The 72,089-nt window shown below is 42.8% G+C and overlaps 1 protein-coding gene across 1 annotated transcript; it reads right to left on the reverse strand.

Annotated features, from left to right (window-relative positions):
• Positions 1-14,289: 14,289 nt before the first annotated feature.
• On the reverse strand, positions 14,290-45,779 carry LOC117593885 (the record flags this gene model as incomplete). The annotated part of the gene is made up of 2 exons (XM_034290433.1): positions 14,290-14,369; positions 45,227-45,779. Coding segments are annotated over 2 exons (633 nt in total), but the record flags the coding sequence as incomplete, so codon positions are not given.
• Positions 45,780-72,089: the final 26,310 nt, after the last annotated feature.

Raw genomic sequence — 72,089 nt, forward strand, 5'->3', positions numbered from 1 at the left:
GTGCAAATTGTAGCCTCTTTTTACTATTTGTAGTGGAGATGAGTGGTACCCGGTGGGGTCTTCTGCTGTTGTAGCCCATCCGTCTCAAGGTTGTGCGTGTTGTGGCTTCACAAATGCTTTGCTGCATACCTCGGTTGTAACGAGTGGTTATTTCAGTCAAAGTTGCTCTTCTATCAGCTTGAATCAATCGGCCCATTCTCCTCTGACCTCTAGCATCAACAAAGCATTTTCGCCCACAGAACTGCCGCATACTGGATGTTTTTCCCTTTTCACACCATTCTTTGTAAACCCTAGAAATGGTTGTGCGTGAAAATCCCACATACTGTGCAGATTGTGAAATATTCAGACCGGCCCGTCTGGCACCAACAACCATGCCACGCTCAAAATTGCGTAAATCACCTTTCTTTCCCATTCTGACATTCAGTTTGGAGTTCAGGAGATTTTCTTTACCAGGACCACACACCTAAATGCATTGAAGCAACTGCCATGTGATTGGTTGATTAGATAATTGCATTAATGAGAAATTTAACAGGTGTTCCTAATAATCCTTTAGGTGAGTGTATTTTAGGAGATAAGTGGTGGTGGATGTAGGGCAGCCGACAGATAAGTGCTTTCTGTGACTTGATTCATAACACGCGTTGATTCTCAATTCATACATTTATGATTGATAGCAATTGGTTTGTCAAGAACCGTTTGCCCATCGTGTGTGTTGGCACGTTGAAAAGTTGCTCAATGCAGAGAAATGCGCATCATCTCCTTTCTGTTCTCTCTTAAATCCTTAATTCTATGAGCTACCTTGCAATAAAATAATAATTCATGTCACCTTTAGATGGTAAATTCATAAGCACGAATAAGAATGAAAATGATATACTTTCAACATTGCTTTTTTATCGCCGGTCTATTTACTAACTATGGAGTAGTAACGCTCTTCGTTCATATAAGTACACGTAAAACCTAAATTGTTCCTACATAGCTACTAATTCTTATAATGTACTTACATTCGTGTTACTTCTTAGTTACGTTTTAACTACACTATAAATTGAGAAGTGGTTAATTCCTTTTAACAACACATAAAAAAAAATGCATTCTTCAATTATTGTTACTGCCTAGTTACGTGGGAAATACCCTGTAAGTAACGAGCTGATAGTCCATGAGCCGAGCCAGAATTTGGTATCACCTAAGGTGGCAAAATCTCTTCTGTACCAGTTTGTTTGTAGAGTCCATATAAGTACTTTGAAGCATGATAACCTTTTCAAATGAGTAGCTTTACTAATATTTTGGGACAATCATTATTTTTGCCATTATCGTCCTACAGTATCTGCCCCCCAGGTTTGTATGAAGTCTATTATAAGAGGTAGCCATACATGTTATATGTTATTTTTTTCAGGACAGTCAGGGCTATTTAGATCTGCCCAAATTTGACATGATATATGTGGTATACATTTTTTTATTAGCTTTCATATTAAAGAAAACTATTTTTTGCATCTACTAAATTGTTATATTTGAAAATCTATCTTAAAAAACTCCTCCATACCACGTTGTACAGATAAGCCACTATGTTCATCTGATAAGGTGAGTCCTGCTGTTTATTTTGATATGTGATACCCTTGGAGGCTACAGGCACTTCTCATCTTATTTAGCTATGATTCAGCTGTGTGAAATTTAGTGAAGAAATGACCAATGATTGCCACTTTGTTTTATTTTAATTAGATTTTTCAAATCACGATTACTCAGACCATCTTTGTTTTACAAGCAATCTACTAGCTTCACAGCAGAAGGTCCACTCTTTCATTTGATACCTGTTTTATACAATAACAACTTTGTGAGTAATTATAAAAAGATTGATGAGTGTGTGGAGATGCAGTTGATGGGAAGTAGTTTAAGACAGCTGAAATGTCTTGTGATTTCAAAACCAGATTACTTCACAATACTTTGTTGCACAGACTAGCGCATAGCATGATTGGAAACGGCTAGTCCTGATGCCATTTTTAGCACCACATATTTAAATGTTCATTGTTCTTGATATACCGGTATTTCTGTTATTTTCAGAGCAAGGTACATCTCAGAATAGAGAAGTATGGCAGAACAAACTGCAAGGGGTACACAGCCAGAGTGTTTAATACACTGTTCCGATGATGACTCTAACCTTGTGGCACCTACGAATATAGATTCATGGAACACACTACTCAGAGCAGCTAAAATAAGAGGCTACAGCCCCATCCTTGATCTTGCTACAGACCTACCTGAAGGTAGCATACCATCAGTATTATATCACAGGAAATGTCGTAGCATCTTCACTATGAAGAAACTTCTTGACAGCATCCTTGCAAAAGAAAGTTCTTCAGAAATATCTGCAGAAGACATAAGAAAATCCACTAGACAAGGTTCACAGGCATCAAGGGTGTATGAGGCCAAATGTATATTTTGTGACAAATGTAGCAAGTATTTGAAAGGTCAAAGGACAAAAGAGAGCCTAACAAAATGCAGAGAGTTGAGAGCTGATGATACAATCAGGAGAGCGGCTGTCAGGAAAGGTGACAAAAGAATGCTAGCCATAGTCAGTCGTGAACTAGTAGCAGCTGAAGGTCATTATCACAGATCATGCTACAGGGTGTACACAAAGGATCCAAATACAGACATAGACAAAGGTGAAATTAACTTGGACCAAGCAGAATGTCATTATGAAGCAGCAGAGAGAATGGCGCTCTATAAAGTTTTTGCATACATAAGGGAAGGACTGATTGAACATCCTACAGTGGTACATCCTGAAGTGGAGTCCAGCCTACTTCCCCTTTGGACTGCTTAAAGCTGCATATACAGCGTGCCAATTACCAGACAGCTGTCTGGAGGCACTGTCTGGAAGGACAGCCAGACATACCCGAACCAAAAGGACATGGATGGACAACTGATGACAAAGGTATGCTCATAATAAATACAATAATAACATTTTCTAATAACTAATAATACAGTAGTATAAATATCTATAGGTAATTTCTTGACATTTGGACCTCACTGAAATGGATGAGAAATATCTCCCACTTATTTGTACAGGTATGCTGATGTTAGACTGGATGCGGGGACCCCCAGCACCAATGGCTGTTCTGGAGCTTATGGCCTGCAAGTGTTCACGGACCTGCAAGCTTCCTGACTGTTCCTGTCTTGTCAATAAATTAAAGTGCACAGAAATGTGCAAGCTACAAACCTGCAGCAATCAGAGGGAGGAGGAGGAGAATACTGATGTCATGAAACTGGTTGAATATGATGACGAAGATGATGATGAATGAACAGAAACAGTTTGCAATGACCAAATAAGTTAATGAACAAGGTGTATATATTAAGTTTTTCTTTGTATGACATTTTCTGTTCAAATATTTTCTGGCTCAACGGTTAGTGTCATTGAAGGCTAATTTTTGTGTCAAAGCTACCACTTACAAAAGGTTATCATGTTGAAATATCATCTAGAGATATGGACAAACAAAAAAAATCTAACTATAATTTGTCACCTTGGGTGGTACCAATTAGTGAAAATTGTGACCTGGGCCCATGGACTATGACGTTTGAAGGGATACCCACAGTACTTAACCAAAGCTTAACACGCTGTACCTGGAACTAGAAATGTGTGGGTATGTGTGTATTTAGTTATGTTACACCCAACTGCATTTGATTGTGAAAGTAGAGGCAGGTTTTTTCCATCCTTCGGCCCTCCCTTCAAGAGTCCTGTTTTAAATAAAGAGCAAGCTTAGTTGGGAGAAGAGCATTTCCTTCTTAAACTTACCTGTTACTTCCATTAGCCATACGGTGACAACCAATTGTTCAAGAAAAACAGCAACGTCTTTTCTTCAAAAATACAGAATTACAGGTACATTTACCAGCTATGTAATCTAATGATGCAGATATTTAAAAATACAAACTTCTTTTTGTCACATTTCAATACTGGAAAGCAATTTCAATAATGGTATAATGCTGGATTATATTTAAGTTTTATTTGCTGGCAAGCTATTGTATCCTAACTTATTATTTCATCCATGTTGACATTGTTGACATTATGAAGTTTAAATAGAGCACCTAGTTATTATTGATTTTATAACAATTTCAATAGAGTATCACATTTGTAAGTTCACCCATACAGTGCTAGTTGTATTCATTATGTAGTGGTTGTTGTATTCTAATAGGTCACCATAATCCTTAATTATCAATTGCCACAATAATGGTAGGCCTATGTTTATTCACGTTGCTTTCTTATGTATTGATATTATTGTCTCTATTCAAACTTCAGAAAATATGAATCATTATTTGTAAGCCTTGAAGTATAAGGCATGACTGCTCACCGTATCTTAACGTTGGTAATTACATTTGTAAATGTTATTATCATAATTACATCTTCACAGTATGTGTCTCCATTATTTTTACAGGAATGGACAGTCAAAGCAGAGTTGTGTTCGCGGTCATCATGGGGATGGGAGCTGAGGCACAGAACACCAAAACAGCAGGCTCAGTGAGTGGCCAAGGTTATACGTCTCAACCAGCCTCAAAGACATTTAAGACTTCAACAAACCTTATAAAGTGAAATGGAAAAGGAAATGGGTTAAGCCATAAAGTAGCTGTTGGGGGAGTTTTAATAATGTACTTTACTGCCGCATGAGACACAGCAACTTTTATAATAGCTTACAAAAAGCTTGGTTAAATGGTTACATTTTGTATTTTATAATACTGTACGCCTGCTGTATTGTAAAGCAGGTACTTTCTTGAACCATTTCTCCTCGTTTGGTATCAAGAGAGGTACTGTGTAGTGACAGACAACACTTTAAAATTACTATTACAGTAAGTGTACAAAATGATACTTGACACATGTAGGCTACTGTCAGATGTCATGGTAAAGTCTTTACATGAAAAGGACACCACAGTTAAACTACATTTGGGAGTGATTGGAAAGTTATGCTATTCTATAATTAAAATTATATTGTTAAATGTAAAGTGTTAAATGTACCAATTGCTGGTTATTTTCTTGGGTAAAATAAATACCAAACACCACAACCTCTAATAAGGAACTCTTTACACACAGGGAATAATCTCAAGGGCAAATTGTGGAACCACACAGTTCTGTGCTGCTCAGCCAGCAAGCTGTGACCCATCTTTGTCTGGTTCCTGGTTCCAGTTTAAACTCGGGACAGAACTTTTCATTCCAGCGTCAAGGACAATCCAACTTCTACGTCGCTCTAGTGTTGTCCAACGTTACAATGTTGTCTTCAAACTTAACAATGGTATGAAAACTGCTGTGAAAATAGTGTTTAATTTTCTAGGAACTTCAGGATTTTATTTGACATTTCATTCATGTACATATTCTAATATCATTATTATATATTTGTTTGTGTTCAAGCTCTCTCTGAAGGGACAAATTGACATCTATGTGTGTTTTAACATCAACTACATCAGCATCATAAATTCCACACTTGGAATGATTCCTAACCTGGTAAGTTTGGCCAATTAGCCGGAATTGTTTCTCTTCTGATTTCATGCTTTTCTTGTATGGGGCTGATAAACTTAATAAGACATGCAACATTGTGAGCAAAAGTATAGTGCCAAGCAATAATAAAAAATAAAACCACCTCGACATTAAAGTCATTATAATGCGAGATTAAACTCGTTAAATTTCGAGAAGAAATCTCTAAATACAATCTTGAGAATAAACTAATTAAATATGGAGAATAAATGTGTTGTGTTTCGAGAAGAAAGTAGAAATACAATCTTGAGAATAAACTAATTAAATATCGAGAATAAAGTTGTTATGTTTCGAGAAAAAACTCGTTATATTTGAGAACCAATTTGAAATACAATCTAGAGAATAAACTCATTAAATATCGAGAATAAAAGTCGAAATTAAATGTAGAGAATAACGCATTCGATCAGTGTGCATTACATAGCCTACTGATAGAGGATGGCAGAGTTGGATGAATTAGTCAAGCTATATTATAGACTTTCTTTCAGTAACAAAGAAATACTATCAACTTTAGCTAATTTGAATTTGCAAGCGGCTAGGTCTTTTTAGAAGAAAACATCTGTCCAATTTGCGCGATGTACTCGCTTTTGTCCAACATGAATTGACAACCAGTGGACAAATGCAAGGTTATCCCTGGCTACCCAGGATACCACAAGACGGATTATTAAACTTTATTCTCAGTATTTAATGAGTTTATTCTCAAGATTGTATTTCAAAATTTTTCTCACAATTTTACCTGTTTAATCTCGCATTATAATGACTTTAATCTCGAGATGTTTTTTTTATTTTTTATTATTGCTTGGCACTAATCCTCTTCGGTAAAAGTAAGATTAATAAGGAACTTGAATTCTAATTTCTTGTCAATGTTAACCGATGCTAAATGTCATGCATGGTTAATCTCTGATTACAGACCTGTGGTCCATTTGGGATATGAATAACAGTGTACCTGACTACAGTTTATCCCTACTGATGTTTCTCTAATAATGGTGTTATCCTTGTTTCCTGTAGCTGCCCTCTAACGTGGTGCCTGGCTCAGTCAGTGGTCAGACCATCCAGTGCATCTTCTCTGCTTTAGTCCCCAATGCTACTTCCACCAAGAGCAGCAGTACCTCCTTTTTCATTTCCATCTACAATGGGACCGTGACTAATGGTGAAGTACTTATCTTGACACAATCCAAAGAACAGATCTAAGATCAGTTTCCCCTCGCCCAATATTTACATTTCCATAATTAATCAATTAATTATGGAAATGCTCAGTTTACCCAAGATCAGCCTCCATCAGCTGTTTCAAGCCTACAAAACCTCTGTGGACGATGCATCCATTCTGTGTTGTCTTTCTTGAACCCTCTCCTCTTCTTCTCCTCCTTAAGGAATCCCAGGTTTTCCTGAGCCTGTCTTTATAAGCAATGCATCCGTGGACCTGTCCAACCCCAAAGCCACTGCGACCAACAGCCTCCCGTCAGCCTCAACAAATGTTTTTGGTCTACAGCGCACTTTGTCTCAAGGTAACAAAACCAAATAGGAAGTAGTGCTAAGATTATTACTTAGTAGCATGAATAGGGTTGAGGGTTTTATTGGACCCTGTATATATATTATTATTATTATTAGCAATACAAGTATTACATTGTGAGCACTTACACAATTACACAAAGATAAATTGTTTAAGTGTTATTACCATAGGGCCTAGTTCCTTATCATTCCATAGGCCATATTATATATATACATATATATATATATATAATTTAATATTTTATTCCATAATATGCAATAGGGTCCAATCATCTCTAATGTCTCTGTCTTCACAGCTCTGCTGATCCTGCTTGGTGGACTAGTTTTCATCATGCTGTAATGTGGATCTAAGTAGTAAACCACTTCACATTCAGGAATCCTGGACCTCTATGGTTACTGAAGCCAACCAGTCTGGGTTCCCAAGAATGAAACTATTTCTGAGCAGGGGTAGTAAGACATTAGCCTACAGAATTAATCCAGTAATATAAGTTTAATGTTGTGTTTACAGTCAAGGCCTTTTCAGGTACATTTAGCATTGTTCAACCTCATTACCTCCAGGATTACCCCAACATCAACACGTGTTAAATTTTGTGACCACAAAACATAAAAGCCTAGATTATATTGATGTTGTATTGAGAAAATGAAAATGAGGTATACACCTAAAACATCCACCATGTGTAATTATTTATTTGAGCCCAGTCATCTTTTACTTCATCTTACCTGATGTCAAGTTATGAAGGAGGACAATTTTGTCAGAGTGTGTGTGTGTGTGTGTGTTCCTTTGTTTAGTTATTGATCCAATGATGCCCAATCAAAAACAGCGCTTCGACTATGTTTATCACGACTGGAGACATGACGACGCAGGAATAATGGGATGTCATAGGGGTCAGTCCCATAGTGACAGTACACAACATGGGGCATGCCACAGGTCACCGGTCAATAATGGCGATTACCAACGTAGTTTTCATACAGTTTATGCAAAATAGCTCTTTGATTTCAACCCAAAACATTTTAGAACATATTTGAACATAGCCAAGAAGCCGAGGAAGGTTATTCTGTCCAGGAACACTTTTTACCAGGCGACACGAATGACCATTCAACTCAGACGGGCGACTGTGTCAACACCCGTCTGGATTACATGTAAGTACATCGCTGTGTATGTTGTATAGCGCTGTATTATGTTGTTTGTATTATAAATGTGATATAAAAATGTCCTTCTGTCAACATACTATGGGGATGGTCTTTCATTTTTGGAAAACATTTGGATAGCTAAATGGTTTTTGTAAGGAAAAATGAATGCAAACTGCGCTGCAGATCCTCTGCTGCGATCTAGTGACCGTTTGGTGTACTTATAGGCCTTGCAAATTGTCGTTATTGAAATTCATAAAAAGGGCTTCATATCAAAGGGGAACCATATTTTTTACATTGTATTATTACTTTTATTCATTAGATACAGCATAAAACAATGTAATATGCCAGTAAAGGCAGGAGAGTATCACAAATAGACATTTAAACAAATGTGTCATACCATATGGCAGACATTATTTTTGCCATTCCAACACATGACTTTTCTAAATAGTGGCCAGCGGTCTGTTTTTATGTATTATTATTGTAGCTGAGGGGGTTGTGATTACCAGGATAACCAATACTTCATGATACCTGTTACAGAAATGAATATAGGACCCAAAATGTCCAAGTAGTAAAATACAGAGTAACGAGAATCAAGTAACTAACCAGCAGAAAAGCATAGTATGTTTCCAGAGTTTGATTAATTGAAACTTACATTGAATTAAAAAATAATAATAATATGATCTTCCAAGAAATGTTCATGCATATAAAACAACTTTCCATGTCAGAATAGTTTGGGGTCATTCAAACAGCCAAATTCTGAATTTACTTTGGTGAAACAGTTATTGAAAGTGCAAATAAAGCACAAAAGATCTCTAAAAAAATTAAATAATTGTCCTTCAACGTCTATCTTTGTTGTAGAACAGGTTTTAAACACACTTTGGCATTACAGTGGGAAGAACAAGTATTTGATACACTGCCGATATTGCAGGTTTTCCTTCTTACAAAGCATGTAGAGGTATTTAATTGTTATCATAGGAGCACTTCCACGGTGAAAGACGGAATCTAAAACAAAAATCCAGAAAATCCCATTGTATGATTTTTGTATAATTAATTTGCATTTTATTGCATGACATAAGTATTTGAACACCTACCAACCAGTACGAATTCCGGCTCTCACAGACCTGTTAGTTTTTCTTTAAGAAGCCCTCCTGTTCTCCACTCATTACCTGTATTAACTGCACCTGTTTAAACTTGTTATCTGTATAAAAGACACCTTTCCACACACTCAATCAAACACACTCCAACCAGAGAGCTGTGTAAGGACATAAGGGATAAAATTGTAGACCTGCACAAGGCTGGGATGGGCTACAGGACAATAGGCAAGCAGCTTGGTGAGAAGGCAACAACTGTTTGCGCAATTATTAGAAAATGGAAGATGTTCAAGATGATGGACAATCTCCCTTGGTCTGGAGCTCCATGCAAGATCTCACCTTGTGTGGCATCAATGATCATGAAGAAGGTGAGGGATCAGTCCAGAACTACACGGCAGGACCTGGTCAATGACCTGAAGAGAGCTGGGACCACAGTCTCAAAGAAAACCATTAGTAACACACTACGCCATCATGGATTAAAATCCTGCAGCGCACGCAAGGTTCCCTTGCTCAAGCCAGTGCATGTCCAGGCCCGTCTGAAGTTTGCCAATGACCATCTGGATGATCCAGAGGTGGAATAGGAGAAGGTCATGTGGTCTGATGAGACAAAAATAGAGCTTTTTGGTCTAAACTCCACTTGTCGTGTTTGGAGGAAGAAGAAGGATGAGTACAACCTCAAGAACACCATCCCAAGCTTGAAGCATGGAGTTGGAAACATTCTTTGGGAATGCTTTTCTGCAAAGGGGACAGAACGACTGCACCGTATTGAGGCGAGGATGGATGGGGTCATGTATCACGAGATCTTGGCCAACAACCTCCTTCCCTCATTAAGAGCATTGAAGATGGGTGGTGGCTGGGTCTTCCAGCATGACAACAACCCGAAACACACAGCCAGGGGAACTAAGGAGGGGCTCCGTAAGATGCATCTCAAGGTCCTGGAGTGGCCTAGCCAAATACTTATGTCATGCAATAAAATGCTAATTAATTACAGCATGAAAACGCACCTCCCCAATATTGATAGCTTCCAGTGACACTTGGACACTAGTGTTTATTGATGATGTGACAGAAGACAGAAGCAGACAGATAAAATCTGAAATGAATAGAAATATAAAATATAAAGTTAGATAAATGTTCCCAATAACTTAAAACGTTTATGTTTTACTCACTTTTTCTGCATTTTTATAAGTTTAAAATGAAAATGTTCCCAGCATGCTCTTCTTCAAGTTGATATTTTGGAAACATTTTATTATCCTTTTTTTGCATGGACACTGAATGATTGATTCATCTTAGCTACACAAACATCAAACACATACATTTGTCTAAAGTAATCCAATCATTAGGTCAAACATATATTTTGCACCCACTACTGAAATGATTGTAACAACTATATACTAAATATTCCTGTCAAAACATGCACTGGATTTCAATAGGGGTTTTGCATTCCATTGCAAGCTAATGCCTTGTGGGGAGCTTTTCAAATTCCGTTTGAGTTCCCAGGTTTTCCAGAAATATCAGCGGAAACAGTTATTTCAAATTCCAGGGATTTCCCAAAAGTATCTTTAACCAGGGATTTACGGCAACTTGTCAAATAGTCTATGAGCTAGGTGGGTTGCAAGACCTCAAAATAAGGATTTATGGAATATGTTAGGTATTCACATTTGACTATTTTATAACAGTCAATAAATTGAACTTAGAGACAATGTGTTCAATAACCATGTGTCAGGCAATAACAAATACAGTCAATGGTGGTAACTCCAGAGTTCATTTAAAGAGCAATGCATATTGGGAAATTATTTTCTTCTATATTGTTATGTACAGTAAACTTGAAATTAAAAATGTAAAAATCTTAACTATTAAGTTCCAATAAATTTAAATTTTTAAGTAATTACTTACTCAACAAAATGTAGTTGGTTGACCTAAATATTTTGATGTAATCAGTCTCCACAAAAGTTTTGAGTATTCTGAACTTATTAGGTTTTACAGGGAGCAAGTTTCTTGTTGCGTATTTCTTTTAATTTTAGTGGTGCAACTGTGTCTAATGTATTTTGCAGTGGTGAGTTTAGCTCCTCGATTTGATCGTTTACAGATTTATTTACTCTGTCGTTAACCTATTCTTTTTTAATTGAAGTAATCGAAAAGTAATCATTATTTATTTCATAGGTATCTGCAATCCAATTACAATATTTTAGTTGGTAACGTAAGAGATTATGGTATTTTTTAATACTTTATATGTAACAGATTACTTGCAACACAACTCAAAAACAAATATTGCATTTAATTTTACATACAATATTTCACTTGATAATTATGTAACTTAAAAACATGTTATACACTTACTTACTACATTTACTTAAGTAACCTTTAAACAGATAGCTTTAAATAATCAACTAACTGACACGTTCTTGCACCGCAGGCTTGATTTCTAGATATATTTGAGAATTAATAAAAGATAAACTGAAATGTCAATATTCAGACCCTTTCATTCAGTAGTTTGTTGAAGCACATTTGGCAGTGATTACAGCCTTGAGTCTGCTTTGGTATGATGCTACAATGAACTATCTATCTAAAAGGTCATTGAGTAAGAAATCAAATTTTCAGGAGAGCAAAAACATTCTTGAAGTTATTACATCTATGCTTGTGCCAATCAATGTTGTTTTCTAAATGACAGTTTTTCAACAGTAAGAAATCAGATGAAAAAAGGGAGAAATCGCCTGTGACACACGTACACAAACAAATACCTCAAATTGGTTTCACTCTCACTTCTGACCTCATTAGAGGGGAACAACAAACAAGAGAGAGGTAAATTTGAACATGAAAGGACAACATAACCACCTACTGGTTGAGTTATATAATTACAAACAACTTCAAAAGTATTATTTCATCTAAGAACACATAGCAAAGACCACAGTGTACAAGGACCAGAGTGTATGAGGACCACAGTGTATGAGGACCACAGTGTATGAGGACCACAGTGTACGAGGACCAGAGTGCACATCAGTACATGAATAAATGTTTCCTCTGGAGTGTATACAAAAGCTTGAGAAATTCAAGTTTGATGGAAGGAGAGACAAATGTACTTGGTGGAAAATAACAAGGCAAAATTCTATAGAACCTGTTATCTAAACCTAGGAAGTTGCAGATCTCACTGTCCTGTGTGAGTGTGTCCATCTATGACTGTCAGCACTAGAGAGAGCAAGAAGCTCACCAACACATGTAGCTGGATAGCAAGAGGTCTGGAGACGTTTCTATAGGGAAAGACCACATGTCAGATTCTGCAAATGTCTTGCATGGAGGCCAGACAAGGACACCAAGACCAGAGAGAAATCCGATGCTTGGGCACAAAGAACATGACCTGCTAATAATCTACCCTCAAGAAACCTTGTGACAATTGTTTGCCTGCCCGAAATATGGACATCCACCATGTCACCAGAAGCTGAAACACTCTTTGAAAGTACAGGCCAGAGACATTGAACAGGAAGGACCAGACAGGCACCGGGTCCAGCTGCACAGAATCCTACTAAAACCAAAGTCTCCATCTGAGGGAAACAAACCTACAGTCCTTGCATATGTATGAGTCTCCTCAATGATCTTGGCCAGCTCATGAGGGATGGGTCCTATACTGGCCACAACAATAGCTGGAGGGAAGCAGGATAGGCCATCCAATAAGAACAGGAGAACAGACTCACCAGGAAGGGGCCAAAGAGTTCCCCAGATGAGCTGAAGAAGCTCTGAGAACCATGGTCCGCCCGACCACCTCATTGCCTCCATTAGGAACCAGTTACTTCCTGGGAAGAGGGCCTGACCTGGGAAGATCAGCTGCATGGTCTGCTGTGCCAGGCACTTAGATTACCCTTATGGAAGCCATGCTGGAAAGAGCCCAGGACCGGAGACCCTGAGCTACCTGGAGATCCATCCAGAATGTGGCAAGATGTGGATAAAGACCTCAAAGTGAACAGCCTTGAGATCCAACGAGTTGAAGTGCTCTGAGTTACACCGGGTACTCCCCAACCCATTCAGGGACGACTCAATCCCCAGCAGTTCCATCTTGAAGGGAGATTTCCGGTGGGATATCTTTAGAAGCCTGGACAATTAATATCATGTAGTATGTATTTTGATTACTGTTGTCCCAAAAACATTGTCAAGCATGGGCAAAAAACTGAGACCACAGTTACTGAGACCACTAACTATATACAGTCGGAGGTTGTGAACGTTAGATTCCCAGATTTGACTTTACACGTGGCAGCCCTTTCTCAATAAAGTTATGATTTATTAGTAGAAGTCCTACCTGGGAGATTTTGCCAGTGCATCTAGCTATTATCCCATAGCTTACACAGCACAAACCACATACACTTTTTGATAAGTAGAATAATTATGCAGCAAAGTAATCTCATTCCCAGACACTTGTCAAATTCAGTGTTTAAAGACATACTGACATACTGACAAAGTTAATGGCAGACAAGACTGGTGGGACACAAATTTTTTGTCTTCCTGTGAAGCCGGTCCTGTTGGTAACACCATTGTATTTCCATTTACAGGTCTTTCGATATTCCTCAGGAAACAAACTACTTTTACCATCCCCGGACATAAATTAACCAATAAAAGTCCTTTTTCATAATCCTTTTGACCTCCCCTCTCATCCCACAGAATCACCTGTTCCACTCCTCCCTCTCTAACAAGACATGAAACACTTGGAAAAACAACTGTTACCATCCGGTCATAAATTAACAACCATTAAAAAATTATTTTCATAATCCTTTCACACAGACACAGCTGCCATAGGTCAAAGGTTTAAGCAGTAAATCACTCTGACTTTGGGTGCTGTTTACTATATCTCTCTTACACCCTCGTCCAGACGACCCAGCCAGGGTTGATCAAGCCCTAGTTTGTGTCCAAGTAGCCTGTGTAACCCACGGATCACCTCCCTTGATTCATAGCCATCTGGCTGCCTTCTCTATCACATCTGTGGTATTTTTGATAGCCTTTTTACTGTGCAAAACTCTAATACCAAGGAGCTTGAGGATCCTAAAGAACGATTGGCCAGCAAAACCTCTACAGCCCACCTCAACTTAGTTGCTTCCGGCACTTGTCAACCAGGTCCTCGTACTTGGCCCTCTTCCTCTCATAGGCCTCCTCCATCAGGTCTTCCCAGGGAACAGTCAGCTCCAGCAGGACCAGTTATCTTGATTTATCAGACATCAAGAACATGTCTGGCCTTAGTGTGGTCACTGCGATGGTCTCTGGGAACATGAGCTGCTTGCCCAGGTCGACTTTCAGCTGCCAATCCCTTGTTCTGATGAGGAAAACTCATGCAAAACGTATATGTACATAAAGGGTTAAAATTAAGTGACCACTGCAAATTGAACGCTTCTGTTCCTCACTCAAAACTTTTCTTTTCAACTTTTTGGGAAAGGAAAGAAAAAGGTGCAGTGGTCTCTTAATTTTTTCCGGAGCAGTATATGTAGTCGATTTCTTAACATATATTCACATATGTGCCCTGAATATATTAGTGAAATATATAACTTGCGCTTCTCACAATATCATAACACAATGCATGTCATATTTTAACGTTGAATATTGTGTGTTAAAATAATGAAATACATTAATATGCCCTACATTAAGCATTTCTCATCAACTCATCATGGAATTAACCTTAAAGACATTATTATCCAGAGGAAAAGAGACTCATTTTGAAAACAATATGCATACATTTTAATACAGTATCATTAATGTTATTCCTCTCTGTAAATGTACTTCGAAGAAACAACTAGATAACATAATAAACACATGACAGGAAACAGTATACAAATTAAAAAATATCTGTTAGATTAATCATTTAGATGAAAACGGTAAATGCATATTACCAACTATCATTTTGTAATTTATGTAAATATATGTACATGTATTTAAGGCATATTAAAACATATTTGCAAACGTCCAAAATTGAATATGTAAATATATGCATGACATAGATTAGTAAAAAACCAACAATGGATCCAGGCAAACCTAGTTCAGCCGGCCCGCAATTAAAAATGATGAATGTTGCTGCCCGCATTGGATTCAAACAGGGATCACCACCATGAGAGACTATGTCATTAGTCACTACACCAGGGAACTGTATATTTATATAGTATCGGTATAGCATCTCGACATTAGATCACTTTGTCACCCATTAACATCACGCAAAGTTTGAATATTTTGCTAGACACCATTTTAAGCATTGTGTTAAACTAACTAATGTTTCTTATTAAGTTTACCATCAACACAAATAGCATCTATGAACTGTATGGTGTTTACCATTGGGCGTTTTAACAGCTTATTAGCCATTCATGAATTACACTGATACAATAACTATCAATACAGGTGACGATAACTGACTGAAAATACAAGAGAATCGTGCAGTGAGCGATTCTGAACAAATCCTAATGCAATATCCACCAGAAATAGTCGCAATGTAACATCAAACAGTTTATTTTAGGTTTCCTATAACGTACCTACTGAAGGTTGTAGCCAATGAGGTTTTTGTCCGTCCTGAACAAATCCTAAGGCATAATGTGTTTAGACTGTGATGGGAGTGGAATGCAGGAGCTGTTGTTCACTAGTCTGCATCTCTAACCACTACGCTGTTTAACAAGTGGTAATCAGTCAATCACTCACTCTGTCAGTCAGTAAGAGACATACGCTCTTCTATGCCGGCTCCGCTTACGCGGTCTGACAGAAATATAGGCACATATTAAAGATACATGTCAATATATAATACTTCCATGTGGGTTGCACGAGTGACCATAAACTCAGTTAGACTGCTGAATAGGAGCCCTAGTTTGTTTCTCTGGCCATGTAAGGCGATGCTGCTCAGGCTTCGTGGCAGGCGCAGTGGTCAGTGGAACCTCGTAAACCAGAAGAGGCCACAGGAGACGAGGATACATACATTGTATAACAAGTATTAGAGAACTTGACATAATAAAATAGGCAGATTATTTCCAATTTCATTTTCACCAACAGACACGTGATGAACAAGTTTTTTCTATTCTAGATTTGTCTGGGGTTATTTGGCTAGTATGGTCTCATTATCATTAATATTGTTTGTTTACATTAGGGTAGCTGTCACGTTTTAAGGGTAATTGAGAAGTAAGCCCAAGCTGACACAGATGTCCAACAACAGGTATGTTTAATCCATAGAACACTCTGTGATATACATGGGCACATGTAACAGTGTCTAACAACAAACAATAAGTAACAAAGGACTGGGAGAATAGGACAGAAATAAATACCCAGGCAAACGAGGGAACAGGACACTGAGTGGAAACACAGGTGAGTATGATGACACTGATTGACTGAGGGAAGATGGGAAAACACGCCCAAATAAGGACATGTGAAGCAACTAAAGACCAGGAGAGGGCATGACAGGACAAGATAAACCATAAACAGAATTGCAAGTGGTCCCATTCGACTGCGACCGTTACAGTAGCAATCAAACCGTTTGGCTTATATGCACATTTTAGTATTCTGAGGTTTCTTAGAACCAATTTTAACTTTATACTTATACTTTTATTATATTTTTTATATTCAGGAATTTTTATTCAATTGAAATCTCAACAGTGACCAACATGATGATAATAGTAGTTTAAAAAGGCATTCTGGATGGAGTCAGGTTTTCAAATGTCCATTAAACACTTCATACCAAATTGTCATGAACATGCACTGAAGACGTCAGTCCTAAAATTGCAGGGGAAGGATGTAATACATTTGAGCATTAATTTCAACCTTCCTCCATGCCCCTCCCTAGAATAAGGCATACATTAAGGTCCAGAAATAATTGGTTGTAGGACATAGCAGAACTGGGGGACTCCAGTGCTCAGGGTCCGTGCAGAAGAGGTGAGGTTGCCCATTCTCATCATCTGGGGTCTGCCCGTCATGAAGTCCAAGCTTAGGAACAAGCTTAGTGAGCATAATAGTGTTGAATGCAAAGCTGTAGTCCATGAATAGCGTCCTCGCATGTGTTGCCTTTTTCCAGGTGGGAGAGAGGGGTGTGTGTTGTCAGGGCGATGGCATCGTCCGTAGATGTATTGGGACGGTATGCAAATTGAAAGGGGTCCAAGGTGTCATGATGGTGGAGGTCCGTGATACAGGGTGGTAATCATTCATGATGGTGGATGTCAGTGCTACAGAATGGAAGTTGTTCAGGCAAGTGATGGAACGTTTCTTTGGTACAGGGACAATGGTGGTCTGTTTGAATTATGTGGACCTGCAGACAAAGTCAAGGACAGGTGAAATTTGGAAGTGAAAACCTCCGCTAGGCTGGTCGGCCTGGAATGGTTAACATTTTTAAACGCTCTCCTCAAGTCAGCCATGGTTAGGGACAGAGTGCAGTTGTCCTGGTCCTCAACAAGCCTCACTGAAGGAATGGTGTTGGTTGCCTCAAACCGTGCATTAATGTTGAGCTCAACTGAGAGGCGGCGGGGTGGGCATTATTGCTATTTCTCGATGTATAGTGTGTGATGTGTCTCAGTCCACCCCAGATGCATCTTGGGTCAGAGCTGTGGTAGTTAGACTCCAACTTATCCCTGTATTCTCTTTTTCCATCGCTGATAGCCTTCTGTAGGTCATATCTGGATCTCCACAAAGTCTCAAGTTCCCCAGAGCTTAGCACGGACATTACCATTAACCAAGGGCATTTGGTTCGGGAAAGTCCTGACTCTTGGGATGACAACATTGATGCACTTAGACATAAATGCTGAGACACATCAGCCTAGGCTTGTTCCTTTGATTAGTTTAGCTCTGTATTAGAACATTTTGCATTTTTTTACAGTCTAAATACATGGACTCAGTACTTTACTCAGCTTTAATCAACCCAGTACTCAGCTAGTTATTTTTCAGTCCCATACAATGGTATAATTAGTCAATACATCAGCTCAGTCAATTTCTACAACAATAACCCCCTTTTGACAAACCACCCTCAATGTCCTTTTTGAAACAATGAGCTTTAGGCCGTTGCAATCAGTACCCTAAAAGTTTTTTGACATTATTTGATATTATCACCCCAATAAATAGGTCTGAAATGGCTGGTTCTGCGTCATCCCTCAATCATTCAATCAATCAATCACTTTTATTTATAAAGCCCTTTTTATATCAGCAGTTGTCACCAAATGCTTTTACAAAACAGTGTTGAATAGGAAAAACTCCATAAGAAGGCTGAAATTTAGGAAGAAACCTAGAGAGGACCCAGGCTCAGAGGGGTGACCAGTCCTCTTCTGGCTGTGCTGGGCGAACATATTAAGAGTACAAATTGTAATAATTAATAAATGCATGTGGGCTGAGTCCAGAGTCTATTTAAACTTAGTCCAGGTTGAGAGCATGACCAGATGGACAGGGAAAGGGACAACACAGGGGAGGGAGGAGGTGTCAGCACAGTGGCAGCTGAATTCATCAGGTATAGTCTTGATCTGCAACATAACCAGGAGGGCAGCAATGGGTCTTTTAAGCCCGGTACGCCTCAGGTGTGGGCCAAGACCTCATGTCCTGCTAAGTTTAAAACGTCAAGAGACACGAACATTTTTGAAAATGATCTACAGGGATTTATAGTGGAGAAGGAGAACTGACCCTACTCCCCCAGCACAATAATATAGCAGCGTAAGACATTGGGGTGACACAGGTGGGTCCAGTGACACTGTGGCCCCTATCCGGGGGACCTGTAAAACCATTTATCAGCCTGGTTAACTTTAATGAATAGACATTATTTTTACTGTCATAGACATTAGCAACACCCCCTCTTTTTCGGGATGCACGAGGGATGTGATCACTAGTATAACCAGGAGGAGAGGCCTCATTTAGGGCAGTAAATAGATCAGGCTTTAGAGATGTTTCACACAAGCCAGTAACATCTAGTATATGGGTCAATCCTGGGATTCTGGAATATTTCAATCCCCTAGATTTTTGAAAGTGGTGGTTCACCAAAATGAAATGTTAAAAGCTTTTCACAATACTTTAGTATGTCCTTTATAATGGATCCCCATTTGACTTATGACGCCCATATTAAACATCTGTGCAAAACCTCCTTCTTTCACCTCAGGAACATTGCAAAACTCCGCCCTACCCTTACCCTTCCAGATGCTGAGAAACTTGTCCATGCCTTTATCTCCTCCAGGTTGGACTACTGCAATTCACTCCTCATCGGGATCCCAAGCAAGAATATCCAGCCGTTGCAGTACGTCCAGAACTGTGCTGCTAGGATCCTGATGGGGGTGCGGAAGCACCACCACATCACTCCCATCCTTAAATCGCTTCACTGGCTTCCTGTCCAATACAGGATTGAATTCAAAGTTTCCCTTCTGTCCCATCAGTGTCTCTATGGCACTGCACCATTATACCTCAAACAAATCATCACTCCCCTTTCTGCCTCACGCCATCTCCGCTCTGGACAGGCTAACCTTCTACAGCCTATGAGGACAAAGCTGCGAACAATGGGTGACCGTGCTTTCTGCTCAGCTGCACCAGCTCTGTGGAATGCTCTCCCTGTTCATCTAAGGGCCCCACAGACTGTGGACTCTTTTAAAAAGGGACTGAAAACCCATCTTTTTAGAAAAGCCTTTTTTGTTTAATTGTGTTATTTTAATGTCGCTGTTCTATGCTTTTAGGCTAGTGGATTGTAGCACTTTGAGGTCATTTAATTGATATAAAGTGCATTATAAATAAAATGTATTATTATTATTATTAATAAGTAATTATTACATTTAAATAATTGTTATCATTAAATAAATTCTTATTTCTGCAAGCATTTTGTCTTGTCCCTGAGGTTCTTCGCTGAATTTGTACTTGGAAAATAATTAAAATGTGCACAGTGTCTATAATTTCTGGCCATAATGCAAGTATTTATTTGTGTTCTATGCTTTTGAAATTATTATTTTTTTAAACTGCAAGATATTTGATAAAAACTACTTATAAAGTTATGTCCCTCAGTCTGAACTCAACCCCGTCCCGCCAACCATTCTCTGCCCATAATAATTTAGACTCCACCCATATGTGACATCATTTACAAGAAGTTGCATCATTCAGCTCTCTTCAACAGCATGGTGCAGAAGAAGGTGAGTGATATTACACTTTTTATAAATTTTTTGAGGTCTATTATATGGATGTCTCTGGATGTTGTGGGGCTGTCTTGGCTGACACGCCTGTGCAACATCGCGTGGCGGTCGGGGACAGTGCCTCTGGGATGGCAGAACGGGGTGGTGGTCCCTCTTTTTAAGAAGGGGGACCGGGGGGTGTGTTCAAACTACAGGGGGATGACACTTCTCAGCCTCCCCGGGAAAGTCTATGCCAGGGTTCTGGAGAGGAGAATACGGCCGATAGTAGAACCTCGGATTCAGGAGGAATGGTGTGTTTTTCGTTCGGGCCGTGGAACACTGGACCAGCTCTATACCCTCTACGGGGTGCTGGAGGGTTCATGGGAGTTTGCCCAACCAGTCCACGTGTTTTGCGGATTTGGAGAAGGCATTCGACTGTGTCCCTCGCGGCATCCTGTGAAGGGTGCTTCGGGAATATGGGGTCCTGGGGCTGTCAGGTCCTTGTACGACCAAAGCAGGAGCTTGGTCCGCATTGCCGGCAGTAAGTCAGACTTGTTCCTAGTGCATGTTGAACTCCGGCAGGGCTGCCCTTTGTCGCCGGTTCTGTTCTAAATTTTTATGGACAGAATTTCTAGGAGCAGCCAGGGGCCGGAGGGTGTCAGATTTGGGGACCACACAATTTCGTCTCTGCTCTTTGCGGATGATGTTGTCGTGTTGGCCCCTTCAAACCAGGACCTTCAGCATGCACTGGGACGGTTTGCAGCCGAGTGTGAAGCGGTGGGGATGAGAATCAGTAACTCCAAATCCGAGGCCATGGTCCTCAGTCGGAAAAGGGTGGCTTGCCCACTTCAGGTTGGTAGAGAGTGCTGCCTCAAGTGGAGGAGTTTAAGTATCTAGGGGTCTTGTTCACGAGTGAGGGAAGGATGGAACAGGAGATCAACAGACGGATTGGTGCAGCTTTTGCAGTAATGCAGTCGATGTATCGGTCTGTCGTGGTGAAGAAAGAGCTGAGCCGCAAGGCGAAAATGGCCGACAGTATAAAAAAATTAGCTTTCTCCGCAGGGTGGCTGGGCGATCCCTTAGAGATAGGGTGAGAAGCTCGGTCACTCGGGAGGAGCTCAGAGTAGAGCCGCTGCTCCTCCACATCGAGAGGGGTCAGCTGAGGTGGCTTGGGCATCTGTTTCGGATGCCTCCGGAACGCCTTCCTGGGAAGCAGACCCCAGGGAAGACCTAGGTCACGCCGGAGGGACTATGTCTCCCGGCTGGCCTGGGAACGCCTCGGTGTCCCCCCGGAAGAGCTGGAGGAAGTGTCTGGGGAGAGGGAAGTCTGGGCATCTCTGCTTAGACTGCTGGCCCGTGACCCGGCCCCGGATGAAGCCGAAGAAGATGATGATGATGATGTCTATTATAGTCAGGGAGGGTACTGTCTTGCTTATCAACTCAACCCCATCACATAAAATTGAGATGAAAAATACATACATACATACATACATACATCTTCTTCCGCTCTCGGGTGCAGTACACCAAGCAGCCGTTTCTTAATGTCAAGGATCCTTCCTTGGTAGGACTAGTCCTTCCAAGTCAGGTCTTTCAGAGGCTAGGCCAAGCTCCTCCTGAGCATTCGGAGAACACGTACAATGGAACAGGCTAGCAAGTGCCCGTCATTGCGTGCTTGCGTCATTGAAAATGATGAGAATTGCATTAATTACTCTTAATTACATTAAGCTTTCAGTACCTAACCGTTTACATTAGCATTTTGTTTACTGCATGAATGTGACATTAGCTAATTGTCCAGTAGCTTCTAGCTTTCAGACAAATGAGGTGCAAAACATGAACAACTACAACAAGGTACACGCTACCTGCTAATAAAGGTTGCCACAGGCAGTATGATAAGCAGAAAACTGCAAGTGAGAAAGGTTAAATAGTACTGTAAACGCACAAGCTACAACCAACATATGAAAAGTCATAACTCTCATAACTCATTAATAAACACCCACTAAACAAGTAAAGGTAGGTGTCTCCTCTCATCTTCATCCGCTTATCCGTATCGGGTCGCGGGGGAAGAAACTAATGCAATACCGCCCCCGCTGCTCAGATTCTCCGGCCAATCTCCTGCTCCATTGTCCCCTCCATTCCCTACCCGGAGAAGGCACTCCATCGGTTTCCTGCCGAGAACCATGGCCTCAGATTTAGAGGTGCTATCCGGTCCAGTGAGTGCTGAAGGTCTCAGACCGTTGATGCCATCAGGACCACATCATCCACAAAAAGCAGCGATGAGATCCCCAACCCACCGAACTGCAACCCCTCTCCACCCCAACTACGCCTCGATATCCTGTCCATAAAAGTTACAAACAGGATTGGTGACAAAGCGCAGCCCTGGCAGAGGCCAACCCCCACCTGGAACGAGAACCCGAACACAGCTCTCACTTTGGATGTACAGGGATTGGATAGCCCTCAAAAGGGACCTCCTCACCCGATACTCCCGCAGCACCTCCCACTGTATCTCCCGGGGGACCCGGTCATACGCCTTCTCCAGATCCACACAACACATGTAGACTGGATGGGCATATTCCCAGGCCCCCTCCAGGATCCTTGCAAGAGTAAAGAGCTGGTCGGTTGTTCCACGACCAGGACGGAATCTGCATTGTTCCTCTTCAATCTGAGGTTCAACTATCTGCCGAACCCTCCTTTCCAGTACCTTTGAGTAGACTTTCCCAGGGAGGCTAAGAAGTGTGATACCCCTGTAATTGGCACGCACCCTCTGGTCCCCCTTTTTGAACAGGGGAACCACCACCCCGGTCCGCCACTCCTTAGGCACTTTCCCCGAATCCCACACAATGTTGAAGAGGCGTGTCATCCAAGACATCCCCTCCACACCCAAAGCTTTCAACATTTCAGGACGGATCTCGTCAAACCCCTGAGCTTTGCCACTGTGGAGTTGTTTTCCTCAGTGACTTCTGCCATGGAGATTGACAATGCTTCCCCATCAGCCTCCAGCTCTGCCTCCACTATAGAGGGTTAGGGTTAGTGGGATTTAGGAGTTCCTCAAAGTGTTCCTTCCATCGCCCAATTACCTCCTCAGTTGAGGTCAACAGTGTCCCATCCTTACTATACTCCGCTTAGATACTTCCCCCACCCCCCTGACCCAACTCACCACCAGATGGTGATCGGTTGACAGCTCCGTCCCTCTCTTTACCTGAGTGTCCAAAACACTCTGTCTCAGATCCGATGACACAATCACAAAATCAATCATCAACCTTCGGCCTAGGGTGCTCTGGTACCACGTACACCTTATGTTCGAACATGGTAGGTGAAAGTGTGTCAAATGGTCAGCAGTTGTCAGTTAAGACCATGATGAAGAAATTACATGAAGTACCATTATGCTACAGCATGTGTAAATATACTTTATACAATTGTAATCTAACCAGAACAGGTTGGATAATTAGACCAACCTAAAGCTTTCTCCTTCTGTCTGCAGTCTGGAAGCATCCCCCTCTGATCGCTGCTTCATGTTGAATATATTTGTGTACAGCATATAGTGATGTTTGAATAAATGTTATAATAAAGATGTCTTTTTAGAGCTTGTATACCTAATGAGTTATTAAAACAGGTACTCTTAATATAATTATTCAGCTACAAGTTTCCTATGTGCAAGTCACAATTTGATTGAATAATTCACATTGAACAACAGTTTATATAATATACACACCCAAAAAATGTAAGACATAGACAAACCAGTTAATTTAATGATTTTATAATTTTTTTCTCAAATATAGCAAATCATCTATTCAACATCTTGGCTTCTGTCTCCCTGCTTGTCTTTTGCATTCCCATCCTCAGTGACAGCCTATGTGTGTTCCTTTGTCCCTGTTAACAGACAGCAAACACAAGAAAAATATGTTTACCGTTATGAATGCCATAACGAAACGTTACAGAACATTATACTTGTAACATGGGAAACTACACATACATTTTAGCTTTCATTTAACGTTGCTAGTGAAGTTAACGTTGCTAGTGAACGTTGCTAGGGAAGCTACCATCCTGAAGCTACAACTGATAAACACATTATTTTCTAAATCTCTGCTAACGTGACGCATATGCAGTAATGCTCCAACTCCCCGCTTAGGTCTGCCATTTAATACATTTTTACAAGCCGGGCAAAAGCTGTGCGCATTGGATTGTGGGTGATTTGGGGCCGTGAAGGATACACTTATGCATCTTTCGCCGTCTATGGGACATTTTCCCAATGAAGGAGTCAGTCCTTGGAGGAATTTGGGGGCTCCTCCACATTGGAACAGTCTTTCGATGGACTTCGGTGACGTAACATCCTCCAAATTCTGGCTTCGGAGGATCCTTCCTTGACATTGAGAAAATATTTTTCAGTGAGTGAAGTTACAGCATCTTTGCCATGGAGTGTTTTCTTCCGTGCCTGGCTGGCTGCCTCGTTTCTATTGGGCACACGCGGACATTTGTCTCAGCGCGCTGCGTTCACAACATAAAAAAAAGAAATTTTTAAGTTGCTGCCCAGCGGGACATTATACGTATATATATGTGTATATAAATGTATTTAAATATATATGTATTTATACACACTCTGAGAAAATACATCAGTAATACATACAAGTGATGCGTACGAGGCGGGATAAAAGAAAAGTAGCCTAATGTCGTCTGCAGTCACATAGCAACACCTGTCCATCGGCAATAACAGTCCCCGGTAATCCGTACCAATTAAAGGGTTGCACAGTTATTAGCGGGCCTTTATCCGCCGACCGCCGTGCTGAAGGTTAAAAAAAAAGAAGTGTAAATGTCGTTCTCCATGCGTCGGCTAAACGCTTGATTGAAACTTCAATGCGACAGTGACACCAAGTGGAATTATATATACGACACAGCCACAAACATGTCTTTTTCAAAGCCTGCAGTGCAGAGAAAGGTTGGTGATGAGCACAGACAATTTCAGGAAAAGTGGGAAATGCAATATTTCTTGGTTGAGCACAGGGTCTTATTTGCACAGAGAAAGTTGCGGTGCACACGGAATACAATTTTAAACGTCATTACACAACTAGACATGCTGGAGAATATGCAAAATACCAGGGAGATGAGAGACCCAACCGGGTTGCCAATCTTAAAACATGTCTACTGGGGCAACAAGACTTCTTCAAGAAAGCAACCAAAGAGAATAATGCAGCAGCCGAAGCTAGCTACGTGGTTAGTCAGATTGCCAAAGCAGGAAAGCCATTCATAGAAGGTGAATTTGTAAAAAAAGTGCATATTACAGACTGCAAAAAGTGCATATTAAAAGTGCAAGTATAGTCTGTCTGGAAAAGAAAGGTCAGTTTAGCAACATCAGCCTTTCTGCCAACACGGTGGCAGAGCGCATTTCTGACCTGTCAAGTGACATTTATGACGAACTGTGTGAGAAAGCCAAATGTTTCAGTGTATATTCAGTTGCTCTTGATGAGACCACAGACATCACCGACACTGCCCAGCTGGCAATGTATGTCCGTGGTGTTGATGACAATTTTGCAGTGATGGAGGGTTTGCTCACAGTAATTCCAATGCATGACCACCGCTCAGGAGATATTTCACCAGCTGTGTGATGCCATTGAGAATGCCTGTTTGTCATGGAAGAGGTTAGTTGGAATAACAACCGATGGTGCGCCATCAATGACAGGGAGGAAAAATGGACTGGTGGCACTTGTTAAAAAAAACTGGAAGAGGAGGGTGTGGAGGAGGCCATTGCTCTGCACTGCATTATCCATCAGCAGGCCCTTTGCAGCAAATGCCTGAAGTTTGACAATGTGATGTCTGTCGTTGTGAAATGCATCAACCAAATCAGATCCAAGGGCTTAAAGCACCGAAGGTTCCGTGCTTTTTCAGAGGAAATGGAGTCAGAATATGGGGATGTGCTCTACTTCACCGAGGTACGTTGGCTCAGCAGGGGAAATGTACTGAAGAGATTTTTTGTGTTGAGAGCAGAAGTGAAAGCCTTCATGGAGAAGGATGGAGTGACTGTTCACGAGCTAAGTGATCCCAAATGGCTCATGGACATAGCTTTTCTTGTTGATATCACACATGAGCTTAATGTACTGAACAAGAAGTTACAAGGCCAGGGGCAACTTGTTAGTGCTGCCTATGACAATGTGAGAGCATTCTCCACAAAACTTGTGTTATGGAAAGCCCAGCTCTCTCAGACAAACCTTTGCCATTTCCCAGCATGCAAGGCACTCTTGGATGCAGGCACACCATTCAGTGGTGAGAAGTATGTTGATGTCATTTTGAAGCTACAGGAGGAATTTCATCACAGATTTGCAGACTTCAAGACACACAGAGCCACATTTCAAATTTTTGTGGACCCCTTCTCCTTTGATGTGCAAGATGCCCCTCCTGTGCTTCAAATAGAGCTCATTGACCTGCAGTGCAACTCTGAACTCAAAGCGAAGTTCAGGGAGGTGAGTAGAAAAGCAGACAAGCTTGGGCAAATTTTGAGAGAATTGATCCCCAGCTTCCCTGAGCTTTCCCGAATGTTCAAGCAGCCTCTTGGGGAGCACATACTTGTGCGAAAAGCTCTTCTCCACCTTGAACTCCAATAAGTCCAAGTACAGGTCCAGACTTATTGATGATCATCTTCAAGCCATACTGAGGGTCTCAACTGCTTCCTCCCTCAAGCCAAATGTGGCTCGGCTATGTGAGAGGAAGCGCTGCCAGGTCTCTAGCAGCAAGGAGTAGGCAAGAGAAGCCATGTTCAGAAGAACAGTTCAGGTTCTTCAATGTTCCATTCATGTTCAGGACAATTCATGTTCAGAAGATGGTTAAAGAACTGTTAATACAGATATTTGAATCTGAATACAACAGATATAGAAGACTGAAGAAACCACATATAGTCGCTGACTAGAGAAATCTTATTATTATTTTCATTATTATTATTATGATTTTCATTATTGTTATTATTTTATTTATTTATTACTGATTTATTTATTTTCTTAATAATTCTTAATTTGTTTATTTACTTTTTCATCTTATTTTGTGTTAAAAAAATAAAGAGGTTTGAGAAGATTGGAATTTTTTTAACAAAGATTTTCTTGTGGAAAACCTGATGCCCCCCAGCCTCACCCAGACTCTGCCTCCAACGGCCCCCAGGTAAATTGAGTTTGAGACCCCTGCTTTAAAGGGACACATTAGCCACTAATAACATGTTTTTGAGTGCATAGAAGTAGCTAATATGTCCTTTATTTTGTGCTATTAGCCATATATTAGGACTTAACTATTTTGCAATTCAAATCTTAAGTAATATGTTACTTAAGAATACTTAATGATCTTATTGTTAGCTATAATGAAGGCATATTCATAATTAATAAAGAGAAAGTTAATAAAGAGAAAGTTAGTTGAACCCCCAATGTGGAAGTAGGCAGACAGTGTCACGTTTCTGAGAAAGCAGGATGCCAAGCACAGACTTCAAGAGCAAATAAAGTGTTTAAAGATGAAACAAGAAAACAGCAGGAAAACAGCAGGCAGGCAAAAACACAGACTGGCAGGTACATACACAAAAAGACTCAATGACTCAACAAAGGGCTAAAAGAATTAAAACTAGAATTAAACTAAATAGGGTGCAAACGAGGACTAAACAACAAACAGGTGAAAACAATCAGAACCAAAAGGACAGGATACGTTACAGAACTGCAAAAACAAAACAGAACCTTACTGTTTTGTTCTGACAATTGACAGATTGTTTACTTCTTTACTTTTTCACTGTTTCTTCATGCATTATGCAAATCTTTCATTTGGGCATGTTTGAATGAATGTTTTTACATTTGTCTCCATTTGTGGGTCTCCCTTATCTCTATTCTGAAGAAAGAGAGGCATATCATGACAGAGACAAACAATATAGGTAACCACTAACAGACAAAGGTTAAGAACAGTTGCGCTCATAAGTCATGTCATGTCATCTTCTTCTGCTTATCCGGGGCCGGGTCGGGGGGGCAGCAGTCTAAGCAGGGATGCCCAGACTTCCCTCTCCCCAGACACTTCCTCCAGCTCTTCCGGGGGGACACCGAGGCGTTCCCAGGCCAGCCGGGAGACATAGTCCCTCCAGCGTGTCCTAGGTCTTCCCCGGGGTCTCCTCCCGGTGGGAAGGGACCGGAACACCTTCCCAGGAAGGCGTTCCGGAGGCATCCGAAAAAGATGCCCAAGCCACCTCAGCTGACCCCTCTCGATGTGGAGGAGTAGCGGCTCTACTCTGAGCTCCTCCCGGGTGACCGAGCTTCTCACCCTATCTCTAAGGGATCGCCCGGCCACCCTGCGGAGAAAGCTCATTTCGGCCGCCTGTATCCGGGATCTTGTCCTTTCGGTCATGACCCAAAGCTCATGACCATAGGTGAGAGTAGGAACGTAGATTGACTGGTAAATTCACCACGACAGACCGATACATCGACTGCATTACTGCAGAAGCTGCACCGATCCGTCTGTCAATCTCCCGTTCCATCCTTCCCTCACTCGTGAACAAGACCCCTAGATACTTAAACTCCTCCACTTGAGGCAGGCACTCTCCACCAACCTGAAGTGGGCAAGCCACCCTTTTCCGACTGAGGACCATGGCCTCGGATTTGGAGGTACTGATTTTCATCCCCACCGCTTCACACTCGGCTGCAAACCGTCCCAGCGCATGCTGAAGGTCCTGGTTAGAAGGGGCCAACACGACAACATCATCTGCAAAAAGCAGAGACGAAATTGTGTGGTCCCCAAACCTGACACCCTCCGGCCCCTGGCTGCGCCTAGAAATTCTGTCCATAAAAATTACGAACAGAACCGGTGACAAAGGGCAGCCCTGCCGGAGTCCAACATGCACTGGGAACAAGTCTGACTTACTGCCGGCAATGCGGACCAAGCTCCTGCTTCGGTTGTACAGGGACCTGACAGCCCTTAGCAAAGGACCCAGGACCCCATATTCCCCAAGCACCCTCCACAAGATGCCGCGAGGGACACAGTCGAATGCCTTCTCCAAATCCACAAAACACATGTGGATTGGTTGGGCAAACTCCCATGAACCCTCCAACACCCCGTAGAGGGTATAGAGCTGGTCCAGTGTTCCACGGCCCGGACGAAAACCACACTGTTCCTCCTGAATCCGAGGTTCTACTATCGGCCGTATTCTCCTCTCCAGAACCCTGGCATAGACTTTCCCGGGGAGGCTGAGAAGTGTGATCCCCCTATAGTTGGAACACACCCTCCGGTCCCCCTTCTTAAAAAGAGGGACCACCACCCCGGTCTGCCATCCCAGAGGCACTGTCCCCGACCGCCACGCGATGTTGCACAGGCGTGTCAACCAAGACAGCCCCACAACATCCAGAGACTTGAGGTACTCAGGGCGGATCTCATCCACCCCCGGTGCCTTGCCACCGAGGAGTTTCTTGACCACCTCGGTGACTTCAGCCCGGGTGATGGACGAGTCCACCTCTGAGCCCTCATCCTCTGCTTCCTCAATGGAAGAAGTGACAGCGGGATTGAGGAGATCCTCGAAGTATTCCTTCCACCGCCCGACGACATCCTCAGTTGAGGTCAACAGCTGCCCACCTCTACTGTAAACAGCGTTGGTAGGGCACTGTTTCCCTCTCCTGAGGCGCCGGATGGTTTGCCAGAATCTCTTCGAGGCCAGCCGATAGTCCTTCTCCATGGCCTCACCGAACTCCTCCCAGGCCCGAGTTTTTGCCTCCACAACCACCCGGGCTGCAGCCCGCTTGGTCTGTCGGTACCCGTCAGCTGCGTCAGGAGTCCCACAAGCCAACCAGGCCTGATAGGACTCCTTCTTCAGCTTGACGGCATCCCTTACTTCCGGTGTCCACCACCGGGTTCGGGGATTGCCGCCTCGACAGGCACCGGAGACCTTACGGCCACAGCTCTGAGCGGCCGCTTCGACAATGACGGTGGAGAACATGGTCCACTCGGACTCAATATCTCCAGCCTCCCTCGGGATCCAGTCGTAGTTCTGCCGGAGGTGGGAGTTAAAGATCTCTCTGACAGGAGACTCGGCCAGACGTTCCCAGCAGACCCTTACAGTACGCTTGGGCCTGCCGAGTCTGTCCAGCTTTCTCCCCCGCCATCGGATCCAACTCACCACCAGGTGGTGATCAGTTGACAGCTCCGCCCCTCTCTTCACCCGAGTGTCCAAAACATACGACCGCAGGTCAGATGAGACGACAACAAAGTCGATCATCGACCTGCGGCCTAGGGTGTCCTGGTGCCACGTGCACTGATGGACACCCTTATGCTTGAACATGGTGTTCGTTATGGACAAACTATGACTAGCACAGAAGTCCAATAACTGAACACCACTCGGGTTCAGATCAGGGGGGCCGTTCCTCCCAATCACGCCCCTCCAGGTGTCACTGTCGTTGCCCACGTGGGCGTTGAAGTCCCCCAGTAGAACAATAGAGTCCCCAGTCGGAGCACTTTCCAGCACCCCTCCCAGAGACTCCAAGAAGGTCGGGTACTCTGCACTGCCGTTCGGCCCGTAGGCACAAACAACAGTGAGAGACCTATCCCCGACCCGTAGGCGCAGGGAAACGACCCTCTCGTTCACCGGGGTAAACTCCAACACATGGCGGCAGAGCTGGGGAGCTATAAGCAAACCCACACCAGCCCGCTGCCTCTCACCATGGGCAACTCCAGAGTGGTGAAGAGTCCATCCTCTCTCAAGGAGTGTGGTTCCAGAGCCCAAGCCGTGCGTAGAGGTGATCCCGACTACCTCTAATCGGAACCTCTCAACCTCACGCACTAACTCAGGCTCCTTCCCCGCCAGCGAGGTGACATTCCACGTCCCTAGAGCTAGTTTCCGTGTCCAGAGATCGGGTTGTCTAGGCCCCTGCCTTCGACTGCCGCCCGATCCTCTTCGCACCGGCCCCTTATGGTCCCTCCTGTGGGTGGTGAGCCCACGGGAGGGCGGCCCCACGTCGCCCGTTCGGCGACGTGGGGCCCATGGGGGAAGGCCCGGCCACCAGGCGCTCGCATACGAGCCCCAACCCCGGGCCTGGCTCCAGGGTGGGGCCCCGGCTGCGCCATACCGGGCGACGTCACGGTACTCATAATTTTTTTCATCATTAAGGGGGGTTTACAGTCATAAGTTTCTTTTTTAATCACTGATCAACCCGAATGTTCCAGTAAACTCTCTTTTTGTTAAGAAAAGGTACATTAATGAGATTACCAATGCTCAGTTTATGGAAGCCATAGTGATCCCTCCAACAATAAGTGCTGAGTCAGTTGATCATTTCAATGCCAAAATATTGAATGTCATGGATCGTGTTGCAAGGAAAAGAAAACTATGAGCAAACAGAAAACACCATGGAGAACCACCATGATGGTAAGCGCCCTGAAAAGAGAATGTAGGAAAGTGGAACATATGTGGAGGAACATTTAACTTCAAATTCACTATGACATCTATAAACTTCAACAATGAGTTACACAGGGCCAGACAGCAACATTTATCAGGAATGATCAACAAGAATATCAACAATGCCCACACTCTATTTGTCATGGTCGACAAGCTTACTAACCCAATAAAGCAGATAGCATCAGAACTCATGTCCACTGTGAAATGTAATGAATTTGCGTGTTTCTTTACTGAAAAAATTTAAAGTATTAGACGGACCATCAGAACTACATATTCCAACAAGGACACTACCATCACCACGACCAACAAGACATAACTTGGTTAGTATGTCACAATTTAATAAAATTTTTCAAAAATCCCTATAATAAACAGTTTGACATCTTAAAGCTACCCAGCTATTTTGTGACCCTAAGCAATCTCTCAGTCAAATATCAGTCAAGCTTCCTGTCACGGCTTAGGTTGAGGAAGCAAAAGAGGAACCGGAGAAGGCGTGGCGGATGAAGGTTTTTATATATATGAATAGAACAAAATAAACAGAACGAGCGTCTTAACAAGCGCATACAGCTCTGACTGTGGCAGAGAACAATCACACACAAAGACAGGGGGAGCAGAGGGAACATATATACCGGGGGAAACAGGATGATGATGAACAGGTGCACGAAACGAGACACAGGTGAAATGCATGATGAGACGGTGGTGTTAGAAAGCCGGTGACGTCGACCGCCGGGGCCCGCCCGCTGCAGGGGGAGGTGAACCAGCAGAGGTCGTAGTCGTCACACTTCCGACCTCACCATAGTACTGAAACGGCTCTGATGAAAACTTAAATGACATATGGCTGAATACTGATTCAGATAAAATGACAGTTCTAATTCTATTAGTTCTCAGTGCAGCATTTGACACTGTAGATCATAGAACACTTATAGGCTGGAAAATTGGGTAAGACTCACCAGGACAGTCCTTGACTGGTTCAGGTCTTATCTAGATGGCCGGAGTTACTTTGTCACCATTGGTAATCATGAATCTGATAGGGTGGCTATGACATGCAGACTTCCACAGGGATCAGTTCTCGGACAACTTCTGTTCAATCTCTATAGGCTACCTCTGGGGCAAATTCTACAGAACAACAACATTAACTACCACAGCTATGCCGATGATACTCAAATATATATGGCTCTTGAACCGTATGACAATAGCTCAATAGACTCTCTGTGTCACTGTATAGAGCACATATATACCTGGATATAACCAAAATTGCGATTATTGTGTTTGGCAACAAAAATAAAAGAACAAGTATTAGTAAAGAGGTGGATTCTCAGGCCCTTAAAATCAGGGATCAAGTGCCTAATCTTGGTGTTCTGATAGACTCAGACCTCACATTTAACAGTCATATCAAAGCGGTCAAAACAGCATTCTATCATCTAAAACATAATAGCCAGAATAAAAGGCTTGGTGTCCCAAAAAGACCAAGAGAAGCTAAGCCATGCTTTTATCTCTAGTAGGGTTGACTACAGCAATGGCCTCTTAACTGGACTCCCCAAAAAGACTGTAAAACAGCTGCAGCTTGTTGTAGAAATGTGTCTAACCAAATGTATTCTCACTGATTAAAGGACTGAGAGCCCCTTATTCAAATTAAAGAAGGAATGTGGGGGATCAGGTATTTGCCTAGGGCGCATCATTGACTGGTATCAGCAGATGAAATAGTTACTCTTTATCTGCGCATCTGTATAACTCATCAGGGCATCTATTGTCTGTCCAGATACTGTAAGAGCTCTTTAGAGTTCAATAGGTTACCCATGTGGGGGAGGACAACGTTTCCCTTGTGTGAAGCCTAGGTAGTAAAAGAACAAAGGGAATGTGTTTTATTGACACAGGACAGCTGGGCAACAACTTACCACACCCCTTTTAACTATAATAAATACTGTTGAATGACCTGTATTGAGTTAGAGACTCCTCGGACGATAATTTTGTAAGCGTTTGACGCGTTTCTCTTATTTGCAAATAATAATAAAATGGTTAAAATGTGCCAAGAGAATGTTGTCTCTGTTTCTTACTCCTGGCTGCGAAAAGGCTGAGAGTCAGGGCGCCAAGCTTACATGATTTTTGGGATTCCTCAGTACAGGTACCCAGGCTTAAATTTCGAACTCAGGAGGTAAGGGCACTTTAGTTTGCGTTTTGGGCGCATGTATATGGGGGTTTGGGCTCCTTTTTCTCGTTAGGGCGAAAGTATATGTGTTAGGGCACATTCTGGTAATATGTGACAGGGCACATTTAAATTCTGCAGACAAGGCTGGGCCTTGAACATCTCACTTACGGGCCGACGGGTCTATTAACGATGTTAGGGCATGTTGATTGAGATTAGGGCACTTCTATGCGTTAGGACGCAGAAATATGTGTTATGGCACTTTAGGTTTAGATGTTCTGGTGTGAGCGGCGTCCTCCCATGTCCTGAGATGTATTAATTAAATAGGGTTTGTTTCACTGCGCATGTTTTTTAAGCTGCGTTTGTTGTTGGGTAAGCGTTGTGGTTTGTCTTTGGCGGCTAAGTTAATGATTCTGGTGTTTGGACTTGTGAACAAATGTTTCTTTGAGTGTTATTAGGTTTTCCGGTGGCTGGCGTTTTCGTTCGGTGACAGATACGTGGTCTGCCGTGCTGATGGACGTGGTAACGTATGGAAGTTGCAGTAGGCGTAATATAAAGTTGTTTGGAAGGCGTAGGCTACAGTATGTAGTAAGTGGTGTCTGATGGAAGCTTTGGAGAAGTTTGTGTGGGGTTTATTGATCTGTGTTGTAGTCTTTTTTTTTGCTCAGGTTAGATGGCTTGTTCTCCTCTGATCGCCCGTCACCTTCCCGCGATGTCCTGCCAGGCCGATTGCTGGGACTCCATGGAGTTTTGGTCCCTTCCCGCCCGTCGTCACTGCATTGTTGGAGAACATTTCCCTATAATCAACATAGCCAACCCCGCCCGATTGGTTTCGCTCTAAGGACCTTTTAGTTGTGGCCATGGTAATGCTGTGGGCCATCTGGAGGCCGTTTTTGCTCCACTTTGGTGGTGTTGAGTGTGTCTACGCGGGTCAAGAAAAGGTCCAAAAGTGGGGAGTAGTACACACCAGATCTGTAATCTCCAGTGTTTGCAGCGACTGAGAACAAAGAAGACTACAGACCCGGGGTTCAGGAAGAGACTATGCTAACCCCTATGTTTAAATTTATGAAGCTACCACTAGACATTCGACTGGACATTGTATTTGAGAAGATACCAGTGGGAATCAAGACAACGGCTGTTTAGATGTATTGTTCCCGCAAGAAAAGAGAGAGTTCCGGCTGCCTCTTTGGCCTCACCACGGGTGATCCAAAGGGAACACGCAGGAACGCTAACCGCCTGAGGGAGGGGTGCTGACGATCAGAGGAGATGGACCAGAGGGCATCGACTGGTGAGGTCATTCCTTAATACAATTCTGGTTTTTCTCTAACATATTTGGAGGATACAGATGTTACAGCTTTAGTAAACTATGTGGTTGGGTTTTGTATATCAGATTTGATGGTTTTGTGGAAGTTGATAAATGTATTTGAGAAAGTATGGTAACTAGAAGTTATTTTTGGTGTATTTTAGTTATAGCACGTGTAGTTAGAGAAATGTCATTTTGTTCCATGCCCTGACAACAATTCCCATGCAACTAACTTATTGCGGAGCAATTTTGTTCAGGATATTAAGCACTTGGACTGCAGCAGTTGGACTGCTGGAAAATCTGCAATTTTGGTTGGAAGTTTAAATATGCAGTTGAGGTTGGACCCCATCCTTTAAATAAAAGAGACCGTAGGAGGGAGTAGGGATTGCTCCTGTATAATGCCAAAGTTGTTGGTCAGCTTGTGGTTTAGATTAGTAGTTGGACTAATGAAGTTGTATATGCGCGTGCGCCTATTGTGTTTGTTCTGTATGTGATTATGGCCAGTGTCACAGGCATTGTCCATATCTGGTTGTGGTCGACACCTAGTAAATGCATTTGTCCATTTTGGTATTTCCTGTGCACAAGGGTTCCAATTGGCTGCATTGTGTGTTCCTTGGTGGAATATTTGTGTATTTGTTCGAGATTGGTGTTAGCCTGCTAACTAAGGATTGTATAAGAAAATAATGGCCTAAATTTTATTAGAGGGATAGATTGGAAATAGGTATAATGATGCTTTTCTAATTTGGTAAAATATGTTCTCAGGGTTTCGTGATGAGGGGTTAAAATATAGTTTTCTCTCTCCTTGTATGGAGTAGAATGGCGAAAGTCTTTAATATTAAGATAACACACTGTTTTCCATAAAGACTGGATTCGCAGCCAATATAGTCATAGCCTGCAAAACAGGGTAAAATGGCCAAAGCCCGTTTATTCCATGAATCAATAAACCTGTAAAATGATCAGTTGGGATTGGTTTATTAATGTAGTTTCACTTAGTTTCTATTTACAATGATACCTGGGATAATACTTGCGTTTCCAGATCTACGCCTGATGCTCGTTACTGGTGTGGAATCTGAGCATTAACAATTACAATATGAATGTACATTTCATTGGAAGTGAATGTGCCTAGATAATGAGAACAACAGAATCCTTTCTGTTTAGATTATCTCTCTGTAGGTTGTGCTCTAATGACAGGAATGTTTACGATGGCCATATGGCATGGGGGTTGACTTCTAAAGACATGGTCTTAGTTAGAAACGCCCTAATGAATAGGCTAGCTGGTAACCAACATTACAGTTAGAAGATAATGGAACGTTTACCGAATGACATCTGTGCTGCAATTTTCCAATAAACGTGAGCGAACTTCTCCCTCGATTTGATACGGGTTCTACATTATTTGACCACTATACGAAACCGCCAATTTTTAACACTGGTGTTTAAATTCTAGCTTAGTGAACTGACAAATGGGGTAGATTGATGTAACAGTGTTTAAGGCCTACATTGAGTTTCCTTTTGTTTACTTATTGTAAATTGATTTTAGTGACGTCATACGTCTGTTTTCTGTCTACATTGACATTCTTAAGAGTTTTTTTAATCTCCACCCTAATGTTAAATTGTTGTGTAGATAATGATAAGCAATTTATTTTTATAAAATGCGAAAATATAAGATGGGTTGGACAATAAATCTAAATCTTCAGTTAATGAACAATGTCGGCTAAATTGATACCATTGTCTGAGGACCATAAACAAACACTCTGTCGTGAAATGATTATCTATGATGAAAAAGAGTTGAACTTAAGAGTTCAAAGCAAATTAAATAAGTATTTAAAGAGTTACATAAAGAATTTTGTTTTTCTGTTTCCACAGTTATAGCAGAAAATTGGGTTTAAAATCAACATCCCTTAAGTTTTTGTTCACAGTGTTTGAGGTGAGGTGGGCTGAGAGTAGATGGATCTCACAGACACACCCAAACACACAGACTGTCCTACAGCTACGAGCGAACTCAACTCTGGGGCGCCGCACATCTACAGTGATGCCTGGTTCCTGTGAGCTGGACTAATTCTAATCCTGACGATTCTGCCATGAGATGGAGAAGTCAACCTCCAAACCATGAGGATGGAGGCTAAAAAAAGCTCCGGTTCCAGACAACGTTTACGGGGGCGCGGATAGACCAACTGCACGACATCATGCCACGCAGATTTGATCCATACCAGGTACATCTCATCTGCTGTCCAGGTAGCTGAGAGAGGAACCTGGGGACAACGACACACGCTACAGGAGGGCTTCAGTGTTTAAAGGTTAGGTACAGTGAATTGAAGTCACTGAGGGTCAAGTGAATTTTCTGGTGCTAGTAACCATCACTTCCGACCTGGCCTGCAGCTATAGAGCCTTTAGATAAAACTAGTCATCTTGGCATTCACAAGAGAGAACACACAGATTCTCCTGACTTGGCTCATAAAGCAGCTAGAATGAAGACAACAAGAGCTGTGTCATGATAACCTGCATTTGAGCTATGAAGGAAAACACCTTGGAATATACATCTGACTTTTGTTCTGTTACACCGGCCTGCCAAGAAATGGGTCATAACTGACTGTCTGATGTTTGGAGGAGCAGAACATTTGTGATGACTTTGAAGTACATCTAATTGGAACCATGAGCGGACTTTCAGTGAATCGAGTAATTGGCATGGGAGGACTTTGTACCAGTGACAAATTGAAGGATGTATTCAGTGATAGATGTTTACACACCCACGTTTCGATGCCACATACCCCATACTGTCAGTATGTGTCACTTGAATTCATTTCCTTTGACCTATGATTTTAACATAAAAGGTTTGCTGTACTATGTTATAATTCTGTATAATGAAAATATGTGATCTTGGAGTTTATACAAAGGTAATCATCTAGAAGCATGTAAATGAGGATCCAGACATTTCAAATGTGTTCCGTTCTCTAATCATTAAGGGTAATGACATTGACTGGGTCATGTTGTTAAAGAGTACTGTTTTGTTGGAGTCTACATCCTAATGAATGAACTGTTTAAGGATTGATACCAAGGGTTGATTTTGGTATCAAGAGGATGGATTGTTGTGGAAATTTGTCTAACCAAATGTATTCTCACTGATTAAAGGACTGAGAGCCCCTTATTCAAATTAAAGAAGGAATGTGGTGGATCAGGTATTTGCCTAGGGTGCATCATTGACTGGTATCAGCAGATGAAATGGTTACTCTTTATCTGCGCATCTGTATAATTCATCAGGGCATCTATTGTCTGTCCAGATACTGTAAGAGCTCTTTAGAGTTCAATAGGTTACCCATGTGGGGGAGGACAACGTTCCCCTTGTGTGAAGCCTAGGTAGTAAAAGAACAAAGGGAATGTGTTTTATTGACATAAGACAGCTGGGCAACAACTTACCACACCCCTTTTAACTATAATAAATACTGTTGAATTACCTGTATTGAGTTAGAGACTCCTCGGACGATAATTTTGTAAGCGTTTGACGCGTCTCTCTTATTTGCAAATAATAATAAAATGGTTAAAATGTGCCAAGAGAATTTTATCTCTGTGTTGTGGCAACTGCTTCACTCATTTTATATCTTTAGTCGCCTTTTTTGAGGTAGTTTGTGACTCGTAGGGGAAATAAGCACTCGCGGAGATCCTTATATTTGGTTCAAATAATACAAGCTTTAATTACATCAAAAGATACATTCTCCGTGGTTGACTTTCAACAGAAACTTAAACGTGTACTAAATATGGATGATCACACATACGCTACGGTCACTAAACTGTTTCTCTGTCCACCTCTCTTACTCGAACAAAAGAAGAACTGCCCAAGCTGTCATCCAGCTGCTCATTATACCTGTGAAGGTGACCTAATTAGGAGGAGGAGCGGAGTTTGCTGTAATCCAGTAATTGATTCAAGTTATTTGTCCAGATACAAAGTCCAACATTTTTATTTAACTATTTAGAAATGAATTAGACAAATAATACAAATAATCTTGTTTGTTTTTACAATTAAATGAATAAACACCAATATACTTATTATGGCTCCAACACTCCGGCCCCTAATTGTTGCTGCTCCAGCAAAACAATTATAACAACAACATTCAATGGAGCTATGATACAGTAATCACATATGAATAGTAATAGATGGCATTTCAATATCCAGGATTCAAGTAAATTATCTTTGCGTTAATTTCATGTCCATGTTCTTTCATGTCAGAGTTCATGATAGACTATGAAGTAGTGTAGGGTGTGTGTGATAGTGAGAAATGTCATTAGTTCAGTCTACTGCCTCTTTGAGTCTATCGATAGGCCGTTGAAGGATGTTAGACTTAGTTTTAACTAAAACACTTCTAACAATTCCTTTGGAGTCTGGGAAAGTCTTAACAACACGGCCCATGTGCAATGAGTTCCTCGATGCTGTGTTGTCTTCTTTGCTGCATGATTGGAAGGTACTCCCTTGTCCATCGCTTCCAGAACAGATCTGCCAGATATTGTGTTTGTCTCCATCTTCTCCTTGAGTAAAGATCTCTCTTTTCAAAAAGTCCTGGTGGCATTATTGCTTTGGCTTTTAGCTGAAGTAGATGGTTTGGGGTGAGTGGTTCCAAATCATTAGGATCACTTGAAAGAGTAGTTATTGTTCTGTCGTTGAGGATAGCTTCTATTTCACAAAGTGCTGTTTGCAGAAATTCGCCATTAAGTGTTTGTTGCTTTAAGACTGACGTTAGGATCTTTTTGACCAATCTGATCAGCCTTTCCCACACTCCACCATGGGGGGCTCCAAAAGGGGGGTTAAATGTCCATCCGCCCTATATCATGAAATTCAATGTAATACTAACATACAACATTTTACAAATCAGACCATTTAACATCAATCATTGAACTCCAAACTACTACAAACAATGCTCTTGAAAAACATATCATCATCCCAGTAATTTGGGAACTGGAACTTCTCTGAACCATCTGCATCCTCATTTACAGACTTCTGGACAATTACCTGTGTTGCAAATTTAGAAACTCAAATTTTTATTAAACACACACAAACAACCAAAATGGCAATAGCGGCAAGTGTTCGCTTATGGCGAGGTTGGGATTGATGTAAAGCAGTAATTTCCCCGTGGTCAGCCCGCCTAATCAAAGGGACCAAGTATGCCATGTAGCATACTCCACCTGTGTCTCTAGGGATGCAACTGTATGCTTTCCCTCCACAGACTATATAGACCTGCTCCGGCAAAGCCCCTAGAGCCGCGAAGTCGGTTTGAGTTGTGGTGGAGCAATCGCTTTGTTCTAAACTCTGTGTGGCTCCTAGAGCATCTGTAATACAGAGCGAGACATTATGCAATTCATAAACAGGTATTGGTGACCAAATCTGGGCACAATCACGCAACCTGAGTTTCTCAGGTATAGCTGGAGTAGAACAATTATGTAAATTGATGGTCATTGAATCTAAATTCATGTATCTCTCCCATGGGATATAGTTAACCACCGCATCAATACGAATAGAGAAACCTGAGGGTAAGGGATTACAGGTCATACCTGATCTGACTTCATCCTCCTCTGTGCGACAGTCTGTCTGCAACAGGATCATTTGCATCCTTACAATGAAGCCACGTTCTCCTACTCGCTCGGTGTAGGTTAGCCTAAATAATTTGGATATATTCACTCACACAGGACGACGGTGATTGTTAAATTCTACTATCACCATATAGACCAAATCTAAGTTAGCCTCACCCAGGTGGTCAGGAACGGCAGACGGGGTATAACAGTCCTTATCTGGTGGTGTCATTTGTGCTGCCACCTCGGTCCAACCGTGTGCCTGCCAGTCTGCTACTGAAAATGGGATAGGGGTTAACATAGGTGAACGTGAAGATGTTGGTATGTGTTGACAGATCCAACAATCAGTCATGTTCTTGTGTTTTGCATAGTCAACCATTATCCTAAGGGCTATGTTGTCTGGCTCTAACAGTGCTCTCCTTACTCTACCTGGTTCAGAACGACGTGGTGCAGGAGAAGGAACTACAGTAGTACGTGCAACTGTTAAGAGACATATCATAGCAGGTCTACCTTTAGGGTAGTCAGGTGATCTGCAAGGGGCGTCTTCTTCATCGGTACTGAAACACCAGTAATCCTGGATTACTCCTAGAGGTTTGGAAATGTTAACAGTACAATAATCATCATCATAACATCTCCACCTATTCACATGGTTGGGCAAATAGTATGAGGGGAACATAGTGTTCCCTCCTGTATTCAGGTGAGTCCAATACCACTTATTATCCTTCAACACTGGGCTTGTCAGTACATAACAATCCTCATCTGGGGGGCAGTTCATCACGTCACAAGAGATTAACGTAGTCTGTTTAAAATCAAACCCTGTCTGTATCTGTGGTTCGGGCCTTTTCTCATGGTGTACAAATGTCTCTTTCCTTGCTTCATTAGGTGTCATATTTACAATCTGTCCATGATCATCACAGTGCGGTTTGGAAATCCACACTATCGGTATGGTGATGATAATACTCAAAATCAGCAGGCACCCGATGGTGCATCTCATTCCTCCAGACCTCCTGAAGGGGTTCCATGGTCCTGGTCTCTCTGGCTCCATGGTCGCAGGATGTGTTGGAGTTGTTAGTTACTAGCACCACAACCCACACCGCCCTTAGGTAACTTCAGTTTACCTATTCTTTCGCCGTATCTTCTAACGCTGGAACCCTCTTACAGTGCGTGGCGTGGACACAGGTTCCTCGTTCAGCAACCTTGACAGCAGACTGAGTGACCAGTTGAACTTGGTATGGGCCCAACCAGCGTGGTTTGCTCCAGTGCTTTCTCTTGCAGTCCTTGATGACTACCCAATCCCCAGGCTCGATGTCGTGCAGCGGGCCGTCAATGGGAGTTGGTAGAGCAGCTTTTACACTCCTGTGGATGTTGTTCAGAACCTTTGACAGATTAGTGCAGTAAGTTAACATTGTATCATTCACATGTTCTGTGGTGAGGTCTGTGTGAGTAGGGGCACCTAAGCCTGTGTTCATTGGTCTTCCAGTGATGTCCTCATGAGGGGAGAGGCCTGTTTTCACCCTGGGCCTTCCTCTCATGTATGTAAGCACAAGGGGGAGTGCTTTAACCCAGGTCAACCCTGTCTCTTCACCCAACTTTGAGAGTTTCATTTTAATTGTTCCATTTTCTCTTTCCACTGCCCCTCCACTCTGCGGGTGGTAGGCACAGTGAGTCTTTAGATCAACTCCTAGATACTCAGACATCTTCTGAATGGCTCCGTTCACAAAATGTGATCCATTGTCACTTGACAGTTTCTTAGGAATACCCCATCTGGGTATGATTTCAGTCAATAGTGCCTTAGCAACCGCCGTTGCATCAGCCTTCCCAGCCGGGAAAGCCTCAACCCATTTGGAAAACATATCAACAAACACAACACAGTATTTCTTTCCCTCGCAGGGGTTTAACTCAATAAAATCCATCATTACATGGTCAAAAGGGCCATCAGGGGGAGGATGGCTGGACTGGGGGACTGCTTGTCCCCGCCCTATATTAAACCTCAAACACACTAGGCATTTTGAACAAAAATGTTGAGCATAATTCGTTAAGCCCTGTGTGTCCCAATACTTATTTACAATATTCACCATCCCCCCTTTTGAAGCGTGATCTTTACCATGAGAGAGCACCGCATAGAAATGAAACAGACATCGATCAGAACTCTTTAAGAAGGAAGTACAGAGACGAAATACTCTAGGCACATCCTAACAGTTTATTAAAATTTGCAAATATCAGAGATGCATCAAACGCTTACCAACATAATCGTCCGAGGAGTCTCTGACTCAAAAATGCACAATCCGTATTTATTACATAGAAAAAGGGGTGTGGTAAGATGCTGCCATCTGTCTTGTCACATAAGAGTTTACCCAAAGGGCGGGCTGTCCCCCCACCTTATCCTTCTCAACTTCTGAGGAGACACAATGTCTGGACAATCAACAGAGACACTTTATACAGATTTACGAGTAACCCTCTAATCCGCCGGTGCCGGTCAAGGATGCTGGTCAAGGATGTCCCCCTAGGACAAATACCAAATCCCTCTCGGCATCTTTAACTAGTAACTCATTCATTCTCACATCCAAACAATGGGACTCAGTCCTTTAAACAGTAAGAATGCATCAGGTTTCAGAATTTCCACAACACACCGCATAGAAATGAAACAGACATTTCAGTAAGCAGGGGTTGCCATTAGGACCCATCCAAACAGTATTCACATAGGATGCTCCTGCTTTCTTCCAAGCGGTTCTCTCTTTCTTCCAAGCGCTTCAACAAGATCAGAGAGGTAAACTGTGGGGGTCAGATGGGTCATCTGCAAAGCAGAATGAGGGGGGGCCTGAGCAGCGGCTTTAGCAGCTGCATCTGCCCTGTGATGTCCAAGAGAAACAACATCTCTGCCTGTAGTATGGGCCTCACATTTACAAATGGCCACTTCCTTAGGTAACAAAACAGCTTCCAAAAGGTTATGAATGAGGTGGCCATGTTGAATCCGTGCACCAGAAGAAGTAAAAAAAAAACTCATTTTCCACAATTTACCAAAGTCATGAACAACAAAAGCATATCTACTGTCAGTGTAAATGGTAACACTTTGACCCTCAGCAAGGATGCAAGCTAGAGTGAGAGCAAACAGTTCCGCAGCCTGAGCGGAAAGATGGTGTGGCAGTCTGTGACCCTCAACCACATCATGATCAGTCACAATGGCATAACCAACATAATTGACAGCAGAAACAGGAAATTTACTAGCAGACCCATCAATATAAAAAACAAGATCACAATTTGGTAGAGGTTCATCAGACAAGTCATCACGAGGGGTACACTGTTGGTTAATAACAGAGAGGCAGTCATGTGGCTCACCATCCACCTCTGTGGGGAGGAAAGTGGCTGGATTCAAAACAGGACTCCATACAACAGTGACGTGGGGTAAAGACAGTAGAACGTTATGATAATGCAGAAACCTAGCACCTGACAGATGACTAGTCTTGTGTTCCAACAAAATAGAGGCAACAGAATGAGGAACTTGTAGCTCAAGCGGGTGATAACACACCAGAGGCCGAGACCGCAAAACAGAATCTGCTGCCGCTGCCACAGCCTTCAGACAGTAGGGAAGGCCTTGTGCTACAGCATCCAGTTTTAAAAGAAAAGTATGCAATTGGCCTCAACTTATCACCATGTTTCTGCATTAAGACTGAGGATATATAACCATTCTTTTCACAAACTGCTTGAACAAACTTCTTCTTAGGATCAGGGAGCCCTAAAGTAAGAGAGGTAGCCAGGGCCTGTTTCAAAGAGGTAAAGAAGCATCTCCCTCAGGGGTTGTGATGAAAATTCCATGTATAGACACTCGGAGAAAGGGACACAGAGACAAAGTTCTCTTGGCACTTTATTAACTATTATGCACATATGAGAGACGCGTCAACCGCTTACACACACATAATCGTCTGAGGAGTCTCTGACTCAATACATAAACAATCCGTATTTATTGCATAGAAAAAGGGGTGTGGTAAGATGCTGTCCTATGTCAATAAAACACCTTTGTTCTATCACACAAGTCAAATGCTATCTTCCCCCACTTTATCCTTCCTGCCATAATGTTTACTGTAGCTTCACACAAAGGACAGCTCTCCTTCCCACCATAAGTAACTTCTTCAATTCTAAGAGTTCCAACCGAACCCGAACAGACAATAGATGCCCTGATGAGTTATACAGATAAGGAGATAAAGAGTAACCCTTTCATCAGCTGATACCAGTCAATGATACCCCCTTGGCAAATGCCAGATCCCCCACATTCCTCTACCTATCTAAACAATGGGACTCGAGTCCTTTAATCAGTAAGAATGCATCAGGCTTCAGAAACTTCCCCAACAGGGTCCACACAACCCTATCATGTGATGCGAGCTTCTGGCCGTGGGCCATGTCCTGTAAGGGCTGTACTAAACAAGCATATTCATGAACCCATTGTCTACAGAAACCTGTCATGCCCAGAAAGGACAGAAGTTGGGTTTTAATTAGAAGTTTTGGGATGCCAACAATGGCTTCTATTCTGTCTGCACTGAGACTTTTACCCTCTGGTGTCAGTTTATGGCCCAGAAAAATAACGTCCTTCCGGACTAGCTGTAGCTTATGTAAACTGGCTTTATGACCTTGCGAGGTCAAGTACTGTAACAACAGCACAGTGTCCTTTTCACATATATCTTTATCTGGGGAACAGACAAGAAGATCAACAACGTATTGGATAAGGGTACTGCCATGTTTAAATTGGAACCCTTCCATGTTATCTTTTAGCGCCGACGTAAACACGGCAGGAGATTCACAATAACCTTGAGGCAATCTTGTCCATGTGTACAATTGGCCGAAAAATTCAAATGCAAACCAAAATTGCGAATCCTTGTGCTCAGGAATGCTAAAAAACGCGTTGGCTAAGTCGATCACTGAGAAAAATTGACTATTGCTTGGAACTTGAGTCATGATTGTATATGGATCAGGTACAATCGGTGCGCGCGCATATACAGCCTCATTAACTTTTTTAAGATCTTGTAGAAATCGCCAAGCCACAGGTTGTCCAACCACTTTGGCTTTCTTTACTGGGAAAATAGGAGTGCGGCAGGGGCTGTTTGGACATGGAACAATTATGCCTTTTTCCAACAATGCTTTAAAAACGGGAGCTATCCCTTCAATAGCCTCCGCTTTCAGTGGGTATTGAGTCTGGCATGGTCTATGGGGTCCTCTAGGTGTAACTACAAGAGGCTGTGCATTGTTAATTAACCCAACATCATATTAATGCTGTGACCACAAGGAGGGTGGAACTTCCACTAACCTAGGATCTGTAGCAGCCACCTGGACTGCACAGACCTGACGGACCCAGTCGTCATGCGGCACAATATTTACTTCCTGTTTACCTCTCTCTATAGGCTTGGGCTGCCACGGAAAATTCCACTCCCACCATGTGACAAGGGACCCAGTCCACTACTTCATTGCACCCCCTCACCCAAGGACCCAAACTTGCCCACGTGCCAAACAAAGGCTTAGCTATAGCAGGACAAGGGGGTCCGACCCCTCAAAATCAAAAAAGCGAGACACCTCTCTCACATTTTGCTCAGACCATGCACAAAACCCTTCCGAAGACCAGTATACATATTCACCCGTAAAAAAAAATCACATTTACCGTTTTCAAACCATACTTTCTCAAAACCAACATCCTGACTTTCTGAAAACTTAGCCGAACAACGCAAGTCGCCCATTTCCATAAACTGGCCCGTACCTGTTTCTACTCTATTCATCGCTTTATTTACCAACTCATGTGAAACAGCTCTAGGCCCTCGACTTTCTAAATCCCACGAATAACAATAATGAACAGGCTGCGCACCATTCTGAACTGCTTGCAAAACAGTATGTTTAATTCGCATGCCTTTGTCTGAACATTCTAGAGTGATCCCTTACTGTGTCATCAAATCCCTAGCTAACAAATTAACTGGATAACAATTGGAAAACAGAAATGAATGTTTTGGGTAACGCTTGCCCTCGTCGTCTACAACCAACAGAGGGATAGTGAATCGCTCAGTGGTCTGTCCTCCACTAGCCCCTACCGTAATTTTGGTTCTACCACTCAATTTCAGAAGCGGATCCCATTCCTGGGCTCTAAGGACAGAATATCCCACTCCAGAATCAACCAAAAATTCAATCTGTTTACCATTAATTGTAAGAAACATTGTGGGTTTAACTTGGTACTCTACGTGTTCTCTAAATGCTTGTACATTAAGTGTCTGCATAACATCAATATATGCGGGGTCATGTAATGGATTGATCTCACCGGTAGATGTGTCCTGTCCTGCCCCCTCCGAGCGTCAAAACCCCTCCTCCTGGTAGCCTTCGTTTCTCAGAGTTCCCCTTGGATTGTTCACTGTAAATCCACTGGAATTAAAATTGTCTCTATTATTTTGTCCATCTTCCCTTGTGTCTTTTTCAGGACAATCGCGTACCCAATGTTCAATAGAGCCACACCGATGGCAACCTTTGTCATAGTTGTATCGGTTAGCAGACCCTGTGTTTGTCCTCTCGCTCTACCCCGTCCTCTGCCTCTTTGGTCGTAGCCGCTGTAAAAACCTAGTTGGGCCATCTGTAATTTTGTTTTACGTTTCCCTTTATCGGTTTGTCTCTTGTCCTCTTGGTCTCCGCAGACTTTTTCAGCATGCTTGATATACGGCCAAACGATTTCCATGCGGCCCTCGTCCAAGGCCACACAGTGCTCCTTTACATGTTTCTGTAATGTTGGGAGCAGAGCCGCAAACAGTGTCATCTTACACTGTTGTTCCCAGGGAGAATCATTACCTCCACCTGGCTTGCGGCCCATTCCACTGTGAATTTCGAATTCTTTCTCAAATCTATTACGATAGTCTGTAACTTTTTCTCCCTGTTTCTGTTTGCAGTCAGAAATTCTCTACCAGTTCATCCATCTCGGGAAAAAAGCACCTATCTGTCCACACAGCGCCATGATTGTTAACCTGTATTGAGAACCAACGTCCCAATTATACGGGCCATTATGCACGGGTCAGTCTCCTCTCACCCTACCCCACCGTAACTGTAATGCTTTCATCATTACCATTTCTACTTCAACTATATGTTGGGCTTGGGCAGCGAACCGGCTACGTCTTTCAGGTCGGCAGGAGCGGTAGACGAAAATAGTTGGGGGCGTGTCGCCTTCACCTCCTGCGGCCGGATTTGTAACTTCTACCATCGGGAAATGACCTTCAGGCTTCCCAGACGACGTGACGCTCCTGGTCCTCCCAGCAATTGGGGATGTCGCACCAAGGTCGGCCACGAGCGAAGGATAAAACTTCCGGGCAGGGGGGGGACTATTTTGAGATAGCTTCGGTGGCATTTCAGGAACAGCTGGTTCAGGAACAGCTGCAGACTTTCGCACAGTGTTATAAGAAAGAGGAGGTCGGGGAGGGCAGTCCAGGTCCACATCCACTCTAGTAGGAGAAGCCAGAACACATTGATCAGTAGTCCCTACACTACTCTGCCTAAATCTTTTATCAGTCTCTCCTTTCCATATACCATAAGCTTTCCAATCTACTTTTCGTTTCCCTTTCTGTATTTTTTAAATTTTCCCCTGCTCGTATTCCTCCAACTTCTCTTTCAACCCATGCAACTGTCTTTGGCTAAAGCTGGCATTTTTCGGAAAACCCAAAACTTCCTTGAGATACAATTGTTCACAAGTCCAAACACCATACTAATCTTTCATTATCTCCGCTGGCCCAACGTAACTACGAGGGAGTTTTAATGGTTTACTGCCGGACTTACCCATGTTCAGAAAACCTGGCAAATTAACGTGGCGAAAAGCAAGATCTATTTTAGTCTAAATAATGTGCTCTAACACATATACTTGCGTCCTAACGCAAAAAGGAGTCCTAACTCTTAGTATACTCGCGCCCTAACGCTAAAGTGCCCTAACACTCTTATCTCAATTAACGGGTTCCTAACACCTGTTAATAGACCCGTTGGCCCGTAAGTGAGATAATATAACTGCAGATTTAAAATGTGCCCTAACACATCCAATGGCTTTTTCCCGACTGTATTGTGCTCTTACCTACAAATCTCCACGGGAAGCCTGTACTGACTAGGCACGAGTCACGACTCCAATCAGGCACTCCTTCCCAACCCCTCAAAAGATAACTTATCTCGGGGAATAATAGAGTCCCAGAGATCTCTCTCTGGCTGTGCACGGTTAACCTGTTTGGAAAAAGACTTGAACCGAGCAGGATTAGGATCCCCAAATTGTGATGGCAATTTCTAAAGTCCAAACGATTTACGAAAATGGTAGGTAAGACAGAGGAAAACTCAAATGCACAATAAACAGTTTATTCTTGCAAGGAGAGAATACACAGGTTACAAAGTAACAATGAATAATCTCTAAATTAGTATAGGAAATGAATCAGTATATAAGGAGGGGAAAATGGGTGTGGTAAGATGCTGCCCCTCTGTCCCATGTCAACCAAACACACACCCTTTGTTCTATTACATGTCCTGGGCTTGACACAAGGGACATGGTGTCTTCCCTCATGTGGTTAACTGCATGAGTAACCCTATAATCTACTGTGACCAATCAAGAATGTCCCCTAGGACAAAACCCAGATCCCCTCTCCCACACTCCTCTATGTATCTAAACATTGGGACTCAGTCCTTTACTCAGAAAGAATGCATCAGGTTTCAGAAATTTCCCTGACCGGCCCCTCTTCACCTCTATGGGACCGAAGTAGTCAATGCCAACATGACTAAAAGGTGGAAGGTCAGGATAAACCCGATCTTCAGGTAGATCTGCCATCTTCTGTTCTCCAGGTTTTGCCTGCATGCGTCTGCATAAAATGCAGTCTCTGATGATTTGTCTGCAAAGAGAGTTTGCATGAAGAAGCCAAAATCTTTGTCTTAACCTGGATAACATTTGGCTTCTTCCAGAATATCCGACTTGGAAATGGATATGACATAGAATCACGATGTATAAGAACCTTTAGATAGAATGATCGGATAATTTTGTTCCACTAGCATTGCAGCTTTGTTTATCCGACCTCCCACTCTCAAAATGCATTCATCAATGAATGGATCCAGTTTGTAGATGGGGCTTTTCGAACCAAGCAGTTTTCCTTTCTCCAGTTGAGTGAGTTCATAACTGAAGTATTGTCTTTTCTCAAAGCAAATGATAGACTTTTCCGCTTCTTTCATTTCTTCCACAGATGGATCTCGCTTTCCATTGGCTTCTTTAAGATGTTTCATTCTTTCGTTTGGGCATGTGTTGGGTGTCGGATACTGTCCAGAACCATCTTTCAGGCAAATTTTCCTTCTTTGACTTAGCAGTCGAAGTAGGGTTTTCATTTTCAATATCCAAACTGTAGCCCTCTTCAGGCTCTCAATAAATGAGCTAGTTGGGTCTTTTTAAACTCAGGATCATCCGGTAGAATTTGGATATCCCGAATACAAAGGCTACATGGATGTTGTCCTGATAATTTTTGAATCTAATATAGCTTGCTGTGCCATAGCCAGACTCACTTGCGTCACAAAAGTGATGGAGTTTAGCTGCCCTAACAGGATCAAAGTTTTCAGGTTTTATACACCTTTTCACATGAAATCCACTCAACTGATTCACCTCTTCAAGTCATCTCTCCCAGGGCCTTTTAAGTTCATCTGAGTTCATCATAACTAGATCCCATCCACATTTTGACCTAGACAGCTCCTGGAGGATTTGTTTGGCCTTAAGGATAAAGAGAGGTTATTTACTTATTGACTTTAAAGCTACAACACCAGAAGACTACCGTCTGAGAACAGGGTTATTTTCAGGGGATTGGCCTGTCATGTACGTTCCTAAGAAAGTTTGATCCTGTCTAAACACATTCGTAGAAATGTACCACTTTTGAAGATGATATTTAAGGCACCGGCATGTCAACGAAAAGTTATTTTAGAATCAGCATCCACCGACCTCATTCTATCAATCTGTGAAATAGCGCTTAATCTAAGGCGCGGAAATATACCCTTAACAGAATCGCAGCTGCGTAAAGAGACAAAAAGACAAAATTATATTCATGTCTAGAAAGAACACTTCAGGAAAAGAAAAACCATTAACCAATCTGGAGTCTTTCTATTGCCATTACTAAGCGTTGCAGTTCCCTTCTTAACCAGTCTAATTGCATCGAGACAGGGTTAAACAACATGGAGCATGCTCAGAAAATGTTTCTGGTGCCACAACATCAGTTAGAAAAACTGTGAGAATCCAAAACGACTAGCACTGATGTAAGACAATCTGTTGAAAATGATTTGGACTCATCGATTCGCAATATACTGTTGAAGCCTGATATTGATTTACATGAGAAAGCTAAAAGATACTCTGCCATTTTACAAAGATTTTTGACTGTTGTGCGACAGGGGAATCTTGATAAAAACACACTGACTTTAAGTCTGCCCGGGTCTGAGACTGGGTCTGATATAGTAAACGTGACTGAGACTAAGCAAACTGTTGACCTTGTTGATAAAATTTTGGATAATGACCTGCGAGGCGTAGAAAGAATGTTGAATATGTACTTAATAGAATGCACCGGTCTCAAGATTTGACTTCATGGACTTCAAATGGTGAATTCGTTATCAAAGGAGAGATAATCAAGGGCTCGCACCTGTTGGATCTGGTTAAAAGTGTGACAGCAACCAATAAAATTGCTGACAATAGAAGACCGTTGGGGTGGGGGGTGTTTTTAGAGGCCATGGCATGTCTCAACATGCCTTTTACAACTATTCCAAATGCTCATGTAAGACGTAAAATCTATTTGTATAAACAAACTTCTGGCGACACAATGGATGATTTAGCCACTCCACCAGCAACTGGTTTTCAACCAACCAAAGCTTTCTTTGAACACCCTACCAAGGACCCCAAAAATGGCTTCCATTTTAATGTGTTTTTGTTTCATGCTTTTTTATAATTTGTGATTATAAACATTGATGTGCTTTTACAAATGTTTTTATTTTTGAATAATAAAGTTGACATACACATGATTGGCTTTTCTATTTCTTCAACAAATATGGCACAAATTAAACGATCCACAAGATTGAGCATGTTGTATGCAATTAAACATTTGCTTATCACGCTTTTTATGGTACATCTTAGCTACACACTTTGAGACTAGGGCATCATTTTCTCATAAATCATCGACATAAAAAGACATGACATCTTTATAACTCAGAACTTTTGTCATTATATAAAGAACACACAATGTTTTCCAAACGTGGGTGAAACCAGGTCCTGTACTTGTTTTGAACTGTATTCCACATTCTCACAGGTTTTCAGAAAGGCATTGATTGACTTAGGAAAATATGTAAAATCCGGGTGGTTTCCAAAACTGTCATAAAACATTCCAATGCCATCATCCGTTATGTAAATAGCCAGCCAGTGCTCCCCAAGGTGATTGCTAGGGTGTGTATTAAAAATCATCATTGATGCAACATCTCGGACTGGCCCCCTAGGTACTTGGTCGCTTGCCAGCACACCATAGAAATGGGTCCTAGATGAAAATTGGTTCACCACACTGGTCAACTCTGCGGCATTCATTTCCACACCGTTTTCCTAATAGTAGTCAACCATGACTTGTCGCTGGTTTGTGTAGATGTAGTGATTGTATAAGTTAGTGAACTGTTATAAGCTGTTGTAACCAATGTAGATGTATTGATTATATAAGTTAGTGAACTGTTATAAGCTGTTGTAACCAATGAAACAAAATATTAAATGTCTGTAATATGAACCGAAACTGAAGGAGCAAGTAGGAGAATAGGAAAACCTGTTCAAGCGGTTGCCGGGGATAGAAAGATTTAGTATGTCTGTTTTGTGAGAAACAGGTCACAGGTCAGAGACACACACACATAGTCGGACAGACAAGACAGAAACCAGAAAGGGGGGCAAGGGGATACTTGCAGTTATCCTATAAGGAATAAAACTGGGATTGGGCCAATGGCACACACTTTGTAAGTTAACGCCTCTATCTTTTTGGGCGTAGTAGAAGTATAAAAATGATGTTTTGAATGTTGATCCTTAGACATTGTGCGGCGACACGTGTCTCCAGAAGCTTCTGTAATAAATGGACGTATAACTACGGTAATTGCCCTGACTCCCTGTGTTCTATTCTCCTTTCCAACAAACCAACTCGGGGAAGTGTTATACTTCAACAATTTGGGGGCTCGTCCGGGATTGGAAAGAGGAGAAGGAATTCGATCTTGTCCAGACAACCTACGTGAGATTCCCAGGTTCCAAGCCGGCTCATGATAAAGGTAAGCAGAGCCTGTTATATCTAAATCTGCATATTGGCTATGAACTAAATTGTGGACCTGTGGAAAACGTATTGGGAGACTGGTTTAAATTCAGGGGGTCAGGGGAACGGTCTGTGAGTTAGAGTCTCACTGTAAGTCGGGTTAGAGGCCCGTTACCGGTGTGTGAGTTAGAGTCTCACTGTAATTCGGATTAGAGGCCCGCTACCGGTGTGTGAGTTAGAGTCTCACTGTAAGTCGGGTTAGAGGCCCGTTAATAGTTCTAGGGTTGACTACCCTACGCCACTTCCCGACGGGGACGGTGGAGAGTTGCGAGTTAGAGTCTCGGCAACCAGTCGGGTTAGAGGCCCGAGGACTTAGGGGCACCTCAAAGTATTTATTGTGTGTAAAGGTTCATCTGGGTTAGAGGCCCGGGGAGTTTTGGAACTCCCCAAATTCTGTATCTGGGTTAGAGGCCCGGGGAGCTTTAGAACTCCCCAAATTCTGTATCTGGGTTAGAGGCCCGGGGAGTTTTAGAACTCCCCAAATTCTGTATCTGGGTTAGAGGCCCGGGGAGTTTTAGAACTCCCCAAATTCTGTATCTGGGTTAGAGGCCCGGGGAGTTTTAGAACTCCCCAAATTCTGTATCTGGGTTAGAGGCCCGGGGAGTTTTGGAACTCCCCAAATTCTGTATCTGGGTTAGAGGCCCGGGGAGTTTTGGAACTCCCCAAATTCTGTATCTGGGTTAGAGGCCCGGGGAGTTTTGGAACTCCCCAAATTCTGTATCTGGGTTGGAGGCCCGGGGAGTTTTGGAACTCCCCAAATTCTGTATAAGAGAACTGGGTTCAAGTCCCAAAAAGTGTTGGGTCAGGGACCCGTTCAGCTGGGTTAGAGGCCCGGGGAGTTTTGGAACTCCCCAAATTCTTTATAAGAAAACTGGGTTTGAGTCCCAAAAGTGTTGGGTCAGGTACCCGTTAATCATTTGTTAATTATTCTGAGTCTGGGACTCACAGTAACGTAAGTCAGGTTGAAATGGACGGGGAGTGTGAGAGAGAAGTTGATGACGATGGGCGGTGTCCAGGCACGGGAAAGTGGAAACAATTGGGGATACAGGTGGCAAATGTAATGACTCTTGTAGGCAGGATGGACCCAATTCAGAAAGAAAAAGAAGGGATAGAAGAGAAATTGCGACAAGTGGTGAGTGAGGCAGGATTAAGGATGGAGGAAAGGAGACCATTACATGTTATTTTGTGGAATAAGGAGAAGGAGTGTTCCAAAAATCGAGATAGAGTTAGAGACAAGAAGGAAACAGCCAATTTGGTCAAGAGAGGGAGATATAGAGAAAAGGAGAAGGAATGGGAAAAGCACAGAAAAGAATGGTGTAAATTAGCAGTGTGGTGTCAGGGCGTAGACCATGTGAACAAAGAGAAAAAGGGACAGAAAATTAAGAAGAAAAAGGGAGGAGAGATAGAACCCCCAGCATATGAAGATGACCTGGTGGTGCATGGTACCGTGTACCATTATATCCAGCGTTATGTTTAGAGAGTGGGATATTGTCTTTAGACACACAGAACAGCAAGCCCATAACTCAATTCACAGGAAAGCAAGATAAGAGAAAATTAAGTAGGAAGGCGGAGTCAGAGAGCGAGACAGACACTGAGGGGGAGGTGAAACCGTTCAAGGCAAGGGCAGAGAAAGAGGAGCGAGAAGGGGAGACGACTAGGAAAGAATAAACAAGAGGAGATTACAGGGGCCATAAAGAAAAGATCAGGCCGTACTAAAGGCAGGTTAGGTGAGGACTCAAGGTCAGGGTCGGACGATAGTGACACAATGAGAAGGACCAGAACTAGGCAGAAAAAAGGGAATTCACATAGAGGACGGGTGGTACTCACGGGCAAAGCAGGAGATGGACTGACTCAGACAAAGACCCCGACACAGACAGTAGTGGAGACGGAGTAAGGGAGACGTAGACCCTCTGCCGCGTACGCCCCCACCAGAACATAAACTACACCATGACACAGTAGAATCAATTCAAAAGACTCAAAATAAAATGTATACGTGGTCACAAGCAGGGGAAGCTGGTTGTGCTGGGTTTCAGCTGCCTCTCTTTAGAGTGGGAGGCGGCGAACCGCGATATAAACCATTGGGGCTGGGAGACGTACAGGCACTGGTAGATAAATTACCCCCGATGGGAGAGGGAGGTGGACTATGGTTGTCACAATTTGATAAACTCACAGCTGGTCAAATGTTGGCACTGGGGGACTGGAGGGCAGTAGTCGCCCGAGCCATGTCCGCCCAGGCTATGACTGAGAAAGAAAAAGGGGCCGCCACTAGGCGGAGCCCTGACGACACTCCTTTCAGTCAGGTGGTCGGGCGCATAGCCACGGCCCTGAGGGAACAATTTCCCTTGCCCGCTGGGGCCCTGATGCCCAAGTTACCTTGGGAAAAAGAGCAACACCCTAGACAGTATCTAGAAGCATGTAAGGACACATGGGCCAAACACACAGGGCACCACCCGGGGAAGGGGGGTCTGCAGCAGGAGTGGTTTAGAAGGGCGGTCTTAGAGGGACTTCCAGAGAAAATAAAAGAGGCAATGATGGCAAATCCTGACTTGCCGGGTAGTGAATCACACGGGAAAGACACATAGTACATCATTTACAGAGGGCAAAAGATGAGGAGACAGAGAAAGACAAACAGATACAGGGACTGGAAGAGAACCTGTTGCGCTTACAGCTGGGTGAAGCCAAAGGGAGGCTCAATGAAGGGAAAAAGAAACACAGACAGATGGCAGCTCTAAGCTCAGGAGAACCTGACACACCCGATGTACACCCTGTTCCCACATGGGCACCCCAACCTCACGGTGGCCGGGGGGCATTCACCGCGCCCTATCAATCAGGGAGGGGAGGTTATGGTAGGGGGAGGGGGCGGGGTAGAGGCAGAGGGGCTCCAGGAGCCCAAGTCCCATACGGAGTCTGCTTTACGTGTGGTGACCCGAACCACTGGTCCAGAAACTGCCCACAGAACACTGCAGGGGGCAGAGGATACCCAAACCAAGGGGCAGCTCCAGTTCCCAACCCACACGCCGTCCCACCACCTAGCGCACCTGGACAATACCCACTCTCTTATGAGGGAGGGTGGGACCAGGCGTGACGGTCTACAGGGGGGGGAGGGGACAGCGGGGGAAGGGCAGACCCTATGCTGTCCCTGAATGTCGACGGGAAGGACTTCCCCTTTCTGGTTGACACAGGTGCCACTTTTTCCACCATCACCGCCCCTCCCGTCACAGGACTACTATCCTCCAAGACAGTGGAAGTTGTGGGGTTTGAAGGAGTGGGACAGACTTTGCCAGTGACGTTTCCTCTTAAAACAATACTGGGTAAACAGGCCCTCAGCCATCCGTATGTGGTGTCGACAAACACACCAGTGAACTTATTGGGGAGAGACTTGTTGATAAAACTGGGGGCTAATATCTTGTGTTCTCCAGATGGTCTAACTGTCATGTTACCAGACGGGACATCGGCGGTGTGCGGACCAGAAACCACACGCAAAGGGCAGTACCTGGTACAACCGGTGAAGGGTGAAATAGCAGAGATATACTGGGGACTATTGACACCGGAAAAGCCGGACAAACAGGGTATTTTGTCCCAGTACTTCAAATGGAGGCCGTGGATCTCCCTCCTCGAGCCGTACTTTCCTCCGCCAGACCCCCCACATGTAACCCTATTTTATGATCGGCAGGGCGATGAGGTGTATAGAGAGGGGTTTGGGGATGTAGTGTGTGGGGACACGTGGCAGGTCGGGTCTAAATTCATATATGTAGGCCCTGAAGGGGTAGCGGCAGATGTACAGTTGACAGAGGAGCAGGATCAGTGGTACATGATGGCGGAGGAGTCCGTCCCACATGTGTCACTGGCACTGCATCCTAAACACCAAGCAAAAGACCTGGGGCCCATGGTTAAAAGGGCGGTCGAATGCACTGATTGGACACTCCCTCAGGCGCCAAACGTATGGTACTCACACAGCTGTAAGATGTAAAAATGGTTCACCTGCATTGACCTGGCTAACGCTTTTTTCTGTCTCCCACTAGCAGAGGAACTTCGTGATATTTTTTCTTTCACACATAGGGGTCGGCAATGGCGGTACGCGAGACTACCACAGGGGTTCGCGCTTTCCCCTGGCATATTCAACCAGGTACTGAGAGACTACAATGACGGTCCTCACCAGACTGGCTGAGAAAGGGTTCAAGGTGTCAAAAGAAAAGCTACAGCTGGTAAGGACGCAGGTCTCCTTTCTGGGCAGAGTAATCTCGCAGAAGGGAGCGGGGCTTTCCCCAGCTCACCGCACAACCATCCTCCACCATCCTAAACCCACTACGGTTCAGGAAATGCTATCATTCCTGGGGCTCACGGGGTACAGCCGCAATTACATCCCAAACTATTCAGGGCTCACAGAGCCACTTAGAGCGCTAGTTAAGGAGCAGGGAATGCGTAAACTTAAAGCCACTCTCGATTGGACTTGCCCGGCCGACAAGGCCTTCATTTTGCTGAAACAACAACTAGCCACCGCAGCTGATCTGGCCATACCAGACTACACAACACCTTTTTTCTAGATTTTTCTGAAACAGGATGAGTCATGAACGGGGTCCTGTTTCAGAAAAAGGGGGGAGAAGGCTCTGAGAGAGACGAGCTAGTGAGACATCAAAAGGGGGCTTCCCTACAAGAGAAAACAATTTGGCAACAGAGAGGAGCAACAGAGACGAGCGGGCTCTGGAGAGGGCCAGACGGTAGAGTAATACTTCCACCAGCCATGCGGGGAGATAAATTTGCAGAAGCCCACGGGTTGGGCCATGTAGGGCCAGCACAGATGTTGAGGAACTTGTGCCATTGGTGGCACCCGTTTATGGTAGACATGGTACGTAACTACACTAGGACATGCACCATCTGCACACACCACAATCCAAAACCGACGATCAAACCTGAGATGGGGGCGTTCCCCATGACGACGAGACCTGGACAAGAGATAGTGATAGACTACACTGACATGGGGGAAACTGTACGGGGGTGCCGTTACATGTTAGTGTGTGTGGACATGTTCACAGGGTGGCCAGAAGCCTGGCCAGCAAGAAGGGAGGACAGTCAGACAGTGATCAAGTGTTTAGTGAACCAGTACATTCCCAGACATGGCTTCCCAGAGAAAATCAGGTCAGACAATGGGACTCACTTTAAGAACAGTGATTTACAGAAGGTAGAGAGATTATTGGGCCTAAAACATGCTTTTGGCACTGTGTACCATCCACAGTCCCAGGGAAAGGTAGAAAGGATGAACCAAAACTTAAAAAACAAGTTGGCTAAGATATGTGCACAGACTAAATTGAACTGGGTGGATGCACTGCCACTGGCACTCATGACGATTCGGTGCTCGTTAAATCAGACCACTGGGTTCACCCCATACGAGCTGCTGACGGGGAGACAGTTTCCAGGACCAGCCGCGGGGCCTGCGGTCCCGGAACGGGAAAAGTGGCCCAAAGACCATAAAGTGTATTTTGATGAATTGCGAGCTCTCGTTTCAGAATTCACCAACAGAGTCGGAGAACGGAGGGACCTGCAACCGCTGGACCAGAACCTGCCCCAGGCGGAGTGGGTGTTGCTGAAGGTCATCAAGCGGAAGTGGTCGGAGCCAAGGTGGAAGGGTCCTCATCAGGTGGTGGAGAGAACGAGTCATGCGGTCCGCCTGAGGGACAAAGGAGAGACGTGGTACCATTGGAGTCAGTGTACACCAGCGCAGGAGCCAGGAAGGTCGTTAACGGACCTCATCAAAACCGGGAAGGAGGAGCTTTCCCCAGTGTGGACTGAAGGAGGACCAGCACCAGCCGGACCGGTGCCAGGAGCGGACCCCAGGACACGGCGGGACTACGAGCGAGTGAAGGAAACAGAGGACGGCGCCAGGGGAATAGACTCTTAAGGGGAAAGAACTGAAAAATACTGTAACAAAAGGGGTATAGGACACAGAGTGGCTCATACCACTCGTACCAAGATGACAGGGTTACAGAGAAAGGTCTGGGGAGATGATAGTAGAATGAAGTAGTATATGGGAATTGGTAGAATAATGATGTGTGTGTTGTGTGTTGTTACAGGTTTCCCAGGTTGGCATCGGGTCTTCATTCCCCCAGCGAAGGGGTCAGCGACCCCACCTGATGACACTGATGTTTGAGGAAATTTGGGGGATTGAATTGGACTATGTCAAGGGGTCGCATATGAGCATTCTGGGATAGATAATCCGCTGGAGGAATGGATGACCTCGATGTTCGGCCAGTGGAAAGGTTTGATAATGTCTGTTCTTTTATCGCTTTCTACATTTGGTGCTATAATGGTTACTTGTGGGTTTTGTTGTATCCCATGCATAAGAGGGCTTGCCATGAGAGTGATTTCTACAGCCATTGAAAAGGCTCCAGGATCGCCATCAGGGATGCTGATGCCTCTACTGGAGCAGCATGACCCGGGAGAACTGGAGCTTGGCGAATAGGGGTGATCTCCCTGGGGAGAGATCAAAAGGGGGAATTGTAGATGTAGTGATTGTATAAGTTAGTGAACTGTTATAAGCTGTTGTAACCAATGTAGATGTATTGATTATATAAGTTAGTGAACTGTTATAAGCTGTTGTAACCAATGAAACAAAATATTAAATGTCTGTAATATGAACCGAAACTGAAGGAGCAAGTAGGAGAATAGGAAAACCTGTTCAAGCGGTTGCCGGGGATAGAAAGATTTAGTATGTCTGTTTTGTGAGAAACAGGTCACAAGTCAGAGACACACACACATAGTCGGACAGACAAGACAGAAACCAGAAAGGGGGGCAAGGGGATACTTGCAGTTATCCTATAAGGAATAAAACTGGGATTGGGCCAATGGCACACACTTTGTAAGTTAACGCCTCTATCTTTTTGGGCGTAGTAGAAGTATAAAAATGATGTTTTGAATGTTGATCCTTAGACATTGTGCGGCGACACGTGTCTCCAGAAGCTTCTGTAATAAATGGACGTATAACTACGGTAATTGCCCTGACTCCCTGTGTTTTATTCTCCTTTCCAACAAACCAACTCGGGGAAGTGTTATACTTCAACATTTGACACTTCAATAATGGAGTCAAAGACTGAATAAAAAACCAAATTAATTGTGTGGGGTAGTGGTTGTCTGAACGTCATCTCAAGTTGTACATTCCCTGACTTGATCAAGGATAGGTGCTGACCACATTCCTCGTCTGGCGCGCAGTTGAATGCATAAAGGGCATAGCCGTGTAAGAAGTCCGACCTGTCAATAGCCAAGGCTTGGTCCTTTAGGTGTTTTCCTGAAGCTAAGGCCAATTGGTAAAATTCAGGCACTGCTGACCCTGTTGCATAATTTGGTTGGAATGGTTTTCTAGGAAATTGCTGACCATCTACATACATACAAACAAGACCCCCAGCCGGTAAACTAAATGTCTTCATACACACTCTTTCAATTGGGTACTTGGCATTGGTTGAGACTAGCGCTTGAGCGTGTCCAAGTTTCACGGCTGGCGAAACAGACACTTTCTTGACAAATAGTGATGCTGATAATATATGCAAACGATAATGCACATCCCGACCCCCATAAGGCAGAACTCATCTTTACCGCGCACCATCCTAACCTTTATGTCAATGCCGTTTAACATGAGTTTCTCTTGAAAGAAGATATTGCTATGAACAGGGCCGATCATCTCAAATGTTGTACTGTCCGCTGAATAGGCAGCCCTTTTTGTAAGTCCATCGTTCTCGTCTGCAGGGTCCGTAACATCCATTTGACCTGCGGCATCCTTGTAAAACAACCCAGCTGAAAACTGTGATATTATAATAATGTATCACATCCATAATTCAGAATGCTCTCTATAATGGCTCTGTAGGGGTATGTGTTGCTACTCTGACTAATTAAACGATCACCCACGGAGACATCTACTTGTGAAAATAGGGTGGCTATCGGCTAGTTGATAAACCCAACACGTGCTCCGGCATCAATATTAGTTCCATCCGGTTTAGTGACTTTCACACGTAGGTACAACAAAGTATTGTTTAGATCAATGTAGTCTTCGCCATTCCTGGCAATAAAGAACTCCAGAAGGGCTGCGTCTGATATTGCTGATAGGGTCGGTATTTCAATGTATGTATTTTTCCCAATCGATGTCTGTGTGAAGGGAACTGTGAATGAATCCAACTCTGTTTTCATACATTCACCAGACATACGGTGTAGGAGTGCCATCTTTCTAAAATATATTCTTAATCAGCTTTGTCGTGTTCCCTTTGAGTGTCCTCCGGGGTGTATGTCCTCTTTTAACCGTGTCTCTTGTTTTTGTCTCATTCTTGCGTTTTTTTCTCTTGGGTTGGCTCCTCCTACCAGATGGTCTCTTTCTAACACCTCGAGTCATAACCATCAATCCAGAACCATCCTGCTGTTTTGTTTGTCGTGACATAACACTGTTGACAACATCGCCAACTATATTCCTAGCCGCATTCTTCAGATGTGGTTTTGGAGGCTCACCTTTTAGAAACATTCAATTTCTAAATTCATCGTACCCTGCCCATACACCATGTGGTTTTATATAACTGTTGAGCTCTATCACTAGTTTTACTATGCTGCTGTAATAACCGGTGTTGAGTTCATATTTCCAAGTTTTGTCGTTTTTCAGGTCATGTAGTTCAAATGCGTTTTCACCCCATGTAAAAGTCTTCCATGTATGCGGGTATTGGAACTCTATCAAAGATACTTCCCAATCACCTTTCAAATCTATACCTTTGGCAAATTTTGTGGTATAGCACGAACTCGTATTGCTTGGATAGACATGTCTCGATGAGTTACTGGGCAGCGTTATGTAGAAGCCACCGTCACCCATGCTGATCGCAATCAATGTAAATGACGCAATCCTGGAAATCCAGAAGTTTTATCCAGTTTCTAGGTCAACCACTTGTTTCGATGGTATCCAACTGTTGAATTTCTCAGGCAAACCAAGCCATTTCACCAGACACATTTTCTTCCCTTTCTGTACTTTCTCATTCAAAACTGCTTCCACTTTTAAAGTTTTATCCTTAGCCATGATTATTTTCAGCAATTCGTGTTTATAAAAGGTCCCAACTATCACATCAACATCATAATCCTTTATTCTATATACATGAGGTACCCGAGGAATGCATTCTGTTATTGTAAAATATTCATCTGTGTACGCTTTTTTCATAGCCTTTTGTAAACACACCTCTCAGCTTTGAGAGTCTCACAGTATCCCCAACCTGGAACTTGTAGCTTTGATTACCATTTTTTTCATAAACGTCAGCAGGCTTCATCTTAATAGATCGATGGTAGCTATGGTGGTACCCACAAACTAAATCTGGAATAACCTCAACATAGCGATTGTTGGCAGCTGTGAGATACATCCACATTTATGATTTAATTGTTTTATTAAATCTCTCAAAGATACTCGCTTTGACATCATTCCCTGTAGCAAAATGTTTTATGTTGTACTTCTTCATTAACATTTCAAAATGTGAATTAAAAAACTCCTTCCACTTTTCCGTTTGGACTTTTTGCGGTGTTCTTCCTTCTTTTAATATGTCTTCAAATGCTCGCTTTACCTCCAAATATGCTCTTTTCAAACCCTCTCTACCCACATAAGCACCAGGGTTTGCCGGGTCATAGTAAATACTTTTCATAACCTGTTCAGACATCGTAGAGCGTTTGAGCAATAATGAGAATTAATACATGTTTAACATCGTTTTATTTGAGTTTTCGAAAATTACACAACCAAGATATTCAGAAAAGTTACACAAACATTCAGATTTCTCACAGTGTTTGTTTATATACATGTTAACATGATAACTGAAGTTACCCTGTCCTTAGACAATAGAGTCTTTGCTTTTGCCCCACCATGACGCCACTGCGTCGCATACAGCATCCTCATTAAATTTGTCCATGTACTCATCCCTGTTCTCACTCAGTCTCTGTGTGATGTTCGGCTCCAACTTGAGCTCCTGCAGAAAGTTCTCAGCAACCTCGTGAACAGCAGTCATGGGTGTGTGAAAACCAGATGCGTTCAAAGCCTTGACCAACACATGTTTCAGTCGCGGTGTTTAAACTGTCTCCACAATGTCATCATAATGGGTCTCAGAAAAATATTCAGGCGATTCGAGACAAGAATGTCTTGTCTGGCTCGTGTGTTTCACTTCACATCCGATGCATGCTTTGTGTAGAATAGCCCCAACAACGTTTTCCAGAATCATACCCATTGTACTTTTGGTACCAGGTGTTTGTCCATTTTGTGATAACTCTTGTTAGCATTTGAAAGGTATGACAGATTAAGAGGACCTAGCTGATCACCAATCCGGTCGATCCAATGGTAGTTTCTTGTTGGGTATGCCGGTGGAATCAAGCTGTCGGGGTCAGGGGTTCCGTAGAAGGTTTCAGTGATGTCATCCCAGGTGTCACACAGCCAGTCCTCAGCTTTGGGTTCTTCAATCACCGCTTGGTTGTAATCTTGAGACATGTTTCGTAAATTATTCCGGCTGCTTGATAGTCACAGACGGTCTGTCTGTTTTTATGCTGTGTTGAGGATGGTGTTAACATAAGGCGGGGGTTCAGGGTCTTACATCAGTCAAACTGTCTGCAGTCACAATCGACCCCGCTGTAATTTTCCGGAAATATTTCCAATCTAACAGAGTCATACTCTTTCAGCCCCTCGACAACTTTAAAGAATACATCTACTGTATTATGTGGGCCTTGTTTTGGCCCCAAATAAAACACTTTTATGGGGAACGAAAGGTTCCCCATAATCCGGCGTTAAAAACCATTTCATCGGTCACTCCAGCCTTAAACACACGGTTAATTCATAAAATGCCCCCTCCGGTAGCTCTGGGTTGAAAATGTATCCACCAATCCGACCATCGTCCAATTCCCATTCCTGTGCCAACATATCCTGGTGTAGTTGATGGATTCGGGTTAAACTCTGCATCGGTTTCTTCAGGGCTGGCATGTTGATTGCATCTCTGCGGTCCATTTGTAATTTCTTACCAAATCGCTGAGCTGCATTTAAGATGTTAGCTTTCACCGGTGTTTCACCCAAAACATTGATCACAGCACAATCCTCCATGTTTTGTATTGTGTAGGTAAGTTCGCTCAGGCAAGATTGAATGACCATCACCGATGTCTGCGTGATTTAAATACACAGACCACGCCAATCATCCCATAAAACATGAAAGGTTAACAACCACCGGTTGTAGGCCATCTGTCGCACCCTTTGTCAGAAGATAAAACACCGGGGGTTTTAGATCTGACAAACACCATTTGTTGAACACCAATCATCTTACCGCAGACACAACACTTATTTATTGCCTGGGAATTTAACATTCCGGGACCCTAAGCCCCATTTGTTAATCATCAAACATAACCCACCTGTTATAACACTAATCTGGTTTGCTCATCAGTCGTTGTAAAACATCAAACACGGACACATCAATGTTATCATAAATCACAAAGTCACCGGTCATGCATACGTCACTCCTGAAGTCCTGCCCATAACACACGTCATTCAGGAAGTCCCACCCTACAAACCGGATGTCCCGCCCACCTGTCACATCAATATGGAAGTCCCATCCTCCAGGGCCATAAATCACCATTCTGACAAATTATAGCCTACATTAACTACTCAAATATGTGCCACCCTCCAAATGTCCAACTTCAAACCCCTGTGACATATGTTTTTGTGCGGTTTTCTAGCATTCAGTTGGTTCATAAGGTTCTCTGTACAGAAGGTTGCTGTGCTGCCTGGATCAAGGAATGCATGTGTGAGAATAAACTTTCTCCCCTTTGCCACCTTGACTCAAACAGGAACTATAGAAAGTGCACAGTCCCTCCCGGCCTCAATTGCATCACTACCTGAAACAAGAGCGCTACTTATTGACATTTCACCTGTCTCATTTAATTGATTTTCTTGATTTGGGGCATTCGTGGTATGAATGTGGAGCACAGTTGGATGTCTCTTGGGACAAACCTGACACTATACTCTTCTTTTGGAATTTCTCCTTAAATGTCCTTTCAGTACGCAACCAAAGCAGTAACTGTTACTTCTCAATAAATCAACCTTTTTTCCATGTAGCTGGGTTTTGAATTGTGAGCAGTCAGTCACGGCATGTTTCCCTTGGTAGAATCCACATAAGACAGTAAGACTGGGCAAAGCGTGACGCTGTTGTTGCATTGAAGGTCGTTTAACAGTGCAGTCTGTATTGTCAGTATGCACTGCCACTGAAGTCGCAAAGCTGCTATTTCTGCTCTTTGGGAAAACCTTTTTAGCAGATATTTGGTCTTGACTGTCTCCAAACAATGGGTCCAAAAGCATTTTTGCTTGTTTTTCAATGAATTCCACTAGGCGTTGAAATCTGGCTCTTCTTACAGTTTTCTGTTGTGTATCATAAGCTATTGTTCGCCATTTTTACGGCAGTTGAGATGCAATCTGCCTCAAGTTTGATGGTATATCTAGTTCATCCATGTACTTTAAATCCTGCATCACATTACAGCATCCTCTTAAATACATTGCATAAGTGTGCAGTGCTTTTCCATCCTCAGCCTTAATTGCTCTCCAGTTCAAGGCCTTTTCCAAGTAAGCTCCGGAGATTTTCATTTTGTTCACAAAATGTTCCTTTAAAAGCCTTTTAGCTTCAACATAGCCTCTATTTGCTTCCATACGTAAACAGCTGCAAACCAGATCTCTTGGCAGACCAGCGGTAAATTGTTCAAGGTAATAGAGTCTGTCTTGATTGTTTTCAGTTTTTTCTTCAATCAAGTGTTCAAATGCATTGATTAAAGACTGATATGTCAACGGGTTTCCATTAAACACTGCAATCTCCCTCCCTGGTAGTAGAGCCAGTTTCTGTTGTGAAATAATAAGTTCAGCAATGTCACTTTGCCTTTGAAAAACCATATTAACTCTATTATTTGACAAATCAGAGCATCATAGTCAGGGTTAATGTATAATGCTTCTGGACTCGAAGCAGGTGGCTCTGGTAGCTTTGAATAATCTATGTCAGATGGTTCTGAATCTAAATGATGTGATGGCGGTATGTTAGCAGCAGGATTTAATTAACTATATTTCAAGGCCTTATAATGGGGTGTTGGATCTGGTGGTGGATCCATTTTTCAGATGTTTGCCGATGTGCCTTGGATGCTTGTTTTTCCAGAAAGCTTTTTCTTGACGCCTTTGACAGCCTAATAGATCAAGTGTGTGTAACTGGTTTCTTTTTTTTTCCAGAGCTGTATGTATGAATATATACATTAAATGTAGTAGTTTTATTATCTGTTAATTAGCTGTAATATTATTGAAAAACGACACTGAGAGAATTTTTCCACTCCTGACACGCAGTACTTTTAAGATAAGCATCTTATCCCAGCTGTTTCCTTTGATCGTAGCCTATATTTAAAACAGAGTGGGTGATAAGGGATGATCTGGTGCGTAACCAGTTTACAGACAATCACGATGGCTCGTACTTTACACAGTTACAGCGGTAGACAAGTACAGAAATGATAAGAAATGCATCAAGCACCATGACATCATCCTGTTGACACAAGGCTGGTGACTGTGTTATCTCCCCAACAGCTAGCCCATCCCACTGAAGGTTACCCACACACTGCGGTATAGCACCCATACCTGATGACATCTGATGTTAAATTGTTATTAAGAGGCTACTTTTCCAAATAAATAAGTTCCAAATAAGTTTTTAATCAGTCATTTCTAATGTGTTTAACGTGGCTCACCAACTCACGGTCATGCTGCATGTCCGTTTTCCTGTATCAATGTGTCATGAGGCAAAAACTGTCTAGGCCTGTATCCTAAATGGCACTCTATTGCCTAGATACTGGCATTGGCCCTTGACAAAAGAAGTACACTCCACTGTAGTGTGATGTGTGTCATTGTGGATGCGCTCCGGGCCTGTTGATCTGACCTTAGCGCTCGTCTGTGGATAGTGTTATCTTCATCTCTTCCACTGGTAATGAAGACTGGTGTGATTCTGGCATTTTCCCCATGAGCACAGACAGATCGTTCAGACCCCTTTGTTTTCTCCATTTCCATTTTCATCCTAACTGACACGCTGTCTAGCAGACGTCCTAATCTCAATATTATTTTGTCTGACGGAGAAGGGTGAGACGGAAAGTGGGGGAGGATGAGGGGAGGTGGAGGATGAGGGGAGGTGAAGGATGAGGGGAGGTGGAGGATAAGGGGAGGTGGAGGATAAGGGGGTGGATGAGGATGAGGGGAGGGTGATGGGGAGGATGTGGGAAGGTGGAGGATGAGATGAGGGGGATGATGAGGGGAGGGGGAGGATGAGGGGAAGGAGGGGATGAGATGAGGGGGATGATGAGGGGAAGGGGAGGATGAGATGGGGGGATGATGAGGCGAGGGGGAGGATGAGGGGAGTTGGATGATGGGAGGGGGAGGATGAGATGAGGGGGATGATGAGGGGAGGGGGATGACTGAGGGGAGGGGGAGGATGAGGGGAGTTGGATGAGGGGAGTTGGATTAGGGGAGGGGGAGAATGAGGCCACAGACTCTGGCCCATGTTACTATAGACAGACATTTAGCAAAACATTTTATTTTATTTCAAGTCAGTTTTAGATTTTGTTTTTTACAGCCAATATACGCAATGTATATGCTAGTTACTTGAGAGCATGCTATTTGCAATTTCTTGACATGTAGCCCATGTTAAAGAAAGTAAATGTGCTACTTTATTTTAAACAAATAATATAGTGGTACTTGTTGTTGTAATGGTCCCTTCCCGAAGGGACCGTTCCACTTTGTGTTTTCTGTTTGTCCTTGTCTTGTCCTTGTATGGTCTTTCCTGTTCTTGTTTCAGTTGATCGGTATATTCATTTCACCTGTGTTTAGCCCGCACCTGTTTCTGTTCTCCTCATTAGTCTGTGTATTTAGTTCACCCCTGAACTCTGGAGTATTTTTGCAGTGCCTGACACTCTGTTTGGTTTTCTTCATTTTTTGTTAAATAAAAAGGGGAATCCCTCAACCTTCTGTGCCTGCCTCTGTCTCCTAATCTACAATGTGACAGTTGTAGTGTATACATTTTGGCTAAAAGACAGATATAAAGACTATTTGAAATAATGACTTATTTCTATCCTCATCCAGTCATGTTGTTAAAAAACAAGCTAGACTTCATTATTTTAGCGGTGAGCCAATAAGGGTTTTGAGCAGAGCGATGGGAAAGACGTGGAGCGGTGGAACGGTGGGGCAGAGCGTAACCTTTGCTCAGGAAGTTACATACTCTGGCTGGGATCACTTCATGTCATATTTCTCACTATCTTCAAAAATGAACTAGGTTTGTATTTACCATGTGCCATGTACAAACATATGTGTTTGTATTCAGTGTGTGACTGTCAAACCTCAGATGGATAAAAAATGGTGGGCATGGTCAAATGTTTGGCTCCGCCCACATTGATCCTCACCCGGAACTGTACACTGTACTTGACTCAAACGCCAATTGGTGTTGGCATTTGGCGGTTCTAGTGTTAAGGAGAGGATCAGGTGGGGAGGGAGGAGAGAACTATCAACGTGATTTGGTTTTTTGGTTACGTAAAATAAACAATAACGCCATGCTCAGTTTGTTTATAAATCAGCATTTGAACTTGAGTAATAAAACTAATTTCTTCCTCTAACTCCGGCGACCAGGTCTTTCTCTTACACTCGTGACACTGCAACTAAGCAAGTGTTTTCATTATTTAGATTAAGTAGTTTGTCAAAACTGTCTACCTTAAATACAAGGATTTGGGAGAATTCTGAGGTAATTTTGTTTTGTTATAGGTTCTGTAGGCTACGTCTCGGCCTCAGCGCTCCATTTTCTATTGAGTCAATGGCATCATACCAAATTTCTGTTGTGAGTCTTTGCTTCCCTGTACTATTGCTTTATTTTCTTTATTTTATCAGTTTCTTAGATCAGATGAAAACCATTACACAAAGCCTAAAGACTCAGCAAACGATAGGCAACACATTGCTATTCAAACAGCAAAACGTGGCGTTTTCGCAGCACGTAACGCAAACTCCGACCTAAATGCTAAAGTCCAGGGCTTGGCACTAAGTGACAGCCGGGCCACTCGGCCATGTCCTAGTGGTCGACTGGCACCGTGTCAATGAAAACAGAAAGATTTCTGGGTAAAATTCCAGTGCTTGGCACCGGGGGAATCAAAGCACTGTCGTGTTGTCTGTGGCCCCTCAATAATAGATGCCAGCTGTTTGCTATATGATACCTCATACAGCACAAGATTGCAAAGTACCATTCCTCTGTGTTGTGTTCTTTAACAAGCCTATAGAACTAAAATACACCTGTATTTTCAGGAAAAGACATGCTTTCTGTGATTGCAATTCCATCGGTCAGAACTCTTTAAGAAGGAAGTACAAAGACGAAATTCTCTTGGCACAATTTAACAGTTCATTAATTATTTGCAAATAAGAGAGATGCGTCAAATGCTTACAAACATAATCGTCCGAGGAGTCTCTAACGTGATACATGAACAATACGTATTTATTACAGTTAAAAGGGGTGTGGTAAGTTGTTGCCCATCTGTCTTGTGTTAAGTTTTACCCAAAGGGCGGGCTGTCCCCCCACCTTATCCTTCCTGCCATAATGTTTAATGTTTCTCTGTTCCTTAGGACCACATTCCTAAGGAACAGAGAACTGACACCCTTCTTTGTCTAGGCAGGAGGACATGGCCCAAATACTTAATAATCTTCTGATATTATATAGACATGTGTGTCACAATCAAAGTAAAGATTTACATACCAGCCATTGGAATGACAGACATTTCTCAAATGCACCTTAGTTAAAAATGTCCATAACATTTCTCATATCGGAATGTTCCAACCAATGGTCCATGGCTCTATTCATAGAGTCTATGATAGTCATGGACAACTCCTATCAGGAGGTATGGACAGGATGTGTGGGTAGGGTGTGTGGGGCCCATCCGGAATCTACTGTCCTTTGTGCAGAGTTAGTCAGCACTTATGCGTTGGGTTATGTTTCTCTTGCACATAATCTCTCACAACTTTTTTGACTTATAAGCCAAACAAAAAATGTGAAATCTCAAAAATTATTTCCACTACCTGATTAACCTTTTCATGCGTGAGTATCAAATATTCCTTACCGACCCCCCAGCGTGAGTTTTTTTGCACGTGACTTCAGTACTCTGCAGCATTTGAACTCACGCCAGCATTTGAATAGTCACCTTGCCAGGTAAGGAACACTACATACATTGCATTGCAAGCTTCTCTCGTTGTCTCAAATTCTAAGAGCTGGAAAAGTTGGTTGATGTTTAACTGTAGCTAGCTAGAAAACGTTAGCTAACCGCTAGCAAAAGTCAGCTAACTGCTAGCTAACAAAGCGTGACCAGTAATTCAGTGCAGTGAAAATTAATATACTTCTAGAAGGTTTTTACAATGGTTTTGATCGGTTGTCAGCTCTTCCAGGAAATGTTAACCGTTTGGCGCGTATGATCACACCAGTGTGACCAGGCTAGAGTGGTCCCTGAAGCATACGATCACACTGGTGTAATTAGAACATCTTGTTTAGAACGCACCATTAGCATGCCTAGCTACAAGTAACGTAACAATGGCTGATCAGACAGCTCAAACAGTGTTTATAACTTTATTTCCTGACTGTAATTGTTTCAAGACCACACTACCCTAAGTACACTGTGGGGATTTTGGCCGGATTTCACTACTTGGACATTTTGGGTTTTCTAGATTCATTTCTGTAACAGATACAACCTATTAGGATGTATCCTGGTAATCACAACCCCCTTGGCTTCAATAAAAACAGACTTTTGGGTCACCATTTAAAAAACGAATCTATTGGAAAGGCAAAAAGAATATTTTTCGCAAAACATTTCTGCCATTCAGCATAAAGATTTTTTTTGGAAAGCATTATAAGGAATTGTGTCAATGGTATTTCCTCATACTTTCATGCCTTTACTATCAAATTACACTGTATTGGGTTGAAAATAATGAAATAATAGAAGGTAAAAAATATAGGCACCCCCAAAAAATTTGGTTCTTCTACCTAGAAATAAAACACAATAAAATGAAAGATAATTATCTTATATCACTTCTTTTGCATGTAATGACGCAGAACGGCCACCAGATGGCAGAACTAGATGAGCACTGTCCGCGGATCCGCAGATGTCGACTATGTGACCAGGTAGAAAGCATTCAAATCGGGACTGGTGTGATCGTACGCTTCAGGGACCACTCTAGCTTGATCACACTGGTGTGATCGTACGCGCCAAATGGTTAAGGCATTTGTCTTAAGTTGGTTCTTTGAAGTCTTCCCAGCTAGGAGTTGGAGAGTTTACCTCCCAAAGACCAGGGTACTGTAGCAAGAAATTGGTTAAACAGGGACATCTGTGTGCTTTTCAGTCGATTAAACATTCGCTGTGGAACACTGATGGTTGAGTTAGGGGGAGTCACCTGAATGGTATACGTCCCAACAAATGTCATTATTATTAAACATTTAAATTGTACGTGTTTGTCACTTGTTATAGTTAGAAATCAGTGGTGGGGAAATAATGATTGTGTACCCGGTCGTCAAGGGAGAGATTAATTCAACTATTTATTGGAGCATTTGATCGTCTATTGTTCATGTTGTTACAGAATCAATACTCTGTCTTACAAACTCAAGCTCATCTCACTCAGTCTCAAAGAAACATCAGGTTGTCCTCACCTTTATAGACATCCCCAACAGAATACACATTAGCCCACTGGCTATTTACTGTCCTGCTTTAAATGAACGTGACTTCCTGTGTACGGATAAACAGATGGTCTTTGGCTATATAAACATAAACAACCATACATTCATATACTTTAACACTATACATCCTAAATATGCCTTACTATTAATTCCCTTTTGGTAGTGTGATAGAAATGTAGCAGAACACTTTATGGCAGGTAATGGTTGTATGGAGAGTATGGAATATTCTAGATATTCTAGATATTAAGTATTGAATATTTTAGAAACATATGAGTGTAATATGCTTATGAATGGTACATGCAAAGGAATATTCTATTGTACATTGAATGTACCTGAAAAAACATCAGAGCATCTGGAATGTTCATGTGTGATCAATATGA

Source organism: Esox lucius, chromosome 24 (assembly GCF_011004845.1).
Source record: "Esox lucius isolate fEsoLuc1 chromosome 24, fEsoLuc1.pri, whole genome shotgun sequence".
Lineage (NCBI taxonomy): Eukaryota > Metazoa > Chordata > Actinopteri > Esociformes > Esocidae > Esox > Esox lucius.